Source organism: Chlorocebus sabaeus, chromosome 6 (assembly GCF_047675955.1).
Source record: "Chlorocebus sabaeus isolate Y175 chromosome 6, mChlSab1.0.hap1, whole genome shotgun sequence".
Lineage (NCBI taxonomy): Eukaryota > Metazoa > Chordata > Mammalia > Primates > Cercopithecidae > Chlorocebus > Chlorocebus sabaeus.
In genome coordinates, this window is record NC_132909.1 from 60549579 (window position 1) to 60610526 (window position 60948).

Here is a 60948-nt window from a genome sequence, read left to right on the forward strand (position 1 = left end):
CTCAGGGGCACCCCATAAACGTGGGTTTGTGGGTGATCATTGGGGCATGTCCCTCCAGAGTACAGCGGACCTTTCTTTCTTTTTTCTTTCTTTTTTTTTTTTTTTTGAGACAGTGTCTCACTCTGTCACCCAGACTAGAGTGCAGTGGCACCATCTCAGTTCACTTCAACCTCTACCTCCCAGGTTCAAGCGATTCTCCTGCCTCAGCCTCCTGAGTAGCTGGGATTACAGGTGTGAGCCACCACACCCGGCTAATTTTTTTTATTTTTCAGTAAAGATGGAGTTTCTCCATGTTGGCGGGCTGGTCTCGAACTCCTGACCTCAAGTGATCTGCCTGCCTTGGCCTCCCAAAGTGCTGGGATTACAGGCGTGAGCCACCAGCCCCCGGCCTGCTGGCAATTTCTGTCTGGAAGCCCCTTGTCACATCCAGGAGCAAAGGGTTCTGGACATGGACTTGCCTGAGTTCGTGGACCCGTCCCACCCCTCTCCCTGCAGGCACGCCTTTCCCCAAGAACTTCTTGCAGACGGTGCGGAAGATCCTGTCGCGGCTGTTCCGCGTGTTCGTGCACGTCTACATCCACCACTTTGACCGCATCGCGCAGATGGGCTCCGAGGCCCACGTGAACACCTGCTACAAGCACTTCTACTACTTCGTCAAGGAGTTCGGCCTCATCGACACCAAGGAGCTGGAGCCACTGGTGCGCGGGCTTGGGGCTGAGGGCTTGGGGTTACGGTGGGGCTGGCGGCCCGTGGCAGAGGCACCCTTCCGGGGCCAGGACGCTGACTGCCCGCGGTCGGCCCAGCAGCTGGCGGCCCCGGCTTTCCCTGGGTCACAGCCCTGGGCCCTAGAGTTGGGTCCCGGGTACCCTGCTGATGGGACAGGTGGTGAGGTAGCCGGGAGGGATCCTGCGTTCTCCCGCGGAGCAAATCCGGGCGGCAGTAGCCGGGAGGGATCCTGCGTTTTCCCATGGAACAAATCTGGGCAGTAGCCGGGAGGGAGCCTGCGTTTTCCCATGGAGCAAATCCGGGCGGTAGGTGCAGTATCCCCCGCGCCGGCCCCGCCTCCTGCTGCACAGTCCAGAGCTCCTTCATAGTCCAGAGCTCAGGTGTCCCAGAGCGCAGCTCAGTGTCCCTTATGAAAGGGATAGGGGCCGGCGCAGACTCCACCCTAACGTTGTTTGTTTGGGTTTGTTTTGAGACCTAGTCTCACTGTCGCCCAGGCTGGAGTGCAGTGGTACGATTTTGGCTCACTGCAGCCTCTGCCTCCCGGGTTCAAGTGATTCTCCTGCCTCAGCCTCCCAAGTAGCTGGGATTACGGGCGCCGGCCACCACGCCCAGCTAATTTTTTGTGTTTTTAGGAGAGACGGGGTTTCACCGTGTTAGCCAGGATTGTCTTGATGGATCTCCTGACTTCGTGATCTGACCCGCCTCGGCCTCTCAAAGTGCTAGGATTACAGGCGGGAGCCACCGTGCCTGGCCTTTTTTTTTTTTTTTTTTTTTTTTTGGAGCTGGAGTCTCCCTCTGTCACCCAGCCTGGAGTGCAGTGGTGTGATCTTGGCTCACTGCAACCCCCACCTCCTGGGTTCCAGCAAGTCTCCCCCTCAGCTTCCCGAGTAGCTGGGATTATAGGCACGTGCCACCACGCCATGCTAATTTTTGTGTTTTTAGTAGAAACCAGGTTTCACCATGTTGGCCAAGCTGGTCTCGAACTCCTGAACTCAGGTGGTCTGCCTGCCTCGGCCTCCCAAAGTGCTGGAATGACAGACGGGAGCCAGCGCACCTGGCCTAGACTCCACCCGACTTCTACAGCCAGCCTGGTACCTCTGCGCCCGCCCTTGCCTGTCTGCTTTCCACCTTACCAGGTTTTATCTAGAGACGAACCCAGGGACCAGATTCCTCAGTGTGGGGTCCACGTCCCTGAAGCCAGTGTGGCTTCTTGAAATTGAGGCCCACATTTGTGACTCGGTGATGGGGACCAGCAGTGGAGTGGGTGCCCGTGATTCAGGGCCTGGCCCTGGAACCTGCCCAGGGGCTGCTCTGTTCCCCAGGTTGTCAAGCACTGTATGGATGTGGTGGCCCTGATGTGAGAGCGGGACCCCACCAGCCTCCCGGTGGCTGGGACCACAGCCACCACGCCCGGCTGAGTTTTTATTGTGTTTTGAGATGGGGTCTCGCTATGATGCCCAGGTTGTTCTCAAACCCATGGATGCAAGCAGTCCTCCGGCCTTGGCTTCCCAAGGGGTTAAGATGACAGTTGGGAGCCATCACTCTCTTACAACTTTAAAAAATGGTTAAAAATGGACGGACGAGGTGGCTCCCACCTGTAATCCCAACCCTTTGGGAGGCCAAAGAGGGAGGATCACTCGAGCTCAGAAGTTTGAGAACAGCCTGGGCAACATAGTGAGACATCTTCTCTACAAAAAATAAATTAGCCAGGCACAGTAGTGCACGCCTGTGGCCCCAGCTACTCAGGGGGCTGAGACAGGAGAATCGCTTGAGCCTGGGAGGTCGAGGCTTCAGTAAGCCAAGATGGTGCCACTGTACTCCAGCCTAGGTGACAGCCAGTAACCTGTCTCAAAAAAAAAGAAAACATTTAGGCCAGGCGCAGTGGCTCACGCCTGTAATCCCAGCACTTTGGAATGCCAAGACAGGCAGATCATGAGGTCCAGAGTTCGAGACCAGCCTGGCCAATGTGGTGAAACCCTGTCTCTACTAAAAATACAAAAAATTAGCTGGGGTGGTGGCGGGCACCTGTAATCCCAGCTACTCAGGAGGCTGAGGCAGGAAAATCGCTTGAACCCAGGAGGTGGAGGTTGCAGTGAGCCGAGATCATGCCATTGCACTCCAGCCTGGGCGACAGAGCAAGACTCTGTCTCGGGAAAAAAAAAAAAATTAGCCAGGCTTGGTGGTGGGCACTTGTGATCCCAGCTACTCAGGAGGCTGAGGCAGGAGAATCGTTTGAACCCGGGAGGTGAAGGTTGCAATGAGCCAAGATTGCGCACAGCACTCCAGCCTGAATGACAGCATGAAACTCCGTCTTGAAAAAAAAAAAAGATTAAAAACATCTTCACATAACTGCCTCATTTTTGTGTATCCCCTTTCAGGCTTTGCTACCGGTAAACATGTTGCTAAATTTAAAATTAATAGTTGCATACTCGGTGGATCTAAAGGTGGTAGTGGGGTCTTCTCTTTTTCTTTGTTTTTCTTTTCTTTTTTCTTTTTCTTTTTTTCTGTATTCTAGAACTTTCCTTCCAGTGTCCCAGTCTGTATAAGACAGGCGTCAGCAAACTGCAGCCCCCGGCTGGCTTTCTGTTTTTGTAAATAAAGTTTGTAGGGTTTTGTTTTGTTTTGTTTTTGAGACAGGGTCTCGCTCTGTCGCCCAGGCTGGAGTGCAGTGGTACGATCTCAGCCACTGCAACCTCTACCTCACAGGTTTCAAGTGATTCTCCTCCCTCAGCCTCCTGAGTAGCTGGGGCTACAGGTGACCACCACGTTTGGCTAATTTTTTGTATTTTTAGTAGGGATGGGGTTTCACCATGTTAGCCAGGATGGTCTCTATCTCCTGACTTCGTGATCTGCCCACCTCGGCCTCCCAAAGTTGTTTTTTTCTCTTTTGAGACAGAGTCTCGCACTGTCACCCAGGCTGGAGTGCAGTGGCGCTATCTTGGCTCATGGCAACCTCCACCTCCCAGGTTCAAGCGATTCTCCTCCCTCAGCCTCCCGGGTAGCTGAGATTACGGGCGCCCGCCACCATGCGCGGCTAATTTCTGTATTTTTAGTAGAGATGGGGTTTCACCGTGTCATCCAGGCTGGTCTCAAACTCCTGACCTCAGGTGATCTGCCTGCCTCTGCCTCCCAAACTGCTGGCATTACAGCCATGAGCCACCATGCCTGGCTGTAAATAAAGTTTTATTGGCAGCGAGGTACACTCATGAGGTTACCAGTTGTCTGAGGTGGCTTTTGAGGTACAAGACAGAGTTGAGCCATCATGACAGGGACCGTCTGGCCCACAGATCTGAAAATGTTGACTCTGGCCTCATGGGGTAGCCTGCTGCCCCTGGTCCCAGGCGTGCGATTGCCTGTGTGGTTTTTGTTGTTTGGGGGTTCAGGGAAGCCCCCAGCTGCCGTCCCTCCACCTGTGCGTCTCTGTGTGTCTGCTGTTCACATCACCCCTTTTGGGAGTGGCTGGTGGGAGCTGATGTCCTGCTTGCTCTTAACAGAAAGAAATGACCGCCCGTATGTGCCACTAAGAGCCCTGCGGGCCCCCCGGTGCCTGAACTGCCGCTGGGGCCTCAGAGACTTGGAGGAGGATGTTCTGGAACCATCATCACGATTCTCTCCAGCCTGAGCAACTCAGGGAGCCCAGGGGCTGGGCCGCTGAGCAGGTGTTGGTCCTCAGGAGCTCCAGCCCTGGACGGCAGATGCCTCCCTCACCGTCTCGAGCCTCAGTCTCCCGTCTGGGACCGAACATGAACTCTGTAATTCTGTGTGTTACTAGCAACCGGAAAAGCCCACTGTGTTTTTCAAACCACTTCCACTTTCCAGGAGGCTGGACGGCTTCCAGGGTCACTCCCCGCCCTGGGTGGCTCCCCGGCTCCTGGAACTTCTGCCCCAGCCCTCGTCCCCACCTGATCCTGCCTCCACCTCACTGGGGAGCCCCTGGGGCTGCTGTGGCCACAGCCCTGCCTGGGCCTGTCTCTCAGGGGCACCCAGCTTGCTCAGCCTTCTACATGTCTCCTGTTGGGGAGGCAAGAGGCTGAGGGGCTTCCGAGCCCCTGAGGGTGGACATCTCCTGCCGCAGGCCTTTACTCTGCGCTCCCCACTGGCAGCTGCTGGTGTCCCTTCACACAGAGGCACGACCTGGACCCGGGCATCCTCTTTCCTCCCTCCCCAATCTCTTCCATTTTCCTACAGAATTTTTTTTTTTTTTTACAAACTAGAGACAGGGGTCTCGCAGAACTCCTGGCCTCAAGTGATCCTCCCACCTCGGCCTCCCAAAGTGCTTGGATCACAGGTGTGAGCCACCGCACCCAGCCCTCTCTCTTACCCCGTGCGCTCTGCTTCCTCAGTTCTTCCGAAACATTCAGCTGAAACATTCAGGGCTTCCTGGACTCCTGGGAGCCCACGTCCTGCACCCCGGCTGCTGACTCATTTCCTAAGGGCCCCTTTGTATATCATAAAGGGTTTGATTTTTATAGTCACATTTACAACCATCTTGAGATTTTTTTTTTTACTTTTTTTTTTTTTTTTTTAATGGCATCTCCCTCTGTTGTCCAGACTGGAGTCCAATGGCACGCTCTCGGCTCACTGCAACCTCCACCTCGTGGGTTCAAGTGATTCTTCTGCCTCAGCCTCCCGAGTAGCTGGGATTACAGGCGCCCGCCACCAGGCCCAGCTAATTATTGTATTTTCGTTTATTTGTTTGTTTCTGTTTTTGAGACGCAGTCTCGCCCTGTCGCCCAGGCTGGAGTGCAATGGCACGATCTCCGCTCACTGCAAGCTCTGCCTCCCAAGTTCACGCCATTCTCCTGCCTCAGCCTCCCAAGTAGCTAGGACTACAGGTGTGAGCCACCACGCCCGGCTAATTTTTTGTATTTTTAGTAGAGACGGGGTTTCACCGTGTTAGCCAGGATAGTCTTGATATCCTGACCTCGTGATCTTCCCGTCTTGGCCTCCCAAAGTGCTGGGATGACAGGTATGAGCCACCACGCCCAGCCTAATTACTGTATTTTTAGTAGAGATGAGGTTTCACCATGTTGGCCAGGCTGGTCTGAAAACTCCTGACTTCAGGTGATCCGCCCACCTTGTCCTCCAAAAGTGCTGGGATTACAGGCATGAGCCACTGCACCCAGCCTAAAGAATTTTTTTTTTTTTTTTTTTTTTTTTTTTTGAGACGGAGTCTTGCTCTGTCGCCTGGGCTGGAGTGCAGTGGCCGGATCTCAGCTCACTGCAAGCTCCGCCTCCCGGGTTCACGCCATTCTCCTGCCTCAGCCTCCCGAGTAGCGGGGACTACAGGCGCCCGCCACCTCGCCCGGCTAGTTTTTTTTGTGTTTTTAGTAGAGACGGGGTTTCACTGTGTTAGCCAGGATGGTCTCGATCTCCTGACCTCGTGATCCGCCCGTCTCGGCCTCCCAAAGTGCTGGGATTACAGGCTTGAGCCACCGCGCCCGGCCTAAAGAATTTTTAAATCAATAACATAGTGAGCCCTCTGCCTCCTCGGAACGATGTCCTCTTTCCTTCTGACCAACCCAGGCAGGACTCTTCTGTGCCTGACGCCTCTCCCCCGGTCTGGAGTCTTCCAGTTCTTCTAGAATTGGCCTTTCGCAGATGCTGCAGACTTCCAGTTGAACCCCTTTTTCTGTGTGGTCCCTGGGGCTGCAGGACCAAAATCCATGAGCTCTGTGTCCCCTAGACCCTTGGAAGGTGAGAGCAGGGCACTGAGCAAAGGCAGCCACCTCCTCTCCCTGACTGAACCCCCGCCACCCTACTCCTCACCAGAATTGTCAGTGGCCTTTCACCACGGTGGCCCTTCCCGCCTAAGCCCTGCACTGTCCCAGACCACACAGAAGTCTGGTCACCTCGGGGTGCCTGGGATGGTTACCGAAGAGAAGGACGCTGTCCCCGTCTCTCCTGGCTCCTGCCAGAAAATCGAACAAGTGCAATTAACACTGTCACCGCCGAAGCCTGAAGCTCCCAGGACTCGTCCTTGATCCAGAAACCACTGGGTCTGGCTCTTGGAGCCCCTAGGAGAGGGACCTCCCAGCTGAGCCCTCGAAGGACTCCATGAAACCAGGATCTGCTTGATGGAATGTATCCCCTTGTACCTGCAAGATGAAGCCCAGACACCCACACCTCTGTCTCCCCCAGGGCTCAGGATGTCCCAGCAGCCCAGCCATGCAGCTTCCCAGGTGGGTTTGGGAGGTGGGAGCAGGGACCATCCCTGTCCCCTTCACCCTCACTCCATCCACCCCAGAGACTACCCTCCCCCAGCCAGATATGGAATAAAACTACAGACGCAGATGTCGGAATAAATGGTGTCGTTTTGGTGCCCATGGTGGCAGGTGCTCACTTCCCTTTTCCTGCCATTATTAACAGGGTGCTCTATCCCAGGGGTGAGCTTCAGGTCTTGGGGCTGAGAAATTTTTTTTTTTTTTTTTTTTTTTTTTGACGAAGTCTCGCGCTGTCACCCGGGCTGGAGTGCAGTGGTGTGGCGTGATCTCGGCTCACTGCAAGTGCCACCTCCCTGGTTCATGCCATTCTCCTGCCTCAGCCTCCCAAGTAGCTGGGACTACAGGCACCTGCCACTGCGCCCGGCTAATTTTATTTTATTTTTAAATTTTTTAATTTTTTTTTTTTTTTGAGACAGGGTCTTACTGTGTGGCCCAGGCTGGAGTGCAGTGGTGCGATCATAGCTCACTGCAGCTTCAACCTCCAAGGCTCAAACAATCCTCCTGCCTCAGCCTCCCAAGTAGCTGGGACCACAGCTACGTTACCATGCCCAGCTAATGTTCTTTATTCTTCTTTTTTATTTATTTTTTTTGTAGTCTGGGCGCAGTGGTTCACGCCTGTCATCCAGCAGTTTGGGAGGTCACGGCAGGCAGATCACTTGAGGTCAGGAGTTTGAGACCAGACTGTCCAACATGGTGAAACCCCATTTCTACTAAAAATACAAAAATGTGGCCAGGAGCAGTGGCTCATGCCTGTAGTCCCAGCACTTTGGGAGGCCGAGGCGGGCAGATCACGAGGTCAGGAGTTTGAGACCAGCCTGACCAACATGGTGAAACCCCGTTTCTACTAAAAATACAAAAATTAGCCAGGCGTGGCGGCACACCTGTAATCCCAGCTACTTGGGAGAGTGAGGCAGCAGAATCACTTGAACCCGGGAGGTGGAGGTTGCAGTGAATGGGGATGACACCACTGCACTCCAGCCTGGGTGACACAGCGAGACTCCGTCTCAAAGAAAGCAAAATTAATTTTTTTTCTAGAGACAGGGTCTCGCTCTCTTGCCCAGGCTGGTCTCAGACTCTACTCCCCAAGTGATCCTCCCGCCTCAGCCTTCCTGAGGTGCTGGGATCACAGGCAGGAGCCACCACGCCTGTACTAAAAATGCAAAAAAAATTAGCCAGGCACAGTGGCAGGTGCCTGTAATCCCAGCTACTGGGAGACTGAGGCAGGAGAATTGCTTAAACCCGGGTGGTGGAGGTTTCAGTGAGCCGAGATCGCACCACTGCACTCCAGCCTGGATGACAGAGCAAGACCCTGTCTTAAAAAAAAAAAAGAAAAGAAAAGAAAATGAAGCAGTAAAGTTTTTACCACGTGCCGAGGAACAGATTCAGAGGGAAAAGACCGAAGGGGTGACCTCCAGGCCAGGCCTTGGACAAATTAACATACACTAAAACTTCTTATTTACTTATTTATTTCATTTTTAAAATTTCTTTTTATTTTATTTTATTATTACTGTTTTTTTGAGACAGTCTTGCTGTTGCCCAGATTGGAGTGCAGTGGCCTGATCTCAGCTTACTGCAACCTCCACCTCGCAGGTTCAAGCAATTCTCCTGCCTCAGCCTTCTGAGGAATTGGGACTACAGGCGCCCGCCACCACGCCTGGCTAATTTTTTTTTTTTGGCTAATTTTTTTTTTTTTTTTTGAGACGGGGTCTTGCTCTGTCGCCCAGGCTGGAGTGCAGTGGCGCGATCTCCGCTCACTGCAAGCTCTCCCGCCTCCCGGGTTCACGCCATTCTCCTGCCTCAGCCTCCCAAGAAGCTGGAACTACGGGCGCCCGCCACCATGCCCGGCTAATTTTTTTGTATTTTTAGTAGAGACGGGGTTTCATCATAATGGCCAGGCTGGTCTCAAACTGCTGACCTCAGGCGACCCCCTTGCCTCGGCCTCCCAAAGTACTGGGATTACAAGCGTGCGCCACCACACCCGGCCCTAATTTTTGTATTTTTAGTACAGACAGGATTTCACCATGTTGGCCAGGCTGGTCTCGAACTCCTGGCCTCAAGGGATCCTCCAGCCTCAGCCTCCCAAAGTGCTGGGATTGCAGGCGTGAACCACTGTGCCCAGCTGCTTTTTGTTTTCTTTTTTTTTTTTTTTTTTTTTTTTTTTGGAGACGGAGACTCGCTCTGTCACCCAGGCTGGAGTGCAGTGGCCGGATCTCAGCTCACTGCAAGCTCCGCCTCCCGGGTTTTCGCCATTCTCCTGCCTCAGCCTCCCGAGTAGCTGGGACTACAGGCGCCCGCCACCTCGCCCGGCTATTTTTTTTTTTGTATTTTTTAGTAGAGACGGGGTTTCACTGTGTTAGCCAGGATGGTCTCGATCTCCTGACCTCGTGATCCACCCGTCTCGGCCTCCCAAAGTGCTGGGATTACAGGCTTGAGCCACCGCGCCCGGCCGCTTTTTGTTTTCTGTATGTGAAAAATGTGGGCATTGGGTGAGTGAGTCTCTGGGGTCCCTTCCAACGTGAAACACTGTGGGTCCGGGGCCTAACGGAAGACCAGCTTTGGCTCGCGATTGGGTATTTTGCGCCTCAGGGAGGGGCGGACCGGGACCCGCAGGGTGGAACCTCAGCCCTGTGCCCCTCAGGCTGTGCTGCCGCACCTCGTCCCTAGAGGGCACCGTGGCGCTAAGAAGGGACGGGCTCCTGTTAGGCAGAGCTGGGGATTGGGAACCGCCTTCCAGAGAGGCTGCTGTTTACTAGGTTGTTTGTTTGGAGACGGAATTTCACTCTTGCTGCCCAGGCTGGAGTGCAATGGCGCGATCTTGGCTCACTGCAACCTCCGCCTCCTGGGTTCAAGCAATTCTCCTGCCTCAGCCTCCCTAGCAGCTGCGATTATAGGCATGTGCCACCACGCCCAGCTAATTTTTGTATTTGTTTTTGTTTTTGTTTTTTTGAGTTGGAGTCTCTCTCTGTCACCCAGGCTGGAGTGCAGTGGTGCCATCTCAGCTCACCGTCACCTCCACCTCCCGGGTTCAAGCGATTCTCCTGTCTCAGCCTCCTGAGTAGCTGGGATTACAGGCATCCACCACCACGCCCAGCAAATTTTTGTATTTTTAGTAGAGACGGGGTTTCACCATGTTGGCCAGGCTGGTCTCGAACTCCTGACCTCAGGTTATCCCACCACCTCGGCCTCCCGAAGTGCTGGGATTATAGGTGTGAGCCACCACACCCAGCCAAGATTCACCATTTTTAAATTTAAAATTGGCTGGGTGCAGTGGCTCACACCTGTAATCCCAGCACTTTGGAGGCCAAGGCAGCAGGATCACTTGAGCTCAGGAGTTTGACACCAGCCTGGGCATCATGGCAAGACCTCATCTCTACTAAAAATAAAAATAAATTAGCCGGGTGTGGTGGTGCATGCCTGTAGTCCCAGCTACTTGGGAGGCTGAGGCAGGAGGATCACTTAAGCCTCCAAAGTTGAGGCTGCTGTGAGCCGTGATTGTGCCACTATATTTCAGCCTGGGCAACAGAGCAAGACCCTGTATCAAAAAAAAAAAACAATTTGAAATTCAGTGGTGCTGTGTACAGTATATTCACAAAGTGATGCAAATATCACCGCTATCAAATTCAAAACCATTCCATCACCCCAAACGGAATGCCGTCCCCATCAGCACTCACTCCCATCCCTTTCCCAGCCCCTGACAAACACATCCACCCTCCATCTCTGTGGGTTGCCCTATTCTGGGCATTTCTTATCTGTACATTTCTTTCAAAGGTAATTTGTAATTATTTTTGGTTGTAATATGAATGAGATATTTTTCCATGATACCTTTTTTTCCATTATACTTCATAAACATGGAAGTCTGGTATATATAGGAAATCTCGTGATTTTGAAATTAATTTAGAAACTGGCTTCTTTTTTTTTTTTTTTTTTTTTTGAGACAGAGTCTCGCTCTGTTGCCCAGGCTGGAGTGCAGTGGCCGGATCTCAGCTCACTGCAAGCTCCGCCTCCCGGGTTTATGCCATTCTCCTGCCTCAGCCTCCCGAGAAGCTGGGACTACAGGCGCCGCCACCACACCTGGCTAATTTTTTGTATTTTTTAGTAGAGACAGGGTTTCACCATGTTAGCCAGGTTGGTCTCGATCTCCTGACCTCATGATCCGCCAGCCTCGGCCTCCCAAAGTGCTGGGATTACAGGCGTGAGCCACCGCGCCCGGCCATTTTTTTTTTTTTGAAACGGAGTCTCACTCTGTCACCCAGGCTGGAGTGCAGTGGTACAGTCTCAGTTCACTGCAAACTCCGCCTCCCGGGTTCAAGAAATTCTCCTGTCTCAGCCTCCCGAGTAGCTGGAATTATAGGCACCACACCCGACTAATTTTTGTATTTTTAGTAGAGATGGGGTTTCACCATGTTAGCCGTGCTGGTCTTGAACTCCTGACCTCAGGTGATCCACCCACCTCGGCCTCCCGAAATGCTGGGATTACAGGCATGAGCCACCACGCCTGCCCTGAACTGTACACATTAGTGGGAGAATTTTATAAGGTGTGAACTATGTCCCCATAAAATTGCTATAACAAAGATATAGACTGGCAGAAGCAGAAGCTTAGGCAAAGTTTATATGTATATATATAATTTTTTCTTCAGACAGGGTCTTGCTCTGTCGCCCAGGCTGGAGTGCAGTGGCACAGTCACAGCTCACTGCAGCCTCAACTTCCTGGGCTCAGGTGATCCTCCGGCCTCAGCCTCCCAAGTAGCTGGGCCTACAGGCATGTGCCTCCATGCCAAGCTGATTTTGTTTCTTTTTTGTAAAAATGAAATCTCCCTCAATTGCTCTGGCTGATCTTTGACTCCTGGCCTCAAGCGATCCTCCCTCTTCGGCCTCCCAAGGTGCTGGGATTGTAGACGTGAGCCACTGTTCCCAGCCAGCATAGGTATATCAAATAAAGCAAACCAGGAGGAAAAAGCAAATGCAATCTTTTTTTTTTTTTTTTTTTTTTTTTTGAGACGGAGTCTCACTCTTTCACCCAGGCTGCAGTGCAGTGGAACAATCTTGGCTCACTGCAACCTCCACCTCCCACGTTCAAGCGATTCTCCTGCCTCAGCCTCCTGAGTAGCTGGCACTGCCAGCACCCACCACCACGCCCAGCTAATTTTTTTGTATTTTTAGTAGAGACGGGGTTTCACCATCTTGGCCAAGCTGGTTTTGAACTCCTGACCTTGTGATCCACCAGCCTCAGCTCCCAAAGTGCTGGGATTACAGGCATGAGCCTCCACACCTGGCCAGCAATTGCAATCTTAATGATCAAGGTGAATCAAAATGTCTATGGGACAGGCCGGGCGCGGTGGCTCATGCCTGTAATCCCAGCGCTCCCCGGCACCCACACATCCCCTCCATGCCTCTGGATGTGCCTGTCCTGGACAGTTCATAGAAATGGGATCACACATTGCATGGCCTTCTGAGTCTAGCGTCTGTGCTGAGCATGATGTCCTCCAGGTTCACGCTGTGGCGTGGCTCCTGTTGGTCATGGGATAACATTCCAGCGTGGATGGACCACGCTATGCCCAGCCATCCCCTCCCGCCGGGTGTTCAGGCTGTGCTGTCCTCTCAGCCGCTGGGCATCAGGTGTCCATGTGTGCACTCGGCCTGTGTTCCGCATGGGTGTTTTGTGTGGCTGCTGTTGATGCTCTGTCTCTGCTGACCTTCTGGTGCCGCCGCCTGGTGGCCGCCCCGGGGGCGTGGCCCACGTTCCGCGGTATTTCTGGAGCTGTTTGCCCTGCTTTCCAAGCCAGAGAAGCAGATGGGAAACCAGAGCAGCTGCCCTCCTTGTCCCCACTGCAGGCCTCGCGTCTCTGGATGGGATCCTGCTCCCGGGAAGGCCGGAGGGAGAAGGGCTCCATCTGTCTGTCCTGGAAAGTGGCTCTGCGCTGCCCCACCTCTGCCGCCAGGCCACTGTGTCCTCGTGGCTCTGCTGCCGGCCTCAGGGATCCCCTCTGAGCTTTGACCGCAGGCAGAGGTTGGACCTGCCTTTCCGGGCAGGTGACCCATGACGCTCCTCTACTTTGTGGGATAGAGGGACATGGGGTCAGGTGTGGCTCCCTGGACGCCTCAGCCCAGACCCCCAGCACCCATTCACCAAATAACTGGAAACCGCTTCTTATCAGGCACAGGCTGTGGCCCTGGTCCTGACCTCAGCGTGTCATCAACAGAAGACTGACTGAGGCCCCGTGGCAAGGTCCCTGGTAGGTCACATCGCCGGGAGGGGGATGCCAGCCCTGGGTCACCACAGCTGCCCCTCCCGTTTCTCTCCACCTGCAGTCAGTGTCCTGGCGTTCTGGAAGCAACGGCCCCTGCCTGCTTCTCCCACTTGGCCGCGGGGCCACAGGGCGCTGTGACTGCACAGGAGGCCTCAGACGGATGGGCAATTTTTAAAATTTTTATTTTATTTTATTTTATTTTATTTTATTTTATTTATTTTATTATTTTATTTTATTTTATTTTTTTATTTTTTATCTTATTTTTGAGATGGAGCCTCGCTCTGTCGCCCAGGCTAGAGTGCAGTGGCACGATCTCGGCTCACTGCAACCTCCGCCTCCCGGGTTCAGGTGATTCTCCTGCCTCAGCCTCCCAAGTAGTTGGGATTACAGGCGTGTGCCATCACGCCCTGCTAATATTTTTATTTTTAGTAGAGACGGGGTTTGGCCATGTTGTGCCCGGCCATTGTCATCTGTTTCTTTTTACTTTTTTAAATACGTGGGTCTTGAACATTTACACACGTGTTGGTCAACATCCATGGAGAAGAGACGGAACACACAAGCCTTCAGGGAAATGCAAATCAAAACCATCACCAAGATGATGTCACTCAGAAACTGGACAATAGCTGCCAGCACGGTGGCTCAGGCCTGTGATCCCAGCACTTAGGGAGGCCAAGGTTGGCAGATCACCTGAGGTCAGGAGTTCCAAACCAGCCTGACCAACAAGGTGAAACCCCGTCTCTGAAAAACACAAAAATTAGATGGGGATGGAGGCACTCGCCATAATCCCAGCTACTCGGGAGGCTGAGGTGGGAGGATTGCGTTAGCCCAGGAACTCGAGAGTGCGCTAAGCCAAGATCAGGCCACTGTACTTAAGCTTGGGTGACAGAGCAAGACCCTGTCTCAAAAAAATAAAATAAAGCTGAGTACTATGGCTCACACCTGTAATCTCAGCATTTTGGGAAGCTGAGACCAGTAGATCACTTGAGATCAGGAGTTCAAGAGCAGCCTGGCCAACAAGGTGAAACCCCATCTCTACTAAAAATACAAAAATTAGAGAAGCCGAGATGGGTGGATCACCTGCGATCAGGAGATCAAGACCAGCCTTTAACATGGTGAAACGCCGTCTTTACTAAAGTTACAAATATTAGAGAGGCCAGATAAGTGGATCACCTGAGATCAGGAGTTTGAGATCAGCCTTTAACATGGTGAAACCCTGTCTCTACTAAAAATGCAAAAATTAGCTGGACGTGGTGGCAGGCACCTATAATCCCAGCTAGTCAGAGGCTGAGACAAGAGAATTGCTTGAACCCGGGAGGTGGAGGTTGCAGTGAGCCGAGATCGCACCATTGCGCTCCAGTCAGGCTGACAGGAGCAAAACTTCATCTCAAAAACAAACAAACAAAAAAAAATTAGTTGGGTATGGTGGTGCTTGCAATCCCAGCTACTTAGGAGGCTGAGACAGTTGAATTGCTTGAACCCAAGAGGCAGAGGTTGCAGTGAGCTGAGATTGCACCTCTGAGCTCCAGCCTGGACGACAGAGTGAGTCTCTGCCTCCAGAAAAAAAATTAGCTGGGTGTGTTGGTGCAGCTACTGGGGACGCTGAAACACAAGAGTGCTTGAACCCGGAGGCAGAGGCTGCAGCGAGCTGAGATCGTGCCACTCCACTGCGGCCTGGGCCACAGAGTAAGTCTGCTTGGGTATTTCTATAATGAAGAGAACTATTGCGAGAAAAAAAGTCAAAGAGAAATGCAGACCTTTAAAAGGTCTATCTGGAGAGAAGCAGGAATGAGGAACTCGTGGGGTCCTGGGCTGGCCGCAGACAGGAGACCCCAAGGTCCCAGCAGGAGAGCGGTACATCGTGAAGATGGGGTCCAGGCTCTTGCCAGGAAGCCTGAGACACTCTGTGGTCGGCTAAAAGCCCCCAAAGATGCCCATGTCATTCGCAGGACCTGTGAATGTACCACTTCCCATGGCCAGAGGGGCTACCCCCATTCTTCTAGGCCAGCCTGGCGGGGGTGCCAGGCTTCCAGCCTGTCCTCACCCTGAGGGCTGCCACTGGCACACTCCAGACTTAGGACGTAGAGGGTGCCAGACGGGTGGGTTGGTGGGGCCACCTCCCCTGCTGTCTACACCGTGGGTCCCTCAATCTTGTTTCCTGCCCCTCACTTGTGATTCATTGATCAGGGCTACAGTGGAGAGTGAGGCCTGCCTGGGGTGAGGGGTTGTGGCTGTGGCTGCTGGATGTCCCATCCTGACCACCTGCCTCTGTGCTTTGACTCAGTTGCACAGCGCCCGGGCCTTGGGGGACCAACCCTCCCACCCCCTCCAGTAGGGGTCCTTGGAAGGAATGTTTCCTGGCCACAGAGGAAGAGGTGTCGGTGTAGGGCCAAGGCGTGCGGCTCAGTCCTGCTCATCCAGGCCTGGTCACTTTCTGGGGTCCCCCAGCCCCCCGGCTCCTCTGTGACCTTCAGAGAGACCGGTCGTTGCAGGGGGTCCTAGTGCAAACCGTGGGCGCTGCATAAATGCAGGGGCGCCGGCCAGGGGAGCAGCGCCGTGAATGCACCGCCCCTAGAACTGTCGCAGCTCCCCAGCTCTGAGCACCTGGAGTTTGAACCTGAAGCTCGGGAGACCCAGACCAGACCCAGAGTCACACAAACCGGCAAAAGAGGAGGACGTGGGCCGGGCGCGGTGGCTCACGCCTGTAATCCCAGCACTTTGGGAGGCCGAGGTGGGTGGATCACGAGGTCAGGAGATCGAGACCATCCTGGCTAACACGGTGAAACCCCGTCTCTACTAAAAATACAAAAAACTAGCCGGGCGTGGTGGCGGGCGCCTGTAGTCCCAGCTACTCGGAGGCTGAGGCGGGAGAATGGCGTGAACCCGGGAGGTGGAGCTTGCAGTGAGCTGAGATCCGGCCACTGCACTCCAGCCTGGGCGACAGAGTGAGACTCTGTCTCAAAAAAAAAAAAAAAAGAGGAGGACGTGGGGCTGGGCCCGGCCCGCTGACCTCCAACTCCGAGTCTGCGCCTTCCATTCCCTCTGCCCCCCGGCCAGGCCCACTGACCCCCAACCGTGAGCCCTAGGCCTCCGCCCAGAACACAGTCGCGAGCGACGTGTGGAGTAACGCGCACGGTCCCCTTAAGAGGCGCACGCTCTGGTAGGGCGGCCCCGACAACAACAATTCCATTGGTTGGAGCGCGGTCTCTGGCCACGCCCCCACACTAAATGACTGGAGCCCTATTGGTCCAGAGTTCGGGCCCCGCCTCCCTCGCCCTCTGAGCCCGGGCGCCGCGCCAGGTTCGCTGACGCAAACACGTTGCCTCGACAACCGCTCCCCCCCCCCCCCGGGGCAAAGGGGCCCCGGCCCCGGAACCAGTGCGCAGGCGCGCGGCCGCCGCAGGGGAGGGGGTTCCCAGGGCCAGCAGCCCGGACCCCTGATTCCGTGCTCTCCGCCACGCCCGTCACCCCGGGGCACCGTGCGGGGGGTGCCCAGAGCCCCGGCCGCCCGGAGGAGGAGGAGGCGACGCCCGGGGACGGGCCTGGCGCGGGTGCAGTCGGCGGGCGGGGAGGGAGGGCCCGACCCGTGGCTCCGCGGATTTCAAAGGCGCGGGGTCACACGCCCAGCAGCCGATCAGCCCTGGCATTTGGCGACGCAGCAAATCCAGCCCTGCGGGGAGGGGGCCCTGTCCCTGCGCCGGTCCCATGCCCAGGCTGCAGGGCCTCGCCCGCCCGCAGCCGCATCTCTCTGCCCCTGGCGCCTCCCAGGACCTATGATAGTCCGCAGGGCCTGGCCGGGGCTGCCCTGGCCTCAGCATTCTCATCTGCACAGTGGGAGCTCAGGAAACCACCGCCTGTGTGAGCCTCCTGGGGCTGTGCAATGAATCACACACGTGCAGGGGCCTTGAAACGACCCGCATCTGTTCTCTCACGGTTCTGGAGGTCAGAAACCCGACACGGGGGCCTCACTGGGCTAACATCAAGGTGTGCGCAGGGCTAGTCCCTCCTGGGGGCTCCCGGGAGAATCCAGTTCTTGCCTTTCCCAGCGTTTAGAGGCGCCCACATCCTTCAGCTCGGGCCCCTTCCCACTCACAGCCAAGCGCAGCCTCTTCCAGACTCTGACTCTCACCCCGCTGCCCCCTCTCATGAGGACCCTGTGAGGACACTGGGCTCCCCAGTCATCCAGAGTGATCTCCCCTCTCAAAATCCTAACTTAATCCCACCTGCAGCGTGCCTTTCGCCTTGGAAGTTCCATGCCCATCCCAGGAAGTGCACCCTGAAACACCCCCCAAAAAACACCTAAGGCCTTGTGGCTGGGTGGCGTGGCTCACCCCTGTAATCTCAGCACTTTGAGAGGCTGAGTTGGGTGGATTTTCTGATGTCAGGAGTTCGAGACCAGCCTGGCTAACACAGTGAAACCCCGTCTCTACTAAAAACACAAAAATTAGCCGGGTGTAATCCCACCTACTTGGAGAACTAAGGCAGGACAATTGCTTGAACCTGGGAGGCGGAGGTTCCAGTGAGCCGAGATCTGCCACTGCACTCCAGCCTGGGCGACAGAGCAACACTCTGTCTCAAAAAAAACAAAACTAAACTAAGGCCTTGTTGGGGAACAGATCAGCTGGGACCAGGGCACAGGGCACCAGGTTCCCCGTGTCCCTCTGAGAGCCATCTGGGTGTCTTCTGGGCTCCACCCCCAGGTAATAGGAGGAGGAGACGACACCAGGTGACCAGCAGAGTGCTTTGTCCACGGTTACTGGGGCAGGGCATTGGCCTTTGGCCATCTCCTGGGCCAGCCCTGCCCCACATTTCCCTGGGGACTGTGCAGGAGCTGAACCCCAGGGAGGTGGGGCATGCACGCTGCCCCTGATGCCACTCTGTCAGAGCAGGGTGGATGGCCCCGTGGCTGCCCCGGGCTCCTGGCCAGACACCCACAGCCAGGGCAGGTGGGCAGCCCCGGGCTCCAGGCCACACCTGCCGTGCCCGCTCCCTGCCCCCACTGGAGGACTGCGGGTCCTGGCTGTGTCCCCAGGCAGGCTTGCTGAGCCACTGGAGTGGAGTGAGTGTGAGTCAGCCGGCAGGAAGGGACGCTTGCGGCCACTTGCATCAGATGTTCCTGCCGCGTGGCCCCATGGCCAGAGGTCTCAGCCCCGCAGGGGTCCCGAAATGACCCTGCCCATGGCCCTTCATAGCAAGGGACGCCCCTTAAGCTGTGGTTCTGGTCCCTGGAGGGCCAGGCAGGTGGGAACTGTGAGGTGGGGTCTCATGGCGCCCACTGCACTTGCGAGAATGCAAGTGTGCACAGCCTACCCCACCTCTTCACTCCCCCACGGGCCCATGGCTGACCCTGCAAGGACCCAGGCTTGCGGCCTCTCCCAGGGACACCTGCCCCCACAGGCACACAGACACACGCCCCGATCTGCTCACACTCAGACCACCCACACCAAGTTTTGTTTTTTGTTTTTTTTTTTTTTATGTTGTAGGGGAAAGGTCTTTATTGTCACCCCCTGTAGGGTTGTCTGATACAATATGGACACCAAGCTAACTTTGAATTGCAGATAAACAGTGAATAACTGGGCCTGGTGTGGTGATCCCAGCACTTTTGGAGGCTGAGGCAGGAGAATCATTTGAGGCCAGGAGTTCAAGACCAGCCTAGGCAACATGTTGAGACCTCCATCTCAGAAAATAAAATTAGCTGGGCGTTGCCTGGCGCGGTGGCTCACACTTGTAATCCTAGCACTTTGGGAGGTGGAGGCGGGCTGATTGCCTGAACTCAGGAGTTCGAGATCAGCCTGGCCAACATAGCAAAACCCCGTCTCTACTAAAAATACAAAAATTAGCTGGGCATGGTGGTGCGTGCCTGTAGTCCCAACTCCTCAGGAGGCTGAAGCATGAGGATCACCTGAAACTGGGAGGCGGAGGTTGCCGCAAGCCGAGATCGAGCCACTGCACTCCAGCCTGGCAACAGAGCGAGACTCCGTCTCAAAAACAACAAACAAAAAGCCTCCAGACAATGGAACCCCCCATAGGGTCCCTTGCTGCACACACCCAGCTGGGCCCTAAGAGGGGCGGTCGGGGGGGCTGTATAGCCAACCTGCCTCCCCAACTCAAAGGAGATGGGTGGAGGAAGAGGCCCAGGGCTGGCAAGTCAGGACCTGCCTGGGCACCTCCTCTGGGGCTTTGGGGACACCCTACATCCAACACAGGCTGAAAGTCGCTTTGCATTCTGCAGAACTAAAGAAAAAAATAAAAAGAAAAAAGAATCACTCTACAGAAATGAGGAAACGCTCAAGGGCTGGCAGGAGGCAAACAGCTTGCCCCCAAGGAAGCGGGCGCTCTACACCTTTGGGCTGAGGCCTGCCAAGCCTGCTCCATGACCAGGGGCAGGACAGGCCACCTGTAGGGAGCTGCAGGACCCAGGGCAGGCTGAGCCTATGGGCCTCCATCCCTCTGGAGTCTCGAGGTGGGGTGGGTGGTGCGGCCTCCACTGTCACGAGGCGTATGTTGTCCCAGGAAGTAAGCAGGAGTCTGTCCCTCTCCTGGAGGGAAGGCCATGCCACCCAGTGGCTGTGGGACCTTAGGAAGTACCCGTGTGGGCAGGAGGTGGCTCAGGGGTCTGGGTCACCCAGGGCTGGCCTGCAGGGAACTCGACCTCATCCCTGAGCCTTCTGTGTGCCCCAGGCCGCTCTGCCAGGGCCCCAGGAGGCCGCGGGAGGTGGGACCAGTGGCGGGACAGCCAGAAAGGAAGCTGGGCTTGCTGGGGGTCTCCTATAGGAGAGAGGCACGGGGCCAGCACGGCCCAGACAGCTGGGATCTCCAGTGCGGGTTGCTGGGTGCACACTGGGTGTCTGTGGGCGCTGTAAGTTGGGGTCAAAGATAGAAATTGGTCAGAGACAGCTCAGTCACAGGTGAGTCCTGTACCTGTGAAGATCCCGGAGCCCGTCCCCCCACCCACCACACTCACGTCCGTCACCCGCCTGTGTGGCCAGTTCTGGCTCCGTTCCATCAGCACCTCCCTGGGCCTGACCTGCTCCCAGTGCGCCCAAAACAGGTTCTGGGCTGGGGTCGACGCTCACCTGTCCCAGGTAATGAGGCTAGCTGGTGACGAGGTGAGGTGGGGCTGGGGTGTCCCGGAAGAAGCCACCAGGCCTAGCTTGGGGTGGGGAAGCCCACAGGGTTCAGGGCAGGTCCTGACCCCTCCTTAAAGGAGCCACAGCCCCTCCCGGCCAAGATCAGGTTCACCTTGGCCCCACAGGCTTGGCTGGGCCCTGCCGTGACCTCCTGGAAGAGGAAGCCACAACCGAATCCCTAGTTAGGCCTGGTGAGGGCTCCAGGGTGGGGGACCTGGGGGGTGAGGAGAAAGAAAGAAGCCACCTGCTAGGCTGGGCGCGGTGGCTCACGCCTGTAATCCCAGCACTTTGGGAGGCTGAGGCAGGCAGATCACCTGAGGTCAGGAGTTCAAGACCAGCCTGTCCAACATGGAGAAACCCCGTCTCTAGTAAAAATACAAAAATTAACCAGGTTGATGGTGTGTACCTATAGTCCTAGCTACTTAGGAGGCTGAGGCAGGAGAATTGCTTGAACCCGGGAAGTGGAGGTTTCAGTGAGCCGAAATGGTGCCATTGCACTCTAGCCTGGGTGACAAGAGCAAAACTCCGTCTCAAAAAGTAAAAATAGGCCGGGCGCGGTGGCTCAAGCCTGTAATCCCAGCACTTTGGGAGGCCGAGACGGGCGGATCACGAGGTCAGGAGATCGAGACCATCCTGGCTAACACGGTGAAACCCCGTCTCTACTAAAAAATACAAAAAAACTAGCCGGGCGAGGTGGCGGGCGCCTGTAGTCCCAGCTACTCGGGAGGCTGAGGCAGGAGAATGGCGGGAACCCGGGAGGCGGAGCTTGCAGTGAGCTGAGATCCGGCCACAGCACTCCAGCCTGGGCGACAGAGCAAGACTCCGTCTCAAAAAAAAAATAAAAAAAAATAAAAAAAAATAAAAAAAAAATAAAAAAAGAAGCCACCTGCTGGAGATGCTGCCCCCTCCCCAACCTTGGCCAAGTCCCAGGTGACCTGGAAGCCATTCCAAGCCACCCCAGGGCCAGGCAAGACAGTGCGGTACAGGGTGGTGGCCATGCCGGGAACACGGCAGGGGGAGCCCACTGGAGAGTGGGAGGGACGTCAGTGCGTGGGGGGAGTGGGGGTCTCTGTCCTTGTGTCTGGGGGGCATGGGCATTTTCAGGTGTGGATTTGGTAGCGGTGAGGCAAGGTGCTGGGTGCTGGGGGGCAGGGGTTGAACTGCAGCAGGAGAGAAGGAGAGAGGAGGGGGAAGGGGAGGAGAGGAGGGGAAAGGGGCGGAGAGGAGGGGAGGGGAGGAAGAAGAGGGGAGGGGAGGAAGAGGAGGGAAGGAAGGAGAGGGGCAGAAGGGGAGGGGATGAGGTGAGGAGAGGAAGAAGCAGTGGAAGGGAGGAGAGGAGGGAGGATGGGGAGGAGGGGAGGGGAGGAGAGAGAGGCGGACAGAGGGGAGGGGAGGAGAGAGAGGCGGACAGAGGGGAGGGGAGGGGGGGAGGAGGGAGGAAGAGGAGGAGAGGAGCCAGAGCTCGGCTCCAGCTGATGCTGATTCCAGCCCACAGCCACACCTCATTTCCTGTTTGTCCTCCTTCTGGGGCCAGCGTCTCCCAGGCCCTCCTCCTCACTCTGGTGCTCCCCCAGGGCAACCCTGAGCTCCCTCCCAGGCTGGCTGACCCGCCCTGCAGTCATGGAGCTGCTGTCCTGGCCCCAGGCCCTGCCTGTCCCACCCACCTACCTCCGGGCTGGCTAGTGCCCACCCTCACTGCCCCAGCCCAGACCACACTGCGGGAGGAGGGGACTGAGGAGACGGTCACCCGGGGCACGGACCAGGCTTCCTGCCTCCTGCCAGAGAGGCTCTTCCCCGCCCAGGCAGGTGGAGGTCTGACCCCCAGGGCCCCAGCTGGTAGTGGGGGTGGGGGCAGGGGGCGCGGCTGGCAGGCGTGGCCAGCCTCGTAGGGCCCCCAGGGGCTGGCACAGCTCACAGCAGGGCAGGGCCAGGCACGGCCCACACAGGCGGGTGGGTGACCCTCCCCTTCTCCAGGGGCCACTGACCATCTCGTGCCGCCAGCCTGGGCCTGGCTGCCTGTCCAGCACTGGTCTAGGGAGAAGGTCGACTAGAGAGGACTCTGCCTCTGTTGGGGAGGAAAGGAAAGGAGAGGGCGCCAGCGCCCATCCCTGTTGGTACAGCCGCCAGCACACCGAACAGTCCCGCTCAAACGTCCAAACTGTTGAGGCTGACAAACCCCTTGCTGATTATTTGGAAAATACTGAGTTTTCTCCCTGCTCACACCAGACATCAGATAAAGGCCCCATGGGGCGGACAGCATAAACCAGGGGGAACTCCGCTGCTGGGATTCACCTCCTTTCTCTCTCCCCACTCAGGGTGTGGATTTCAATGTCTGCAGCCTCCTGGGACCTCACCAGGTCAGAGCATCATGGGATGCAGAGTTTCTTGGGGGGTCCATGGAATCCCCTAAACCAGGGGGTCTCACCCAAGGCAGATCCTGTCCCCAGGGGACACTGGGCGACGCCTGGGGACATCTGTGGTTGTCACAATACTAAGGGGAGACCACGGTTTCAAAATTCTAAACCAGTCAGGCGCAGTGGCTCATACCTGTAATCCTAGCACTTTGGGAGGTCAACGTGGGTGGATCACAAGGTCAGGAGTTCGAGACCAGCCTGGCCAAGATGGTGAAACCCTGTCTCTACTAAAAATACAAAAACTGGCCGGGCGCGGTGGCTCACGCCTGTAATCCCAGCACTTTGGGAGGCCGAGGCGGGCAGATCACAAGGTCAGGAGATTGAGACCATCCTGGCTAACACGGTGAAACCCCGTCTCTACTAAAAAAAAAATACAAAAAAAACTAGCTGGGCGAGGTGGCGGGCGCCTGTAGTCCCAGCTACTCGGGAGGCTGAGGCAGGAGAATGGCATGATCCCGGGAGGCGGAGCTTGCAGTGAGCCGAGATCGCACCACTGCACTCCAGCCAGGGGGACAGAGCGAGACTCCATCTCAAAAAAAAAAAAAAAAGTTAGCTGGGCGTGGCTAATTCAGTTCCATCTGCAGAATCCCTTTCACCTAGGAAGTTCCCCTGGCCATGCCCGTCCCAGGATCTGCACCCTGAAAGACCCCCTCAAAAGAAACGAAGGGCTTGTTAAACGAAGGGCTTGTTGGGGAACAGATCAGCTGGGACCAGGGCACAGGGCACCAGGCTCCCTGCCCGTGTCCCTCGGAGAGCCATCTGGGTGTCCTCTGGGCTCCACCCCGGGGTAATAGGAGGAGGAGAGGAAGCCAGGTGACTGGCCAAGTGCTGGCATGGAGTGGGTGGAGGCCAGGGATGCTGCTCAGCTCCCTGCAGTGCCCAGGACGGCCCTGCCCCAGAGGATGACTGAGCCTTGAGCGTCCACAGGGCCGATGGGGAGGAACCCTGGGTGGAACATCCCTAGAGCCAGGGGTCGTCTTCCTGTGTCTGAGCTTCCTCAGTTTTCCTGATTGCTGCGTGAGGCTTTTTTTTTTTGAGACTGAGACTCGCTCTGTCACCCAGGCTGGAGTGCAGTGGCCAGATCTCAGCTCACTGCAAGCTCCACCTCCCAGGTTCACGCCGTTCTCCTGCCTCAGCCTCCCGAGTAGCTGGGACTACTCACCGAGTAGGTGCCCACCACCACGCCCGGCTAGTTTTTTGTATTTTTAGTAGAGATGGGGTTTCACCGTGTTAGCCAGGATGGTCTCAATCTCCTGATCTCGTGATCCGCCCGCCTCAGCCTCCCAAAGTGCTGGGATTACAGGCCTGAGCCACCGCACTGGGCCATTTTTTTGTATTTTTAGTAGAGACGGGGTTTCACCGTGTTAGCCAGGCTGGTCTCGAACTCCTGACCTTGTGATTCGCCTGCCTCGGCCTCCCAAAGTACTGGGATTACAGATGTGTGCCACCGCGCCAGCCTGCATGAGGCTCTTGATGGCTCCCACCTGCTGGGGCTGTGGGAGGGGGACAGGGCCCAGGGCAGGGCCTGGCTGTGGTGCTGGGAACGGGCCTGCCCCTCTGGCCTGGCTCCCAGATCAGCTTTTCCTGTCTGGTGCCTGAGCCTGGCTGGACAGAGAGCCCAGGCACGGGCTGAGCCTTGGTTCAGGTCTGCTTCTTGTAGTCAGGGTGAATGTTGAACCCATGTGGGTCCACACTGAAGGATGGACATAGCTCCGCACCTGTACCAAGGACAGTGTATACACAGCCGCACACCAGGAAGTGGTCTCACTTCCTCTGTGGACTGAGCTGAGTACCCTGGAAAAACCCGTCTATGTCCTAACTCTGGTACCCGTGAATGAGAAACTATTTGAAAATAGGGTCTTTGCGGGGATGGAACCAAGATGAGATCACACTGAGTGGGCCCTAAGTCAATGACTGGCGTCCTTAGAAGAAGAGGAGGCCAGGCGCAGTGGCTCACACCTGTAATCCCAGCACTTTGGGAGGCTGAGGCGGGCAGATCACCTGAGGTCAGGAGTTCGAGACCAGCCTGCCCAACACAGTGAAACCCCATCTCTACTAAAAATACACACAAAAAAGTTAGCTGCGCATGGTGGCACGTACCTGTAATCTCAGCTACTTGGGAGGCTGAGGCAGGAGAATTCCTTGAACCTGGGAGGCAGAGGTTGCGGTGAGCCGAGATTGTGCCATTGCACTCCAGCCTGGGCAACAAAAGGGAACTCCATCTCAAAAAAAATGAAAATAGGCCGGGCGCGGTGGCTCAAGCCTGTAATCCCAGCACTTTGGGAGGCAGAGACGGGCGGATCACGAGGTCAGGAGATCAAGACCATCCTGGCTAACACGGTGAAACCCCATCTCTACTAAAAAATACAAAAAAAACCTAGCCGGGCCAGGTGGCAGGCGCCTGTAGTTCCAGCTACCCAGGAGGCTGAGGCAGGAGAATGACATGAACCCGGGAGGCGGAGCTTGCAGTGAGCTGAGATCTGGCCACTGCACTCCAGCCTGGGCGACAGAGCGAGACTCCGTCTTAAAAAAAAAAAAAAAAAAAAAAATAAATAAATAAATAAATAAATAAAAATAAAAAGAGGAGACAGCAGGCTTAGTGGCTCATATCTGTAATTCTAGCACTTTGGAAGGCCAAGGTGGGAAGGTCCCTTGAGGTCAGGAATTCTAGTGCAGCTTGGGCAACACAGTGAGACCCCATCTCTACAAAATGTTTAAAAATCAGCAGGCAAGGTGCTGTTGTCCCAGCTACTCAGGAGGCTGGGACAGGAGGATCGCTTGAGCCCAGGAAGTTGAGGCTGCCATGAGCTATGAATCTATCCCTGCACTCCAGCCTGGGCGAAAGAGTGAGACCCTGTCTCAAAAAAATAGTAAAATAGGCCAGGCGCAGTGGCTCACTCCTGTAATCCCAGCACTTTGGGAGGCCGAGGCGGGTGGATCATGAGGTCAGGAGTTCAAGACAAGCCTGGCCAACATGGTGAAACCCCATCTCTACTAAAAATACAAAAAATTATCTGGGTGTGGTGGCACATGCCTGTAATCCCAGCTAGTTAGGGGGGTGAGACAGAAGAATCACTTGAACCCAAGAGGCAAAGGTTGCAGTGAGCTGAGATTGTGCCACTGGACTCCAGCCTCGGTGACAGAATGAGACTCTGTCTCAAAAATAAATAAATAAATAAATAAAAAGGTAAAATAAGAAGAGAAGACACAGACACAGAGGAGGAGGCAGAGACTGGAGCGATGTGGCCACCAACCGAGGACCACCAGAGCCCCCAGAAGCTGGGAGGGGCAGGAAGCATCCTCCTAGAGTCCTCAGAGGAAGCAAAGCTCTGCCCACACTTCTAGACTTCTGGGTTCCAGGACTGTGAGAGCTTACATTTCTGTTGTTTTAAGCCTCCTGGTTTGTGGTTCTGTGTTACAGTGGTCTCAACAGGCTCACACCACCACACAACCCCTATGTGAGCGTGGGCGCGCGTGCACACACACACACACACACACACACACACACACACTCTCATCCTTTCCTCCAAGCACTATTTCGTCGGCACCCTCCGTGAGCCAGGTCCGGGCAAGCAGGTCTAGCAGCTCCACCCCAGCTGGCACCTGGAGCTAACGTGTCTGTGTGTGTGTGTGTATGAACACACACACACACACACAAGCACGCACAATAAGGGGGGCCGGGGGACCTGGTTTTCTGTCCCCCCATTGCCAAGAGTCAGGGCAATGCCAGGCACTGGGCTGCATTCTGGCTGGGAATCCTCCACAGCCTCCTCACAATGCCCCAGGGGTGGCTAAAGCCAGGCCCCCAGCCATTGTGGCCTGAGAGCTGTGGCCTTCGCAGGCAGGGGTTCCCAGCTTCAGGTCAGTGGGGCTCCAGCCTCTCTGAGCTCAGGGCCTGGTTGGGGGCTGTGCGAAGTTTCTGGAAACCCCTGCAGAAGAGGAGACCACAGTCCACCCACGGCAGGTGAACCCCCACTCCTTGTGTGCCCAAGGCCTGGGGCCTGGGGAGGACTTTGAACCAGGATGCTGTCGGTTGGGGGACTGGCAGCTCAGGACCGGCTGATTCTATCTAAGCCTGGTTTGGGGCCCCAGCCAAAACGGGACTATGTTTTACTTCCTGTCCTGGCCACCATCCACCCCTTGGGCTTTTTCCCAGTGAGTCTCAGGTCCCAGTTCTCCCTGAAATGCCATTCGAGGACAGAAGAAGGGTCCTTCACAGATCTCGGTCCCCACCCTCTACTCTGGTTCCTGACAACCACAAAGCAAACTCAGGGAGCTCACTGCTCCCCAGGCAGAGTGGCCCAGGGGAAGCAGAAAGGTGGTGGTGGTGGTGGCTGGTCCCCCAGCACTAGAAGGGAGTGGCTGGGACTCCAAGCGTGCTGGTGGTGCACAAGGCGGACAGCTGGAGCCAGCATCGGAGAACCGCAAGAGGGAGCCATGGCAGGTTCTAGAGCGAGGGCATGACCCAAGGGAGTGGGGGTATCTTAGGCCCGGGTCGACAGGCCGAGGAAGTTACCCTGTGTGGGGCCAGGCGGCAGGACTCAGCCCAGTGCCCCGCAGGTCCCCCGAGTCCCGCCAGCCTCAGGCGGCAAAGATAGGCCAGCTCCGGGCCGTGCAGCATGGGCGCTGCTGGGTTCCGCAAGACCCCAGTGCGCCGCACTGCGCAGGCGTACGCTAATCGTTTCGGACACGGCCTGCCGCCGGAGCGCGCAGCCGCACTGGGCTCCCAGAGAGTCCTCTTCTGGCTCCGCCCACGTCGTGCGCAGGGGGCGAGGCCGGGCGGAGCCTGCGTCGGAGGCGGGGCCAGAGTGGGTCCAGGCCTATAAAGGTGGCGGCGGCGGCGACGCGCCCGGCTCCTCTCAGCGGCGGCGGCCCAGGAAGAGGGGTCCGCGCTGGCGGCGGCGGCGCTGTTCCCCGCGCGGTCCGCGGAGCGGGGTCCGGGCTGCGCGACGTGGGGCGGCGGCGGCACTGCGGCCCCGGCCCGAGCCCGACCCCGGTGAGTGCGAACCCCAAGGCGGCCCCAGGGACCCCGACCCGGTAGCGGGAAACGGGCCCCGCGGAGCCCCCGCCGCCCCCGCCCGGTCCGCGCTCCCGGCAGGCCGAGCTCGGCTCACCGCCCTCCCTTTGTCTGCTCCCGCCCGCAGGGTCCCCTCCTCGGCCGCCCCCCGTCCGGCCGCCCGCCCTCGGGCCGCCCCGCGGGCCCTCGGTCCCCTCCCCCGCTGGCGGGGCCCGGACAGAAGATGGTGCAGAAGAAACCAGCCGAACTTCAGGGTTTCCACCGTTCGTTCAAGGTGAGGCCCGGGGTCGGTTTGAGGGCGCTCCGGGCTGGACCACCGGAATGGCCGGCGTGGGGGGCGCGCAGCCCGCCCCTAAGATCGGCTCCCGGGGCTCGTGCTTGGCCCCCGCCTTACACCCGGGGTCGGTATGCGAGGATGGGGGGTCGGCAGGCCGCAGTCGTTTCCCCAGCGTTGGCCACCGGGTCATTCCTCCAGGATCCCCAAGTGAGGCTGGGAGCAGGAGCCCCCTCCCCGTCAGGGGTCCAGGCCATGTGTCCCCTGCAAGCCCCTGCCGGCTGTGTTCTGGGGGGTCAGCAGGCTGCAGTCCTGTCCCGGTCGCTGCACGTTGCTTATGGGGGGTGTACCCTGCAAGCTCCAGCTGGTTGTGCCCTGGTGGGGAGAGGTCAGCGGGCCACAGTCCCTTTTCCACCTCCGTGTGGTTTCTGGGGACTTCCTTTCAGAATCCCCAGGCCGGGCTGGTCAGGTGCACCCACCCCCAGGGGGCCTCTGCCGTGGGGGAGGGGATGGGATGTCCCCTCAGCCCTGCACTTTGCAGACACCCCAGGCCCAAGTGCTGTTTCCTGTCGGAGCGGGAAGTTTCTGCGCCGCCCGGGCGGTGACTGCTGTTGAGTGCTGGTTTCAGATGAGCAAATCTGGGGGGGAAGGGGAGGGCAGGTGCTGGGCAGGGGCCCCGCAGGACCTGGCCCAGGGGACGCAGTGATGTCAGCCAGCCCGCCCCACCCCGCAGGCCGGGGTTATGTAATCGCTTCACTGGGCTTCCTTGGGCAGGGACCTGTTGCCCGGTAGGGAAGGCAGGACTGGAGAGGAGGAGAGAGAGAGAGTGCGTGTGTGTGTGTGTGTGTCTGTGTCTTGTGTGTACACACGCGCTGCTCCAGGGTGGGAGGAGCAAGGGGAAACTCTGAGAATTCCCAGGTCTGTCCAGCCGGCACCCCAGGGCACCACTCACCCCTGCCACCCATGCCCAGTTTTCCCCTAGGGCAGCAGGCCTGGCACCATCAGAGTGTCGGGCTGGGCGGGAAAGAGGAGGACCTGACAGTGCAGTGGTCTTTTCCCTCCTGGGGCCAGGCGTGAGCTGATACAGGGTCAGTGCATGGGGCCAGCCAGGCAGCCAAAGCACACTTGAACTTTCTAGATGGTTCCAGCCGCCTCCTGCCAAGGCCTGCTGACTCGAGTCCTGCAGCCAGACCTAGAACAGTGGGGCCAGGACCGCCCACACTGCCCGGGACTGTGGGCCGGCCTCTGCATGACCAGGGCAGCCCGGTTGGGAGCTGGGAAGGTGGGCATCTCGGTGGAGGAGGGCCTGGCAGGCAGTCCTGGCTGTGAGGTGTTCCTCCAGGTGGCCGGGACCGGTTGCTCTAGGAATCTGCCCCCACAGCCCCCACCACTCACGGCTGCTCCCTGGACTGGGGCCACGTCTCCTGAAATACCCTCCCTGCCTCCAGTAGGCAGCAGCCCAGCAGGAAGGCACGTCTACAGGCGCCTTGGGTTTCTTTCCGTTTGCAGACGGGAAAGGGAGGCTCCGAGACGGCAGGCGTGTGTGCCTGGGGTTCCCATGTACATGGCCGTGGAGTCTCATGGTGGAGTCTCATGGTGCCCCTCCGCCGTGGTGGCTCCAGCTGTCCATCTGTAGCTTTGCTGAGTTGCAGGCTGTGGCTGGCACGGGGGAACGGTGGCCAGAGAAGGCCAGGGGCTCACGCTGGGCTCTGTGGCCCCTCAGGTCCTTTCACTCTTGTGAGCTCCCACAAGTTGGGGGCAGCTGTCTCCTGTCTCACCTGTGGCAGACCTCGGGGGAAGGTCACTAGGCCAAGGTCAGACAGCAGGTGAGCGCCAGTCTGGCCTTAGACCCTGGTCACCGGCCTTGTGGTGGCTGCCCCAGGGCTACCAGGGGCCTCCAGACAGGAGCCTTATGGGAACGTTGACTCCCCATGGGGGCTAGTTGGAGCCCCCCTTCCTTCCCTCCTCCCCCAGCGGCCTCCTGGCAGCTATCTGCCCAAGCCAGGGTGGGTGGGGAGGCAGGAGGGCAGCTTGGCTCTCGGCCCCTCCCAAACTCTGCCCTCTGGCCTCTACCCATCTGCTGGCCTCGGGTCTCCCATGGGCTCCACTGGTGTCTTGCTTCTGTTGAGCCCCACTCAGGCTGTCTGGGGCCCAGACAGGGGCAGTGACCTGGCCCAGAGCACCCAGCATCCTCACTGGGACTGGGACCCCCGTCACCTCTGCAGGCCCCTCCCGCCTGGTTCACCTGGACAGGTGAGGCTGAGTGAGAGCTCAGTAGTACAAGGAACCTGACCGGGCCTCAGTTCCCCAGCTTCAAAGGCCTGGCCCCTTGTAAAGGGCCGGAAGTCCCCATGCTGGGCCATGCTCTGTGGAAACGTGCATATGTTCCAACCATCTTCCCCAGGGGCAGAGTCTACCATAACCTGCGCTGTTCCTGCCCCCGGTCAGGGTCTTGTTCCCACGTTCCTGGGGCTGGGTCGTTTCTTCACCCAGCCCCAGCCTGCCCAGAGCAGCAGGCCTGGATTTGAATCCTGGCCGCCAGGGCCCAAGGCGGGTTCCTTAGCTGGGTACCAGGGCCCACCAGGGGCTCCCTCCAGGAGCACTGAGATGGGAGTGCAGGATGTGGTCTGGGCAGGGCCTGGCACACTCGCGCCTGTGGGTGCCTCTCCCGTGAGCCCCCAAGACCGGTATAGCACCGTATGTACTGACTCAGTAACTGGTAGCTGCCGGGTTAGGGGGGCTGGAAGCAGATGAGCCTCTGGTGGGTGAGGGTGGGCTTAGACGCACAGAACTGCGGAGGGAAGGTGTGCGGGGCAGCCACGGGACACGAGCAGAGGAGGGCAGGTGCCCAGGCTTGGGTGGGGCAGAAGGCAGGGGTGATGGAGGCAGAGCCCCCACCTTCAGTAGGCCCCAGAGCACCAGGCACTGAATTCTCACCCCCAGCCCCAGGCACTGAGCAAAAGGGAGGGGAGCAGCTTAGGGGAAGGAGAAGTGGTGGTATGCCATTTTACATGGGGGAAACTGAGGCCCAGGGAGGACTGAGCTTCCCTGAGATGGTCCAGGAGGCCGTGGGAAAGCAGGCACAGCCACCAGGCTGGCAGACCGCCCAGTGACTCACCTCCCTCCCTCTGCCCCGCCGCCTTTGATCCGCACGACCCGCCCCAGAGGTCAGCCATCCCCATTCTGTGGACAAGCAGACGGAGGTGCAAGACACGGCTTGGGCCCCACGGTGACTCAACCCTGGCATCAGAGGCAGGGTTCCCAAGAGCCTTCTGCCCGTGTCTGTCCTCTCCCGGCAATGCACCTCTTTCCCAGAGGCCCCCAGGGCTCTGTGGGTGGGAGGAGGTCTTCCCCACAGCCCCATGTCCCCGCGGCCCCGTGGAGGTTGGGGCCCATCTTTATCTGGGGTCGGGCCGTCCTGGGCACTGCAGGGTACTGAGCAGTGTCCCTGGCCTCCACCCACTGTATGCCAGGAGCTCCCCCAACCAGTCACAACCACAGATGTCCCCAGACATGGCCCAGTGTCTCCTGGGGGACAGAATCACCCCCTGGGTTGGCAAATTCCATGGACCCCCCCAGGAGACTCTGCATCTCCTGATCTTTCCTTGCTGAGGTGCTAGGAGGCCAAACAGCTTCCACATGTGGCCCACGCCTGTGATCCCAGCACTCTGGGAGACCGAGGCAGAAGGATCGCTTGAGGCCAGGGGTTTAAGACCAGCCTGGGCAACACAGCAAGACTTTATCCCTACAAAACATAAATTAAAAAAAAAAGAAATCCACACACACACTGAGTGTAGGGCAGCGAGGAGGTGAATGCCAGGAGCTGGTGGTCCCCCGGTTTATGCTGCCCGCCCCATCGGGAGCTGATCCTGGTGTCGTGTGAGCGGGGACCGAGTTGATTTTTTCGTCATGCTCAGCACAGGGCTTGTCAGCCTGGACGCTGTGGCACTGGGGCAGGAGACGTCTCCCTGCTGCGTGGGGAGGGATGGGGTCTGAGTGCCTCTCCTCTCCTCTCCCCTGCAGGGGCAGAACCCCTTCGAGCTGGCCTTCTCTCTAGACCAGCCCCACCACGGAGACTCTGACTTTGGCCTGCAGTGCTCAGCCCGCCCTGGTGAGGGGCCTGAGGGGGAGGAGGGCACGGGGCAGCCGCTGTCGCCACCATGGCAGTGGCCAGCCCCTGCAGGGGGGTGGGGACCAGCCGGCCAGGGCCATGTCCTGAGCCCCCTGGGCGTGCCTTCTGGAACAGACATGCCCGCCAGCCAGCCCATCGACATCCCGGACGCCAAGAAGAGGGGCAAGAAGAAGAAGCGCGGCCGGGCCACCGACAGCTTCTCAGGCAGGTTTGAAGGTGAGCAGGGATGGCGGGCATTGGGGGAGCCGGGAGCTGGGGACAGCCGGGGTCCCTCTCACGCCCGCCTCGCTGCCCGGCAGACGTCTACCAGCTGCAGGAGGATGTGCTGGGGGAGGGCGCTCATGCCCGAGTGCAGACCTGCATCAACCTGATCACCAGCCAGGAGTACGCCGTCAAGGTGGGCCCGCGGCCGCGCCCTGGGGAGCCCAGCGCCTTGGGATGAGTGCGGGCAGTGGGGGGAGGTGGAAACTGTGTGTGGCATTCCGGCTCCCCGTCCTACAGCCAGGAAGACCAGTGTCTGAAAACGGCCACCGGGCCCTGAGTCCAGTCGGGAATGACAGCGGCGGGAGTGGCCCTGTCTGGTACCAGAGTGGGGGCTTCAGTCAGAGGCACTGTGCCCACTGGGTCCCCTGGGCAGTCCCTGCCTCTGAGCCGTCCCTGAGGGTACATGACAGTTTGGTTTCAAGGATCAAAATGCAACGTCATATCCCAGGGCCCAGAGGGGCTCTGCGTTTGGAGAACCTCAGTGCAGGCCCGCGAGAGCCCCGTGCCACCCTAGCCCCAGGCGGCTGCCAAACCCAGGGTGTGACCGAAGGGCTGGGAGCAGGAGCGCTGTTGAGGCCCTGGTTGTCACCCTATGACCTTGTGGGCTGGTTGGATCCTGTATTCCAAGAAATCTTCCAGGCCTCCCTCGTGACCTGGCACGCGGCTTCCGGGCTGGGTGGGGTCCCAGGAGGGCTGGCTGCCTGGGAAAGAGGGCCAGGTGTGCCCTGGCGAGCCAGGCTGGCCAGGAGCCTGTGGGTCCTGGTGGATGGCCAGGCCAGAGCTTTCCTCTGAGGAGGAGGAGGTGGAGGAAGAAGTGGGGTGGCCAACCTGGGGAGGTTACTGGCCGGGTGCTGGGACCACAGTGGCAGCAGGCAGGGACAGACGCAGTACAGTCCCTGCCTCCTGGGAGCCCCCAGGCAGGCCAAGGCGATGGTGCAGGAGCACGAGGTCCCGCCGGAACACTTCTGCACAGCAGGCGTCCCTCTGAGCACAGTCCTCTCCTGGCGGCCCCACAGGCATCCTTGTTTCCTGTTGTTTGACAGATAGGGACACTGAGGATTGGGGGTTAGGTAGCCTGACTCATGCCGTGTGGCCTCTGGGGGTTCCTAATTGGTGTCTCAGGGCCACCTCCCTGGTCATCTTGCCACCTTGACCTGGTGTGGTCAGTGCTGGGATCTGGAGAGCTTGGGGGACTTCCTGCTGGAGGTGTTGGCCACTGATGTCCAGGAGTTGGTCCGGCCAGGTGGCAGGGGGAGGAGGAGGTGTCCTGGGCAAGTCAGGCGAATCGCTGGGACCTGTGAGTCTGAGAAGCATTTCATTCTTTTTTTTTTTTTTTTTTTTTTTTGAGACGGAGTCTCGCTCTGTCGCCCAGGCTGGAGTGCAGTGGCGCAATCTCAGCTCACTGCAAGCTCCGCCTCCCGGGTTCACGCCATTCTCCTGCCTCAGCCTCCCGAGTAGCTGGGACTACAGGCGCCCGCCACTGCGCCCGGCTAATTTTTTCTATTTTTAGTAGAGACGGGGTTTCACCGTGGTCTCGATCTCCTGACCTTGTGATCCGCCCGCCTCGGCCTCCCAAAGTGCTGGGATTACAGGCAGGAGCATTTCATTCTACGGGGACTGGGGTGTGGGCCCTCTGCCCTCAGCGGGAGTCATGCTGCGGGAAGCTGCCTGGGGGTCCCCTGGTGCCATGAGGCTGCTGGCTGGATGCTGAGCCCCTAAGCTGGGACCTCAGAATAGGCCCCTTCCATGCCGGGAGGGGCTGCACCCCCTCCCTGAAGCAGCATTCTAGCTGGCCACCTCAGGGACAGGACGAGGCTCAGTTTTATCCAGAACCATCTGCAGTGCCTGCAGTGCCTGCTGGACTCAGCTTTCGGCAGTGGCCTGGGCGATGGTATTTCAGGACACCCTGGCGTCCAGTTGTTCTCTTGCCCCTCGCTGGGGCAGCTTTGTTTCTCAGTATAAACACGGGACTGCAGAGACAGGAGCCAGGGACTCGAGTGGAATGCCACATCCCCACTGTGAGCAGGCCATCGCAGTGGGCAGGGAACCCTGGGCAGAGTGCTCAGGTAGCCAGCCACCCGCCCAGTGAGAGGGGCTAGCGTATCCAGCCTGGGAAGAGGGTCCCAGCAGGTGCCAGGTCGGGAGCCGCAGACACCTCCTGACCGCACCTCTGTGAGTGAAGGTGGTGGGGAGCAGCTGGAGCTGCTGGGGACAGTGGGGTGGCTTCCTGAGGCTCTGGGGCTCAGGGAGGCTGGATCCACCAGTGGCTGGGGCAGCCAACCAGGGCAGGCCCCAAACAGATACTGGCTGAGGCGATGGGTAAGTGTCTGCCCAGGCTGGCTCGGAGCCGGGGAGCAGGACTTGGTGCTGTGGCCGCATGTGAGGTGGGGCCTGGTGGGCTGGCAGCCAGGTGTCCTGAGGCCTCCCTAGTTCTGTGGGTCACCAGGGATCCGCCTTGTGGGGACAGAGGACTACAGCTGACTGTCTCTGGGTCAGGAAGGGTGGCCACCCAGGGCAGGGGACCCTATCATCCTGTGGGGGTATTTTGCAGAAGTCCCAAGTCCCAAGTATGTCTCTGAGGGCTGTCAGGGTTGCAGGTGGAGAGCAGCCCCCACTGGCTTTTTTTTTTTTTTTTTTTTTTTTTTTTTGAGACAGAGTCTTGCTCTGTCACCCAGGCTGGAGTACAATGGCACGATCTCAGCTCACTGCAACCTCCACCTCCCGGGTTCAAGTGATTCTCCTGCCTCAGCCTCACAAGTAGTTAGGATTACAGGTGCCCATCACCGTACCCAGCTAATTTTTGTATTTTTAGTAGAGACGGGGTTTCATCATATTGGCCAGGATGATCTCAATCTCCTGACCTCATGATCCACCCGCCTCAGCCTCTGAAACTGCTGGGATTACAGGCCTGAGCCACCGCACCTGATCGTTTTTGTTTTGTTTTTTTTTCTTTCTTTCTTATCCTTGACTTGCAGTAAATTTCAGGCCCCCATAGGCGAGGCCAGCTTTCTATCTCTTTTTTTTTTTTTTTTTTGAGACGGAGTCTCGCTCCGTCGCCCAGGCTGGAGTGCAGTGGCGCAATCTCGGCTCACTGCAAGCTCCGCCTCCCGGGTTCACGCCATTCTCCTGCCTCAGCCTCCTGAGTAGCTGGGACTACAGGCGCCCGCCACTGCGCCCGGCTAATTTTTTTCTATTTTTTAGTAGAGACAGGGTTTCACCATGGTCTCGATCTCCTGACCTTGTGATCCGCCCGCCTCGGCCTCCCAAAGTGCTGGGATTACAGGCGTGAGCCACCGCGCCCGGCCTCTATCTCTTTTTTTAAATTTAGAGACAGGGTCTCCCTCTGTCACCCAGGCTGGAGTGCAGTGGCACCATCATCATAGCTTACCACTAACTTAAAAAACATTTTGGGGTCGGGCGCAGTGGCTCACACCTGTAATCCTGGCACTTTCGGAGGCCGAGGCGGGTGAATCACCTGTAAGTCAGGAGTTCAAGACCAGCCTGGCCAACATGGTGAAACCCCGTCTCTACTAAAAATACAAAACAATTAGTTGAGCGTGGTCGCAGGCGCCTGTAATCCCAGCTACTCAGGAGGCTGAGGCAGGAGAATCGCTTGAACCCTGGGAGGTGGAGGTTACGGTGAGCTGAGATTGTGCCATTGCACTCCAGCCTGGGTAACGAGCAAAACTCTATTTTTTTTTTTTTAATTTTTTGAGACGGAGTCTTGCTCTGTCGCCCAGGATGGAGTGCAGTGGCCAGATCTCAGCTCACTGCAAGCTCCGCCTCCCAGGTTTACACCATTCTCCTGCCTCAGCCTCCCAAGTAGCCAGGACTACAGGCGCCCGCCACCGCGCCCGGCTAGTTTTTTTGTATTTTTTAGTAGAGACGGGGTTTCACCATGTTAGCCAGGATGGTCTCAATCTCCTGACCTCATGATCCGCCCGTCTCGGCCTCCCAAAGTGCAGGGATTACAGGCTTGAGCCACCGCGCCCGGCCGAAACTCCATCTTAAAAAAAACCAACAACAACAACAACAGCATAAACATTTTGGAGGGATGGGGTCTGGCTGTGTTGCCCAGGCTGGCCTTAAAACTCCTGGGCTCAAGCGATCCTCCTGCCTCAACCTCCCAAAGTGCTGGGATGACAGGCGTGAGCCCTGCTTTCTAGAGTTGCAGGGTATAAGTGTGGTGAATTCCAGCTGTGGCAGTGGAGTTTCTGGCCCCTTCTCAGCTGTGAGCGTCCCGCCAACCCAGGTGCTGTGTCCTCTTAACTGTTTCAGATCATTGAGAAACAGCCAGGCCACATTCGGAGCAGGGTTTTCCGGGAGGTGGAGATGCTGTACCAGTGCCAGGGACACAGGTAGGTGAGCCACCCTTGCCACAGCACTGGCCTGAGCCGTCTTTCAGTGGATGAAGGGCCTGAGCACCACATCACCCCCAGCAAGCATCTGTAGGGCACCCAGTTTCCCAGGCCCTGCGTTTCCCTCCCTGAAGAAGGCTGGCTGGCAGCCCCAGGCGGGCAGCGTGAGGCGGGCCTATTGCCCAAGTCCCAGCCTCCAGTGGACAGGCCAGCACCAAGAGGGTGGGCCCCTCCTAGGCTGAGCAGCAGGTACCTAGGGGCCTCAGGAAGCCTCAGCTCCTCTCCTGCCTCCCACCCCACCCCAGGAACGTTCTAGAGCTGATTGAGTTCTTTGAGGAGGAGGACCGCTTCTACCTGGTGTTTGAGAAGATGCGGGGAGGTACCTGGGGGCTCCAGGCTGTGGGGAGGGAGGGAGCTGGGAGGTATTATGGGATGGGGGCCTAGTGCCACCTGCAGGAGGGGGCTTGTGGGGTTTGTGTCCTGCCCAAATGGTGGCTCAGGGGTAAGGCCTTTGGGCCAGAGGAAGCCGGTGTGGGGGCGTCCCCTCCAAAGTGGAGGTGGGTGCGGGCGTTGTGAGGACTCTGAGGTGACCTGTGTGTGCCCCGTCCTGCTCCGCCCTGCCCAGGCTCCATCCTGAGCCACATCCACAAGCGCCGGCACTTCAACGAGCTGGAGGCCAGCGTGGTGGTGCAGGACGTGGCCAGTGCCTTGGACTTCCTGCACAACAAAGGTGGGTGGTGATCCCGCCCTGAGTCCCCTAAGGCCACCTGCCAAGGACTCCTGGAAGACCCCCAGCCCCTCACCCCCTCGTGGTTCTGTGGCTTCTCCCCCAGGCATCGCCCACAGGGACCTAAAGCCGGAAAACATCCTGTGTGAGCACCCCAATCAGGTAGGCCAGCCCGGGCAGAGTGGCCCCGCGGGAGGGGTGGCCGCGTGGGACCCCAGGCTCACGGCCCTCTTGGCCCCTCCCAGGTCTCCCCCGTGAAGATCTGTGATTTCGACCTGGGCAGCGGCATCAAACTCAACGGGGACTGCTCCCCTATCTCCACCCCGGAGCTGCTCACCCCGGTGAGGGCCCGCGGGCAGGCCTGGGGGCTCGGCTGCCTGCTCTACGGTTGCATAACCTCGCGGAGCCTGGGCCGCTCCGCAGTTCCAGGCCGCGGAGTTCGGGTTTCCGCTTAGCAACAGCCGCTGATTGGTTGGGCGGGATGACGCGGCGGGGCCTCGATTAGGCGCCCCCACCCGTAGGTGTTTGGATGGGTGGGGCGGGGCTGCGGAGGGGGCGGGGCGAGCTCTGCACCTGCTGATTGGGCGGGGCGGGTTCCCGGCAGTCGCTGATTGGTCGGGTGGGGTGGGGTCCGAGCCGGCTGGCGCAGGTGACCCGCAGTTACCCGGGCTCCGTTCCCACGTGATGCCGGGCAGCCCCGGCTGACGCGCCTCTCCCCCGCCCGCAGTGCGGCTCGGCGGAGTACATGGCCCCGGAGGTGGTGGAGGCCTTCAGCGAGGAGGCCAGCATCTACGACAAGCGCTGCGACCTGTGGAGCCTGGGCGTCATCTTGTACATCCTGCTCAGTGGCTACCCGCCCTTCGTGGGCCGCTGTGGCAGCGACTGCGGCTGGGACCGCGGCGAGGCCTGCCCTGCCTGCCAGGTGCGGTGGCCCGCGCACCCTCCTCTCCTGGGCACCCTCCTCTCTTGGGCACCTTCTTCCCCTGGGCCTGCCCTGCGCACCCCCTAACCCCAGGGGACCTGCCCTGCGCACCCCCTAAGTCCAGGGGACCTGCCCTGCGCACTCCCTAAGTCCAGGGGACCTGCCCCCGACCACCCCCTAACCCCCGGGGACCTGCCTTGTATGCCCTCTAACCCGCTGGGACCTGCTCTGTGTGCTCCCCAGACCCCCAGGAACCTACTCTGTACTCCCCCTTAACCCCCGGGGACCTGCCCTGTGTGCCCTACTCCCTGATACCATCCACAGGGCAGTGCTGCCCTGTCCTCCAGTTTCCCGAAGGCTTTTCAGGTTTGCCTGCCCAAGGGAAAAGCAGACAGGGTTCAGAGAGCAGAGAGGTGGAGTGACGTCCCTGGTTTGGGGGGATCAGGCTCAGACTGCCTGCCTGCTGCTTAAGGCTCAGCATCTGTGGCCTGTGGCCCTTGGAACCAGGTCCTCCAGAGCTGCCTTTTTGTAAATCCAGCTCCACTTGGGTAGAGCCGACTCTCCTGGTCCGGCTCCCAGTCCCCTCCGCCCCGGGTGTGCATGGTCGAGGGTCTCGTGGTGGTTGGGGTCCTGATGGCGCCACATGTCAGTGCACAGTATCCAGCTCCTTGGGCAGATCTGAGCTCCCCTGTGTCCTGTGTCCCCAGAACATGCTGTTTGAGAGCATCCAGGAGGGGAAGTATGAGTTCCCCGACAAGGACTGGGCCCACATCTCCTGCGCTGCCAAAGACCTCATCTCCAAGCTGCTCGTCCGTGACGCCAAGCAGAGACTGAGCGCCGCCCAAGTCCTGCAGCACCCCTGGGTTCAGGGGGTGAGTGCCAGCCCCAGGGGCGCCAGGGAGGGTATGGGAGGCTGCAGGGTGGCCTCAGAGCAAGCACGGGAAGCCCCAAGGGTGTAGCCTGGCACTCTGAGATGCATTGAGGTCTGAGAGCGCAGGCTCTGCCCTGGGATGAGGGTTGCAATGGAAATCCCCACCACCCACCTATGCACGGTGCCCGCTGGCCAGGCAGGCAGCTCCCAGAAGCAGCTACTCAGAGCACCTTCCTGGAGGGTGGTGAGGACCTACACTCCGCAGCAAGGAGAAGTCAAGCGGGCGGCGAGTCCAGCTCACAGAGACCCCAGCCTGTCGCCAGTTTCAGGCCCAGGCTCTGCCCCCCACCCTTCCCTGTGTGGCCTCCTATCCAGGCAGAGTCGGGTGTTTCTCCTGCCAGAGGTCATCTGAGCCGAGCTGCCACCCCAGGGAGTGGGGATTTACTAAAAATAGAAGCTGGGGTCACTCTGTGTCCCCAGGCGAGGAGCTGGGGGCCTCCAAACTCCTTCCAGAAGCATCCAGAGACCCGTGGGTTAAGAGGGGGGCGGAGGTGGGTTTGGGCTGGGAACAGCCGGGAGAGGTAGGGCTTGGGGCTCTGCTCTCCACCCTCACTGGGTCCTGCAACACCAGGCTTCAGCCTGGCCCAGCCTCGGGTTCCCTGGGCAGGTGGACACGGAGCCTCGCCAAAGAGACCTCGGCACAGGGACTTGGCTCCCGGGGCACCCAGGTGCACTTCTGGTCTCTCGTGGGGTCCTGGTGATGGGATGGGCACGGCATCTCTTGGCCAGACACCCCACCCGGCACCCCAGGTGGCCCCAGCTGCTCTCCAGCCCTGCCCCCTGCCCGCTCTCGTTGCAGTGCGCCCCGGAGAACACCTTGCCCACTCCGATGGTCCTGCAGAGGTGAGGCCTGCAGGGGTGCTTGGGACCCCCAAGTCCAGGGGGCGGGGTTTCCAGGCTAAGACACTTGGGAAAGACCTGGAGAGCTGCTTTGGGGTCAGGGATGCAGGCAAGCCTGGTAACTCAGTGGAGACCCCGGTGGGGCCCTGGCACTCAGAGGAGCCCCAGGGTCGGGGTGGGAGGGGGGCATGAAGCCCCTTCCCCCAGGGCCTTGCACAGACCCCAGCAGTCCCGTAAGGGATGCCTCCTTGGTGACCACCTACCCCCACCCCATTTCCCAGGAACAGCTGTGCCAAAGACCTCACATCCTTCGCGGCCGAGGCCATTGCCATGAACCGGCAGCTGGCCCAGCACGATGAGGACCTGGCTGAGGAGGAGGCTGCGGGGCAGGGCCAGCCCGTCCTGGTCCGAGCTACCTCACGCTGCCTGCAGCTGTCTCCACCCTCCCAGTCCAAGCTGGCGCAGCGGCGGCAAAGGGCCAGCCTGTCCTCAGCCCCCGTGGTCCTGGTGGGAGACCGTGCCTGACCCTCTCGTCTCTCCCCTTTGTACATAGGTCGCCCATCCCCCAATCAAATCTAAAGGTTTTTTAAGCTATCGCCAGCCGGTGTCCTGCGGGCTGCCCCTCCTCTGGCTGGATTCCCAGGCACTAAGCTCAGCTGGGGGGGCGTTTTATAGAAGGTTTTTGCTTTTGGGTTTTTCTTTCCCGTTTCCACCCCTCCCCCTTATTTTTTCCTTCGGACGGTTAAAAGCAATGCAGGCATCCGGGGAGGTGAGCACAGGGTATGTGGCTGGGCTTGTCCCCTTCCCGGCCCCCAGCCCTGCTCACCTGTACTGTGAAGCCCCCAGGTCACCTGTACTGCCCGCCATCTGCCCACGTGGCTTGCAGTGACTCAGGAGAGCAGACCACAGTGTTCGCCATCTTCCAGAGCTGGGGAGGGGCCCAGGGCCCTGCCCCTGTGTTCCCTCCCAGCCCGCAGTATTTCAGGGACAGGCTCTTCCCCTCTACCCCTCACCCTGAGAGCACCCCTGGTGGCTTGGTTGGGGAGGGAGGACCTGCGTGTCTCCAGAGGGGCCAGGCAGGCAGGTGGAGGGCAGCCCAGCCACCCACCCCATGGGATCCCCCAGCCCTTCACCCGCGCCTGCCTTGTCCCCATGATAGTTGACAATCGGGGCTTCCTGCAAGGCCTGTCTGTCTGTCCAGGACTCCTGGTGGCCAGATTCGGCCTCCAGCCTTGACCTTAAACTGCAGCTGACCCTAGGGGCTCGCCGCTGCCCCTCTCCACCGCTCCAGGGCCTGAGACAGCAGGAGCCCCGCCCGGCCTGAAGCTGTTTCCACCGCAGCAGGCAGAGGGACTGGACAGGCACTGTCAGCCAATGTGGGGGGTCCTGAAGACACCCCCTTGGGGCAACCGAGTGCCCCTTCTCAGGGCTCAGTCTGACCGTGGCCACGTCCTGCCTCGCGCCGCCCCTTGGGCCTGGCCTGGAAGCTCTGTCAGCTCCGTCCTTGTCCTTAGAGCTGGGCCCAGACCCCAGGGTCTGGCCGAATCCCCACCCCCAGGGCAGCATTTTTGGTCTGCCACCTTCAGGAAAATGGCCGCGGCCTTGGCCTCCCTTCGGGCACCCAGGAATGGAGGGGCCTGCTTAGTACCCCCACCCTCCATGCTCCAACCTCTGGGGGCTGTGGAGCCTGCTGCCCCTCCCTGCGGGTGGGGACGTTCTATGCAATACAGGGTTCCACTTTGGAAGTGTGCGGGGCTGTGCTGCGGGGGCAGCTAGGGTCACCACCCGCCCTTCCCAGCCCAGTCCCCAAACTCCATGCCTGGGACAGCCCCCTCTGGCTTCTAAATCCGCGGTCGGGATTCCTTGTGTTTAGTTTTTTAGTTGTTTTTTTTTTTTAAGGAAAAAAAAACATTGGTTGACTTTGCTTCCCTGTTCTTGAAGAATACTTGAATGTCGGGGGGTCTGGGGGTGGGGGCCTCGGAGACCATCCGCCTGGCCCTGCTGCCCCTCCCGAATCTCGTACGATGGTCACAGTCCGGTGGCCGTGGGGGTGCTCTGCCCTCCCTGGTCCCCACTGCCCATATCTGTGGACTGCCCCTTCCAAAGACCCCTGGGGGGTGGGGCAGGCCGCCCACCCCCCTCCCCCATCATGTCCCGCCCGTCAGTGATTCTATGTTTTGTAACGGGGGATTCTCTGCCTTTTTGTATAAAGAACAAGCAAACAGACCCCCGCCCGCTGCAGGCGCCCACAGCCATCGCGTCTGAGCTGCTAGCAGCTTTTTTTTTTTTTTCTGAAGGTGGGACAGTCACTTCCTCCTCCCTCCCCACCCCTGTCGCATCCACGTGCGACCTGGAGGACTGGTCAGAACCATTACTGTGAATGAGTGAAGATCCTGGAGAACCCTGGGCCCCAGGCCAGCTCCCAGCGCTGGGGGACAGTGAACGGCCATGTGTTAATGTTACGATGTTTTTAAAAGACAAAAGAAAAAAAAAAGAAAAAAAAAAACCTCAAAGTTTTTTTTAAGTGGGGGAAAAACATCCAAGCACTTTAATTCCATTGTACCAGGTGAACTGACGGAGCTCAGAAGTTTTCCTTTACACCAACTGTCAATGCCGGAATTTTGTATTCTGTTTTGTAAAGATTTAATAAAAGTCAAAAAACCTGCTGTGTGTGCCTGAGTTCAAGTTTTCTGTCACTGCATAAGGAGCCGCCCCCAATCTATTGTTGCAAAACCACGTTGTTGGCAGTGGTGCTGAGTCAGGAGTTTTGAGGTTGTGGGGTCTGTGCCCCAGGATGCCTGGATGCACCGCTGGGAAGACAGCGGCCAAAAGCTGAGCTCGGCTGGGCGCGGTGGCTCATGCCTATAATTACCCAGCACTTTGGGAGGCAGAGGCGGGCAGATCACGAGGTCAGCAGTTCTAGACCAGCCTAATCAACAGGGTGAAACCCCGTCCCTACTAAAAATACAAAAATTAGCTGGGCATGATTGCGCACACCTGTAATCCCAGCTACTCAGGAGACTGAGGCAGGAGAATCGCTTGAACCCGGAAGGCGGAGGTTGCAGTGAGCCAAGATCGCGCCACTCCAGCCTGGGCGACAGAGCGAGAGAGTATCAAAAAAAAAAAAAAAAAAAAAAAAAGCCGGGCGTGGTGACTCACGCCTGTAATCCTGGCACTTTGGGAGGCTGAGGCGGGCGGATCACAAGGTCAGGAGATTGAGACCATCCTGGCTAACATAGTGAAACCCCATCTCTACTAAAAATATAAAACAATTAGCCTGGCATGGCGGTGGTCACCTGTAGTCCCAGCTGCTGGGGAGGCTGAGGCAGCAGAATGGCGTGAACCCGGGAGGTGGAGCTGGCAGGGAGCCGAGATCGCGCCACTGCACTCCAGCCTGGGTGACATAGCAAGACTCTGTCTCAAAAAAAAAAAAAAAAAAAAAAAAAAGCTGAGCTCTTCATACACAGGTGGCCTCATTCCTGCGAGCTGGGCGACTCCAATGCAGGGCTCAGCTGAGCCACCGTGCCCTGCCTTTTTTTTTTAAGACAATATATCGGCCGGGCGCGGTAGCTCACGCCTGTAATCCCAGCACTTTGGGAGGCCAAGGCGGGCGGATCACGAGGTCAGGAGATCGAGACCATCCTCACTAACTCGGTGAAACCCCGTCTCTACTAAAAATACAAAAAATTAACTGGGCGTGGTGGCGGGCGCCTGTAGTCCCAGCTACTCGGGAGGCTGAGGCAGAAGAATGGTGTGAACCCGGGAGGCGGAGCTTGCAGTGAGCCAAGATGGTGTCACTGCACTCCAGCCTGGGTGACAGAGCGAAACTGTCTCAAAAAAAAAAAAAACACGGACAGGCTATCAGCCGGGTGCAGTGGCTCATGCCTGTAATCCCAGCACTTTGGGAGGCCAAGACAGGCAGATCATTTGAGGTCTGGCCAACATGATGAAACCCTGCCTCTACTGAAAATACAAAAATTAGCCCAGTGTGGTGCAACATGCCTGTAATCCCAGCTACTCAGGAGGCTGAGGCACAACAACACAAGAATTGCTTGAACCCGGGAGGCGGAGGCTGCAGTGAGCCGAGATGGTACCACTGCACTCCAGTATGCTCAATGAGCAAGACTCTGTCTCAAAAAACAAAACAAAACAAAAACCCAGGCGTGGTCAGCTGCATGGGAGGCCGAAGCAGTTGGACAACTTGAGCCCAGGAGGTCGAGGCTGCAGTGAGCCGTGATCATGCCACTGACTCTAGGCTAAGTGATAGAGTGAGACCCTGTCCTTTTTATTTTCCTTTTTTTTTTTTTTTGAGACAGAATCTCACTCACAGCCCAGGCTGGATGGAGTGCAGTGGTGCTATGTCTCGGTTCACTGCAATCTCCGCCTCCTGAGTTCAAGGGATTCTCCTGCCTCAGCCTCCTGAGTAGTTGGATTATAGGCGTGTGTCACCACGGCCCAGCTAATTTTTTGTAATTTTTTTTTTTTTTCTTTTTGAGACAGAGTTTCGATCTTGTTGCCCAGGCTGGAGTGCAATGGTGTGATCTCAGCTCACCGCAACCTCCGCCTCCCAGGTTCAAGCGATTCTCTCACCTCAGCCTCCCGAGTAGCTGGGATCACAGACATGTGCCACCATGCCCAGCTAATTTTGTATTTTTAGTAGAGTCGGGTTTCTCCACGTTGGTCAGGTTGGTCTCGAACTCCCAGTCTCAGGTGATCTGCCCATCTTGGCCTCCCAAAGTGCTGAGATTACAGGCGTGAGACACCATGCCCAGCCAATTTTTTGTATTTTTTTTTTTTGAGATGGAGTCTGGCTCTGTTGCCCAGGCTGGAGTGCAGTGGCCAGATCTCAGCTCACTGCAAGCTCCGCCTCCCGGGTTTGCGCCATTCTCCTGCCTCAGCCTCCCGAGTAGCTGGGACTACAGGCGCCTGCCACCTCGCCCGGCTAGTTTTTTGTATTTTTTTAGTAGAGACGGGGTTTTGCCGTCTTAGCCAGGATGCTCTCGATCTCCTGACCTCGTGATCCACCCGTCTCGGCCTCCCAAAGTGCTGGGATTACAGGCTTGAGCCACCGCGCCCGGCCAATTTTTTGTAATTTTAGTAGAGACAGGGTTTCGCCCTTTTGGCCAGGCTGATCTCGAACTCCTGGCCTCAAGTGATCCAGCTGCCTCGGCCTCCCAACGTGCTGGGATTACAGGCGTGAGCCCCACACGCAGCCGGGACTCAGCTGCGAGCTATGAACGCGGACCAGCGCCTGCAGGGAGCCTCCCCGTGTGGCTTGGGGTCCCTCACAACATGGCAGCTGTGTTCCCAGTACGGTCTCCAGTAAGCAGGGTTCCAAGCGAACAAAGAAGCTGCCAGGATGACCTGCTGGGAAGTCAGGCGGCGCCACCCCGGCCACCTTCTCTGGTTTCACAGGAGGCGCGAGGCCCGCCCAGGTTCAAAGGGAGGGGGAGGGCAGGGTCTCCTCCTGGGAGAGGGTGACAGACGTTGTTGCCGCTACCTTGAGACTGTGAGACCTAACAAGTCCTAGTAATTCTAACCTTCCGCGCATGGCCGGCCCCTGCCTGCTCTAGGGTTCACTCGCCAAGCCATTATTAAGTTTTTGTTGCAGTCAGGACTCTGTGCTGGGGCTGGTGGCAGAGAAGATGAGCTGGACGGCCAAGGGCTGACCTCACATCCCGGGGTTGGGTGTAGACCAGGAAGGGCTTCCTGGAGGCGGGAGCGGAAGGAGGACAGCGAAGCCTGGTGGTTAAGGAGGCCAGCCTGGGCTGAAATCCCAGCTGTATCCAGGCTACTGTGTGCCTCAGTTTCTGGATCCAAGCGGGATCCAAGGGCAGCCTGGTGAGCTACAGGCTGGTAGCGCAGTGCAGCGACGAAACCCAACAACAAAGAAACCGATGACGTCGCCTGAGGGGGCGGGACTTGAGGCCTGGAGGGGGCGAGACTTGGGGTCTGGGAATGGGGGTTTATAATTTGGAGGCGGAGTCGTGGACTTGGAGGGCGGAGCTTGGAATCTGAAGGGGCGGGGCCTCGTCTGGGTAGAGGATTGAGGCCTGGAGGGCCGGGGCTTGGGGGAGGTTCCCAGAAGGGGCGGGGCTTGTGTATTGGGTGAGGTCTGAGGCCTGGAAGGCAGAGACTTAAGGCCTGGAGGGCGGAGCTTTTGCCCGGAGGGGCGGGGCTTATGAACTGGAGGTGGGGGTGGAGCTTGTGTCTGGGGCCAAGTCTGGGCCTGGAAACGCCGGGCCTGAGGTCTAGAGGGGCGGGTTTTGGGCCCGGAGCGGTTTGGAGGTAAGAGAGATGGCGCTCAGGACGAGAGGGTTCCCTGCCCTGCCCCAGGAGCCTGCGTGGGAGAAGGCGTGAGGAGGGGAAGGAAGGTTATGGTACCTGCACACCGAGAGGCTGGAGCGCGAGAGTAAGCACCGTGTGGGGGACACACTCGACCACGGCGGGGGAGGGGGCTGCACCCCAAAGGCAACAGGGAACCCAGGCAGCATTTTATTTTTTCGGGTAACAGTTTTACTGTGATAAAACTCAGCACCTGGCCGGGCGCGGTGGCTCACTCTCGTAATCCCAGCACTTTGGGAGGCCGAGGTGGGAGGATCACCTGAGGTCAGGAGTTTGAGACCAGCCTGGCCAACACTGAAACCCCATCTCCACTAAAAATACAAAATTAGCTTGGCGTGGTGGCAGGTGCCTGTAATCCCAGCTGCTAGGGAGGCTGAGGCAGGAGAATCGCTTGAGCCTATGAAGCTGAAGTTGCAGTGAGCCGAGATTGCACCACTGCACTCCAGCCTGGGCAACATAGGGAGACTCCTCAAAAAACAAGACAAAACAAAAAAAAACTCAGCACGGTAATTCACCCACTTCGTCTAAAATTCAATGGTTTTTTTAGCACATGTAAAGTTGTGCAACCTTTGCTTCTAATCCAATTCTGCAACATTCTCATCCCCCAGGAAAGCGAGCCTGTCCCATCAGCAGTCACCGCCTCTCCCCACCTCCCCAGCCCCCAGGGGCCACTAGTACACTCTCCGTCTCTGGGGATTTGCCTGTTCTGGACTTTTCATGTGAATGGCCTGGGGATGGATTCCAGCTGGGCCTAGAGGAGGAGGGCTCCTGGGAGACCCAGTTGGAGCAGAGACCACAGCCATGGTCAGGAGGGGCCCAGCCCTGCAGGGCTGACTGCTGGGGGAGGTGAAGGGTGGGCCGGGCACTGGGGGGTCTGTCATCCCCTGCGGGGCACTTCGTGGCCACCCCATGGTCCTGACTGAACCCCACGACCCATGCAGTCCAGTCCTTCTAGCCCTGTTCTGCAGCTGCAGTGGGAGGGAGGGGCCCAGGGTCCTCTGCTAGCTTCCCCCACAGCCTCAAGGCACAGACTGGAAATCGAGGTTCCGAGCTGTCCCCTGGAGCATGGGTTATGGAGCTGGCAAGATAAGGACTGCCAACCCGGGCCTCAGTTTCCCCATCTGGAGAACAGAGGGCTGGGCCAGATGAGCACAGGGCGGGGTCTGGCCTCTACCCTTGACAGTAGCAGCCCCCAGAAACCCACAGGGCCCAAGCCCCCAGGTTTTCTCTGGGTGCTGCGGCCAACCTGGCTGAGCCTCGTCCAAGCTGCGGACAGCGCTCCCTCCTCAGCCCCATCCCTAGGGTCTCTCTTCTCTCCTGGCTTTGGTCTTCCCTGTCTTCTCCTCCTTTCCCCCCATCACACCCTTTGACTCTCAACTCCCAAGTCTCCTCTCAAAATCACCCCCACTTTTGTCCTCCCCCCCAACTGCTACCCCAGGCCAAGGCCCCAGACTCCTTGCTGACCTTCCAGCTCCCATTCCTGCCTCTGCCTCTTTTCTCCTAGTGAATTAAAACCAATCATGGCCCTCCCCTGCTCTAACACCTCCCATGGCTCCCCATTGCCCACAGCACAAAAACAAAGTGCTCTTGGCTGCCCTGGCACCTAGTTTAGGTTCTAATAATAATAATAATAATAATAATTTTATTTAGTCTGGGTGCAGTGACCCACACCTGTAATCTCAATACTTTGGAAGGCTGAGGTGGGAGGATTGCTTGAGCCCAGGAGTTCAAGGCTCAGGGCTCCCAGCCTCCAAGCCTCCCCCTCAAACCCTGCCCTCCTCTCAATTTCTCCAGCCGCAGCTGCTTCTGGATGCAGGGTCTATGCACCTGCTCCCCCTTCCAGCGGGGCCTCCCCAACATCCTCTGCACCTGGTTTCTCCTCTGCACCCTTCAGCCGCGGATCTGGGAGCACTTCTGCAGGTGCTCCCTAGGAGCTCAGGCCACATCACAGCCCACATGACCATCTGTGAACGTTTCTCACCCTGGGTTACTCATCCGCCACACTGGAAGGTGGGCTGAGCTCAGCTGTCTCCTCCTTTGTCCTAGTTTGTGACCTCACACATAACAGATTGAATGAATGAATGAATGAATGAATGAATGAAAGTGCACAGACGGCCCCACCCGGCCATCCTCAGGGCTCCCTGGCCTGCTGTCCTTCTCCCTTGCCCAGCCTGGCTTGTGTGTAGGAAGTGTGGGAGGTCCCATAGGCCAAGTCACTTCCCTCCCGGGTGGCACCGAGCCCCGCCCGGCCCTGCCAGGCCCCCCCGCTGACCGCTGCCTGCCCCCGGCCGCCTGCCAGGAACAGCTTGTCTTCTGAGCTGCTGCTCTCAATCCTGTTTTTGTGGTTTCCTCTCTGCCAATCCCGCCCTCTTCCAGTCTCTTCTTGTAGAGTGGCAGGAAAATTCTGGAGCTGGAGGAACTGGGAGGCTTTCACAGGCTGTGACCGAGGCCACCCCCAGCCTCCAGAGCCCAGTCTGCCCCTCTGTGAAGGGAACCACCAGCACTGGCTCACAGGTGCCCAGGCCAGGGTTCGCGCATGTGTCCCACCCGGTCAGGGGCGGGAGCAAACTGAATCCTTCATGGCGGAATCACCTCTACATTGCAGCAGAGATTCGGGGATCCTTTGAAAAGACAGCAGCACACACACAGATTGTTGGAGAAACCAGGTGTGGGGTGTGGACTGTGCGGAAACCCTGTGACCTTCACAATTTCTTCGAAACCCCAAAGCTGTTCTTTAAAAAAAAATACGTATTTGGCCAGGCGTGGCGGCTCATGCCTGTAATCTCAGCACTTTGGAAGGCCGAGGTGGGCAGATACCTGAGGTCAGGGGTTCGAGACTAGCTTGACTAACGTGGTGAAAACCTGTTTCTACTAAAAGTAAAAAAATTAGCCGGGCGTGGTGTCGGGTACCTGTAATCCCAGCTACTCAAGAGGCTGAGGCAGGAAAATCGCTTGAACCTGGGAGGCGGAGGTTGCGGTGAACTGAGATTGCACCACTGCACTCCAGTCTTGGCGACAAGAACAAGACTCTGGCAAAAAACAACAACAATAACAACAACAAAAAACTTTATTTTTCCGTGCCAGTAGCGCTCCTGCAAACATGGTGAACGTTCCGAAAACCCAGGTTCTTTTTTTTTTTGAGACGGAGTCTCGCTCTGTCGCCCAGGCTGGAGTGCAGTGGCCGAATCTTGGCTCACTGCAAGCTCCGCCTCCCGGGTTCACGCCATTCTCCTGCCTCAGGCTCCCAAGTAGCTGGGACTACAGGCGCCCGCCACCTCGCCCGGGTAGTTTTTTTTTTGTATTTTTTAGTAGAGACGGGGTTTCACCGTGTTAGCCAGGATGGTCTCAATCTCCTGACCTCGTGATCCACCCGTCTCGGCCTCCCAAAGTGCTGGGATTACAGGCTTGAGCCACCGCGCCCGGCCGGTTCTTTTTTTTTTTTTTGAGACGGAGTCTCGCGCTGTCTCCCAAGCCGGAGTGCAGTGGCGTGATCTTGGCTCACTGCAAACTCCGCCTCCTGGGTTCACGCCATCCTCCTGGGGCTACAGGCGCCTGCCACCATGCCCAGCTAATTTTTTGTATTTTCGGTAGAGACAGCGTTTCACTGTGTTAGCCAGGATGGTCTCGATCTCCTGACCTCGTGATTCGCCTGCCTTGGCCTCCCAAAGTGCTGGGATTACAGGCTTGAGCCACCGCGCCCGGCCCCAGGTTCTTTTTGAGACGGTGTCTCCCTCTGTTGCTCAGGCTGGAGTGCAGTGGTGCAATCTCGGCTCACTACGACTTCCACCTCCTGGGTTCAAGCAATTCACCTGTCTCAGCCTCCTGAGTGGTTGGGATTACAGGCATGGACCATCAGGCCCAACTAACTTTGTGTGTGTGTTTGTGTGTGTGTGTTTGTTTTTGTTTTTAGCAGAGATGGGGTTTCACCATGTTGGCCAGGCTGGTCTCGAACCCCTGACCTCAGGTGATCCACCTGCCTCGGCCTCCCAAAGTGCTGGGATTACAGGCATGAGCCACTATGCCCGGCCCCAAGAGCCTTTCTGTAAGAAGTGTGGCCAGCGCCAATCCCACAAAGGGAGGCGGTGCTAGAGGGGCAAGGACTCTCTCTGTGCCCAGGGAAAGTGGCCTTACCACAGGAAGCAGAGCGGCTGTGGTAGGCAGACTAAGCTGATTTTCCAGAAAAAGCTAAAACCACGAAGAAAATTGTGCCGAGGTGCAACTGCCTTGAGCCCCACTGCGGCGAGGGACAAGCCTGAGTTGGGAGGATATAGACCGAGAGACCGAGAAAGAGTCAAGAGACCCGTTCACAGTGCCATCGTTTTTATTTTTTTATTTTTTGAGACGGAATCTCGCTGTGTCGCCCAGGCTGGAGTGTCGTGGCGAGATCTCAGCTAACTGCAACCCCTGCCTCCTGGGTTGCAGCGATTCTCATGCCTCAGCCTCCCGGGTAGCTGAGATTATAGGCGTGCGCCACCACGCTCAGCTAATTTTTGTATTTTTAGTGGAAACAGGGTTTCAACATGGTGCCCAGACTAGTCTTGAACTCCTGACCTCATGATCTGCCCACCTCGGCCTCCCAAAGTGCTGGGATTACAGGCGTGGGCCACCAGACCTGGCCTTTTTTTTTTTTTTTTTTGTGACAGTCTTGCTCTGTCGCCCAGGCTGGAGTTCAGTTGTGCAATCTTGGCGCACTGCAACCTCTGCCTCCCAGGTTCAAGTGATTCTCCTGCCTCAGCCTCCTGAGTAGCTGGGATTACAGGTGACCACCACCATGCCTAGCTAATTTTTGTATTTTTAATAGAGACAGGATTTCACCATGGTGGCCAGACTGGTCTCAAACTCCTGACCTCAGGTGTTCCACCCGCCTTGGCCTCCCAAAGTGCTGGGATTACAGGTGTGAGCCCCCACGCCTGGACGGATAATAATAATAATAATTTCATTTAGGCTGAATGCAATGGCTCATGCCTGTAATCCCAGCACTTTGGGAGGCTGAGGTGGGAGGATTACTTGAGCCCAGGAGTTCAAGACCACACTGGACAACATAATGAGACCCCATCTCTATAAAAAATACGAAAATTAGACAGGCGTGGTGGCGCATGCCTGTAGTTCCAGCTACTTGGGAGGCTGAGGCAGGAGGATCCCTTGAGCCCAGGAATTTGAGGCTGCTGTGAGTTATGATCGCATCACTGCCCTCCAGCCTGGGCAACAAAGTAAGACCCAGTCTCAATTAATAATAATAATAGGCCAGGCGCGGTGGCTCAAGCCTGTAATCCCAGCACTTTGGGAGGCCGAGATGGGTGGATCACGAGGTCAGGAGATCGAGACCATCCTGGCTAACGTGGTGAAACCCTGTCTCTACTAAAAAAATACAAAAAAACTAGCCGGGCGAGGTGGTGGGCGCCTGTAGTCCCAGCTACTCGGGAGGCTGAGGCAGGAGAATGGCGTAAACCCAGGAGGCAGAGCTTGCATTGAGCCGAGATCCGTCCACTGCACTCCAGCCTGGGCAACAGAGCGAGACTCCGTCTCAAAAAATAATAATAAGCCGGGCGCGGTGGCTCACGCCTGTAATCCCAGCACTTTGGGAGGCCGAGACGGGCGGATCACGAGGTCAGCAGATCGAGACCATCCTCGCTAACACGGTGAAACCCCGTCTCTACTAAAAATATGAAAAACTAGCCGGGCGTAGTGGCGGGCGCCTGTAGTCCCAGCTACTTGGGAGGCTGAGGCAGGAGAATGGCGAGAACCCGGGAGGCGGAGCTTGCAGTGAGCCGAAATCGCGCCACCGCACTCCAGCCTGGGAGACTGAGCAAGACTCCGTCTCAAAAAAAAAAAAAAAAAAAAAAAAAAATAATAATAATAATAATAATAATAATAATGGCTGGGCACAGTGGCTCATGCCTGTAATTCCAACACTTTGGGAGGCTGAGACCAGTGGATCGCTTGAGGCTAGGAGTTTGACACCAGCCTGGGCAACATAGTGAGACCTCCATCTCTATTGTAAAAAACAATAAAATAATAATAATGATGAATTCAAGAGTCAACAGGATCAAGTCTGCATAGGGTCTGGAACACAATAAGTGCTCAATAAATGTGTTGAGGATCAGCCAGGTGCGATGGCTCACGCCTGTAATCCCAGCACTTTAGGAGGCTGAGGTGGGCAGATCACGAGGTCAGGAGTTTGAGACCAGCCTGACCGACATGGTGAAACCCCATCTCTATTAAAAAGTACAAAAATTAGGCGGGCATGGTGGCTCACGCCTGTAGTCCCAGCTATTGGGAGGCTGAGGCAGAAGAATCCCTTGAACTCAGGAGATGGAGGCGGCAGTGAGCCGAGATTGTGCCAGCACTCCAGCCTGGGTGACAGAGCGAGATTCCTTCTCAAAACAAAAACAGAATGTGTTGAGGGTTGATTTATTGCCCCAGGGCAGGGAGGAGGCCAGCAGGATATCTCTCCTCCCTCTGTAGAGTGGAAGGACGCACACACATTTTATTTCCTGCCATTGTCACGAACCACAGGGATCCCTCCTGCTGAATCAGCCCCTTTCATTCTGGCCTTTAATTGTCCTCTTGCCAAAGGCAACCCTGTGGCGTGTCCTGGTCTCTGCCTCACCCTGAAGAATGAGAAACCTGTTTAAAGTGAAGTGTGATGGAATCAAGTCAGACATGAGGAAGGACCTACCTCCTTGGTCAAAGCTGGGTTGGGGTAAGCTTGCGGGAGAGAGGAAGTGAGGGAGGGTGGGAGGGCTGGCTCCCTGTGTCAGGGATGCCTGGGTGAGCTGGGGGGCCCGCTGACACAAGTGTTCCCATCCGGGGTTTGGGTGGCCCGATAGAAGCTGGCACCCCTGGGCTGGAACCTCACTGACTCCCCAGGGGCACCTGCCCTATTCATTCCATTTCTTTCTTTTTTTTTTTTTTTTTTTTGAGGCGGAGTCTCACCGTGTCGCCCAGGCTGGAGTGCAGTGGCCGGATCTCAGCTCACTGCAAGCTCCGCCTCCCGGGTTCACGCCATTCTCCAGCCTCAGCCTCCCAAGTAGCTGGGACTACAGGCGCCCGCCACCTCGCCCGGCTAGTTTTTTGTTATTTTTTAGTAGAGACAGGGTTTCACCGTGTTAGCCAGGATGGTCTCGATCTCCTGACCTTGTGATCTGCCCGTCTCGGCCTCCCACAGTGCTGGGATTACAGGCTTGAGCCACCGCGCCCGGCCCTTTATTCATTCCATTTCTAGCTGTGTTCGTTCCTTCTATCAAGCAAACATTTCACTCCCTGCCACGCAGGATTTGGGGTCTATGGGCAGCCTTGGGAAGATGCCCTGGGGTACATTCATCCCACCACCCCAAGGGAGACTCAGTTTCCCCGTATGAAGTGTGAGGGCAACAGCTCCAGCGCTCCCCTGCCTCAGTTTCCCTTTTTTGAGATAAGGACTCATTCTGTCACCCAGGCTGGAGTGCACTGGTGCTGTCATGGCTCACTGCAGCCTTGACCTCCCATGTTCAAATCATCCTCCCACCTCAATCTCCCAAGTAACTGTGACCTCAGGTGTGCGCCACCACACCCAGCTAATTTTTGTAATTTTTTGTAGAGATTGGGTTTCACTATGTTGCACAGGCTGGTCTGGAGTCCCTGGGCTCAAGTGATACCCCTGCCTTGACCTCCCAAAGTGCTAGGGTGACAGGTGTGAACCACCATGTCCTGCCTCAGTTTCCCTTTTGTGAGCGCCTTTTGCGAAATGGCAGAAGGTACAGACACCAACAAAGAGGGCTTGTTGGCCAGGTGCAGTGGCTCACGCCTGTAATCCCATAACTTTGGGAGGCCGAGATGGGTGGATCATGAGGTCAGAAGTTCAAGATCAGCCTGGCCAAGATGGTGAAACCCCGTCTCTACTAAAAATAGAAAAAATTAGCCGGGCGTGGTGGTGGGTGCCTGTAATCCCAACTACTCGGGAGGCTGACACAGAGAATTACTCGAACCCAGGAGGCAGAGGTTGCAGTGAGCCAAGGTCGCGCTGCTGCACTCCAGCCTGGGTGACCGAGTGAAACTCCGTCTCAAAAAAAAAAAAAAGAGGGTGTGTCTGGGCCAGGCACGTGGCTCACGCCTGTAATCCCAGCACTTTAAGGGGCTGACGTGGGTGGATTCAGTGAGCCCAGGAGTTCGAGACCAGCCTGGGCAACACAGTGAAACCCCATCTCTAAAAAAGAAAAAAAGAAAAGAAAAAGTAAAGGGGGTTGGTCAACCCCCACAGCCTTGGTTTGGGGGGCCACAGAGGCCTCAGGTTCCCAAATCCCCTTCCATAGACGTGTGGAAAGTGCCCAGCTTGGAGTCAGTGAGTCCCTGCCGTCCCCCAGCCGTCAGAAACACAAACAGAGTTGCAGCATTTTATCTGCGTGGTAAAAGTGTCACCTGGCCAGGCGCGGTGGCTCATGCCTATAATCCCAGCACTTTGAGAGGCTGAGGAGGGTGGATCACTTGTCAGGAGTTTGAGACCAGCCTGGCCAACGTGGTGAAACCCATTTCTACTAAAAATGCAAAAATTAGCCTGGCGTGGTGGTGCACACTTGTAGTCCTAGCTACTGGGGCAGGAGAATTGCTTGAACCCTAGGAGTTTAAGCAATTAGGAGGTAGAGGTTGCGGTGAGCTGAGATCACGCCACTGCACTCCAGCCTGGGAGACAGGGCAAGACTCCGCCTCAAAAACAAAACAAAAACCAAAACCAAACCAAAGTGGCCCCTTTGCAAGGAGTCTACGTGATGATGTGGGTTCCAGCCCTGGCCACTCTGTACAGGGGCTCATTGGCCAACTTGACTCACCCCTGCAGAGTCCCTGGTCCTTCACCCAGCAGTCCTGCCCTCCCAGGAATGACTTCATCCCTTCCCTGTGGGCCTAGGGCCAGGCAGGCAACATGAAGAAACCCTCACAGCCACCACTTCCAGCCAGGACACAGGGGAGGCAGGCAGGGCCCTTGCCTGGGCACGAAATGTAGGCGGAGGGTCACCAGCAGCATCGTTCCTCAAGATAATAATAGTCAAGCTCGGTGGCTCATGCCTGTGGTCCCAGCACTTTCGGAGGTCAAGGCCGGAGGATTGCTTGAGCCCAGGAGTTTGAGACCAGCCCGGGCAATGTAGTGAGGCCCCGTCTCTACAAAAAATAAAAAATTAACCGGGTGTTGTCAGGCGTGGTGGCTCACGCCTGTAATCCCAGCACTTTGGGAGGCCGAGGCGGGCGGATCAGGAGGTCAGGAGATCGAGACCATCCTGGCTAACACGGTGAAACCCCGTCTCTACTAAAAATACAAAAAAACTAGCCGGGCGTGGTGGCGGGTGCCTGTAGTCCCAGCTACTCAGCAGGCTGAGGCAGGAGAATGGCGTGAACCCAGGAGGCGGAGCTTGCAGTGAGCTGAGATCGTGCCACTGCACTCCAGCCTGGGCAACAGAGCGAGACTCTGTCTAAAAAAAAAAAAAAAAAATTAGCCAGGTGTGGTCATGTGTGCCTGTGGTCCCAGCTACATAGGAGGTTGAGGTGAGGGACAAGTAACTGAGCCCAGGAGTTTGAGGCTGCAGTGAGCTGTGATCATGCCACTGCACTCTGGATCATGTTTCAAAAAATATATATATTTTGTAATTGAATTTTTTGCTGTAATGATTGGAAACACATGCAGTTGTAAGAAATAGCACTGTGCCTAGTTTCTTCCCAATGGTAACATTTTGCAACAATCTATTACAGTGTGGTAACCTGGCTGTTGGCATTGATACAATTCACCCATTTTATTCATAGCTGGCCAGTTTCCTTCCTTCCTTCCTTCCTTCCTTCCTTCCTTCCTTCCTTCCTTCCTTCCTTCCTTCCTTCCTCCTTCCTTCCTTCCTTCCTTCCTTCCTCCCTCCCTCCCTCCCTCCCTTCCTTCTTCTTTCTTTTCTTTCTTCCTTGATGGAGTCTCGCTCTCTCGCCAGGCTGTAGTGCAGTGGCGTGATCTCGGCTCACTCCAACCTCCACCTCCCGGGTTCAAGCAATTTTCCTGCCTCAACCTCCCAAGTACTGGGATTACAGGTGCCCGCCACCACGCCCGGCTAATTTTTGTATTTTTAGTAGAGATGCGGGTTTCTCCATGTTGGCCAGGCTGGTCTCGAACTCCTGACTTCAGGTGATTCACCTGCTTCGGCCTCCCAAAGTGCTGGAATGACAGGTGTGAGCCCCTGCGCCCGGCCAGACCTGGCCAGCTTCACTTGTGCCCCTGTGTGTATGTGTCTGGTGTGTGTGTGTGTCTGATGTGTGTGTGTCTGGTGTGTGTGTGTGTCTGATGTGTATGTGTCTGGTGTGTGTGTGTGTCTGGTGTGTGTGTCTGGTGTGTGTGTGGTGTGTGTGTCTGGTGTGTGTGTGTGTCTGGTGTGTGTGTGTGTCTGGTGTGTGTGTGTCTGGTGTGTGTGTGTCTGGTGTGTGTGTCTGGTGTGTGTGTCTGGTGTGTGTGTGTCTGGTGTGTGTGTCTGGTGTGTGTGTCTGGTGCGTGTGTCTGGTGCGTGTGTCTGGTGTGTGTGTGTCTGGTGTGTGTGTGTCTGATGTGTGTGTGTCTGGTGTGTGTGTGTCTGGTGTGTGTCTGATGTGTGTGTGTCTGGTGTGTGTGCGTGTCTGATGTGTGTGTGTCTGGTGTGTGTGTGTCTGGTGTGTGTGTGTGTCTGGTGTGTATGTGTCTGGTGTGTGTGTGTCTGATGTGTATGTGTCTGGTGTGTGTGTGTGTCTGATGTGTATGTGTCTGGTGTGTGTGTGTGTCTGGTGTGTGTGTCTGGTGTGTGTGTGTCTGATGTGTGTGTGTCTGGTGTGTGTGTGTGTCTGGTGTGTATGTGTCTGGTGTGTGTGTGTGTCTGATGTGTGTGTCTGGTGTGTGTGTCTGGTGTGTGTGTGTCTGGTGTGTGTGTGTCTGATGTGTATGTGTCTGGTGTGTGTGTGTGTCTGGTGTGTGTGTCTGGTGTGTGTGTGTGTCTGATGTGTGTGTGTCTGGTGTGTGTGTGTCTGGTGTGTATGTGTCTGGTGTGTGTGTGTGTCTGATGTGTATGTGTCTGGTGTGTGTGTGTGTCTGGTGTGTGTGTGTGTCTGGTGTGTGTGTGTCTGGTGTGTGTGTCTGGTGTGTGTGTCTGGTGTGTGTGTGTCTGGTGTGTGTGTGTCTGATGTGTATGTGTCTGGTGTGTGTGTGTGTCTGGTGTGTGTGTGTGTCTGGTGTGTGTGTGTCTGGTGTGTGTGTCTGGTGTGTGTGTCTGGTGTGTGTGTGTCTGATGTGTGTGTGTCTGGTGTGTGTGTGTCTGGTGTGTGTCTGGTGTGTGTGTCTGGTGTGTGTGTGTCTGGTGTGTGTGTCTGGTGTGTGTGTCTGGTGTGTGTGTGTCTGGTGTGTGTGTGTCTGGTGTGTGTGTCTGGTGTGTGTGTGTCTGGTGTGTGTGTGTCTGATGTGTGTGTGTGTCTGGTGTGTGTGTCTGGTGTGTGTGTCTGGTGTGTGCGTGTCTGGTGTGTGTGTGTCTGATGTGTGTGTCTGGTGCGTGTGTCTGGTGTGTGTGTGTCTGGTGTGTGTGTCTGGTGTGTGTGCGTGTCTGATGTGTGTGTCTGGTGTGTGTGTGTGTCTGGTGCGTGTGTGTGTCTGGTGTGTGTGTCTGGTGCATGTGTGTGTCTGGTTGTGTGTGTGTCTGGTGTGTGTGTGGTGTGTGTGCTTGTGCAGGGCACCGGTGGTATAATTTAATAACAGTCCGTTTACCCTTTGTTCTTGGAAATAAAAGTGCATCAGACTGAACCGTGCAACCCAGGAGGCTGAGTGGTCGGCGATCTCCAGCTGTGCCTCCTAATCCGGACTCTGGACCCTCCATGTGAGCCCGAGCTTCTCTCCACTGCCGGCCTCACCATGGCCATCTGTAAAATGGGGTGTGGGGGGGTGATTGTACCAGGAGACGGCCTCCTCCTGTCTTCTTTTTTTTTTTTTTTCTTAGATGGAGTCTTGCTCTGTCACCCAGGCTAGAATGCAATGGTGGGATCTCGGCTCACTGCGAACTCTGCCTCCCAGGTTCAAGGGATTCTCCTGCCTCAGCCTCCCCAGTAGCTGGGATTACAGGCATGAGTCACCATGCCCGGCTAATTTTTTTGTATTTTTAGTAGAGATGGGGTTTCACCACGTTGGTCAGGCTGGTCTCGAACTCCGACCTCAGGTGATCCGCCCGCCCTGGCTTCCCAAAGTGCTGGGGTTACAGGTGTGAGCCACCGTGCCTGACCTCTTTCACTCTCTTTATCCTTTCCTCTCTCTCTTCCTCCTGCCCTCCTATCATAAAAGAAGTAACATATATTTGGCATACTGTATGTCAGGAACCGTCTTAGTTTCCAAAATGAAAATATAGGCACCGGGTGCAGTGGCTCACACCTGTAATCCCAGCTCTTTGGGAGGCCGCAGTGGGCAGATCACTTGAGGTCAAGAGTTCAAGACCAGCCTGGCCAATGTGGTGAAACCCCCGTCTCTACTAAAAATACAAAGACAAACAAACAAAAATTAGCCGGGCATGGTGGCAGGTGCCTGTAATTCCAGTTATTCAGGAGGCTGAGGCAGGAGAATCACTCGAACCCTGGAGGCGACGGTTGCAGTGAGCCGAGATCCAAGATCGCACCACTGCACTCCAGCCTGGGCAACAGAGTGAGACTCTGTCTCAAAAAAAAAAAGAAAAGAAAAGAAAAACAAAAAAAGAGGTTTATGAGTCTAACATCAGAGATCCTGTAATCAATTCTTTTTTTTTTTTTTTTTTTGAGACAGGGTCTCGCTCTGTCACCCAGGCTGCAGTGCTGTGGCCTGCTCTTAGCTCACTGCAACCTCAACCTCCCCAGCTCAACCAATCCTCCCACCTTAGCTTCTGAAGTAACTGAAGCCACAGGCACATGACACCACTTCCAGTTAATGTTTTAAAATTCTTTGTAGAGACAGCGGCTTGCTATGTTCCCCAGGCTGGTCTGGAATTCCTGGGCTCAAGCGATACCCTGACTCAACCTCCCAAAACACTGGGATTACAGGCTTGAGCCACTGTGCCTGACCCCAAATCAATTTCTTTTTTTTTTTTTTTTTTTTTTTTTGAGACGGAGTCTCGCTGTGTCACCCAGGGTGGAGTGCAGTGGCCAGATCTCAGCTCACTGCAAGCTCCGCCTCCCGGGTTCATGCCATTCTCCGGCCTCAGCCTCCGAGTAGCTGGGACTACAGGCGCCCGCCACCACGCCCGGCTAGTTTTTTGTATTTTTTAGTAGAGATGGGGTTTCACCATGTTAGCCAGGATGGTCTCGATCTCCTGACCTCGTGATCCACCCGCCTCGGCCTCCCAAAGTGCTGGGATTACAGGCGTGAGCCACGGATCCCGGCCTTTTTTTTGTATTTTTAGTAGAGACGGGGTTTTGCCATGGTGGCCAGGTTAGTCTCGAACTCCTGACCTCAGGTGATCCGCCTGCCTTGGCCTCCCAACAAGGAGGCTTCTTCAGACACGTCCAACCCCTCTGTGCTCCCTGGCTTCTCTCTGTTTTCATGGCTGGCATGTTCCACCTTTCATGGCTTTTCACACACAGTGAGGTGGTCACATCTCTTTGTTTTGAGACAGAGTCTTGCTCTTGTCACCCAGGTTGCAGTGCGATGGCACAATCTCGGCTCACTGCAACCTCCAACTCCCGGGTTCAAGCCATTGTCCTGCCTCAGCCTCCCGAGTTGCTGGGATTCCAGGCGCGCGTCACCACGCCCGGCTTATTTTTGTTTTTGTTTTGGTGGACCTCAGGTGATCCACCCGCCTCAGCTTCCCAACCTGCCGGGATTACAGGCGTGAGCCACCATGCCCAGCAGTCACATCTCTTGCATGACACATGGGTCCATAAGCAAAGTGACCTCGGAGAAAGGAAGCAGGAACTTTGAGGCCAGGGACTGGCTCAGTCACTTCCATCATCTTCTCTTGGTCAAAGCCAGCTCAGATTCAAGGAGCTGGAAGAATGATCTCAGCCTCCTGATGGGAAGGAAGAAACCAATGACTGCCTTCTTGGAAGCAAGCCACCGCCGGGTGTGCTGAGGCAGTGTCATTTAGACCTCAGGTGGGAGATGCCCACCTGGGATCTGGTTTACCTGCACACACCTCACTTTCCTGTAAGGACTTAACACCGGGGGCTCACGCCCGTAATCCCAACACTTTGGGAGGCCAAGGTGGGAGGATCACTTGAGCTCAGGAGTTTGAGGCCAGCCTGGGCAACATGGTGAAGCCCCATCTCTACAAAAAAATTTAAAAAAATTAGCCGTGTGGGGTGGTGTGCACCTGTGGTCCCAGCTACTTGGGAGGCTGAGGCAAGAGGATTGCTTGAGCCCAGGAAGTCGAGGCTGCAATGGGTGAGCCATGATTGTACCACTGCAGTCCAGCCTGAGTGACAGA

General features: G+C 57.1%; 2 protein-coding genes and 2 long non-coding RNA genes across 6 annotated transcripts in view; 3 read left to right on the top strand and 1 right to left on the bottom strand.

Annotated features, from left to right (window-relative positions):
* MOB3A (MOB kinase activator 3A) overlaps positions 1-7028 on the top strand; it is a 26270-nt gene extending 19242 nt beyond the window's left edge. For all 3 annotated transcript variants that reach the window (XM_007994712.3, XM_007994713.3, XM_037994437.2), the window contains exons 4-5: positions 496-698; positions 4221-7028. In XM_007994712.3, the coding sequence (XP_007992903.1) occupies positions 496-698; positions 4221-4250 (233 nt within the window). In that variant the 3' untranslated portion in view covers positions 4251-7028. The remainder of the gene's footprint in view (positions 1-495; positions 699-4220) is intronic.
* LOC140711934 (uncharacterized) lies at positions 5222-8311 on the bottom strand. The gene is made up of 2 exons (XR_012093276.1): positions 6173-8311; positions 5222-5853 (listed from the first exon to the last, which is right to left on the bottom strand). It is a non-coding gene; the product is annotated as an uncharacterized lncRNA (long non-coding RNA).
* A 19278-nt stretch (positions 8312-27589) lies between these two features.
* Positions 27590-42870, top strand: MKNK2 (MAPK interacting serine/threonine kinase 2). Its single transcript, XM_007994715.3, has 14 exons — positions 27590-27735; positions 27884-28030; positions 32054-32141; positions 32277-32378; positions 32462-32559; positions 36705-36784; positions 37090-37163; positions 37410-37514; positions 37618-37673; positions 37757-37852; positions 38239-38433; positions 39141-39305; positions 40164-40207; positions 40486-42870. Exons 2-14 carry the CDS (start codon positions 27980-27982, stop codon positions 40727-40729), a joined length of 1398 nt encoding a protein of 465 aa, XP_007992906.1. The 5' UTR covers positions 27590-27735; positions 27884-27979; the 3' UTR covers positions 40730-42870.
* Positions 42871-46181: 3311 nt separating this feature from the next.
* LOC119622446 (uncharacterized) lies at positions 46182-59232 on the top strand. The gene is made up of 4 exons (XR_005239064.2): positions 46182-46616; positions 48344-48559; positions 53126-53252; positions 58297-59232. It is a non-coding gene; the product is annotated as an uncharacterized lncRNA (long non-coding RNA).
* Positions 59233-60948: the final 1716 nt, after the last annotated feature.

Coding starts and splice junctions, on each gene's coding strand:
- MKNK2 (XM_007994715.3), top strand. CDS start 27,980: ATGGTGCAGAAGAAACCAGCCGAACTTCAGGGTTTCCACCGTTCGTTC. Junction 32,379..32,461: donor CTTCTCAGGCAGGTTTGAAG/GTGAGCAGGGAT, acceptor GCTGCCCGGCAG/ACGTCTACCAGCTGCAGGAG. Junction 37,515..37,617: donor GGACTTCCTGCACAACAAAG/GTGGGTGGTGAT, acceptor CTTCTCCCCCAG/GCATCGCCCACAGGGACCTA.